This window comes from Homo sapiens, chromosome 16, assembly GCF_000001405.40.
Source record: "Homo sapiens chromosome 16, GRCh38.p14 Primary Assembly".
In the NCBI taxonomy this organism is placed as follows: Eukaryota; Metazoa; Chordata; class Mammalia; order Primates; family Hominidae; genus Homo; species Homo sapiens.
Genome location: NC_000016.10, coordinates 66,200,287 through 66,268,649, shown reverse-complemented (window position 1 = coordinate 66,268,649; position 68,363 = coordinate 66,200,287). Strand labels below are relative to the sequence as shown.

The window sequence follows — 68,363 nt, the reverse complement described above, 5'->3', positions numbered from 1 at the left end:
AACAGGAAATACTGTGCCCTGTAGTGACAGTTGCAAATGTAAGCTTTGGAGACCATCCTGTATGCTGGCTTCACCACTTGCCAGCTGTGTGTCTTTGAACAAGTCGTTTTTCAACCTCTCTGGGCCTCTGCCTAACCCATCTATAAAATAGGGATCATGAGTCTAATCACTTGTAAGGTTGTTGGCAGGTCAGATGAGGTAATAGATACAAAGACACTTGGAGCAGTGCCTGGCATGTGAGGAAGATGACGGCAGTATTAGAAATAACAGCAGTTAAATCCTCCAAGCACTCACCACGGGCCGGATACGGGAAGCATATGACTTTGCTCGGGCCTCCAGTACCTGTTCCATCTTTCTTGCAACCTTATCAAGCTCTCCCATGTACCTGGGACTGTTCAATATGTTCTATGCCTCTCTATGAAAGGGGCTACTGTATTATCTCCATTTTAGAGAAAAAGAAACTGAGGCTGAGAGATGTTGAGTAACTTGCATAAGGTCACACGTGCTCATAGAAGTCCAATGTATTATGTGTCTGATTCCAGACCTGGAGATTATGTTTTTTGCCCTCGCTGGGGCTTACGAGAGGGCCTACTCCTGCACTCTCTCCTTCCCCTGTCCCATTCCCTGTCCTCCTTTCCCCGCTTCCCTCTTCCTCATGCACCCTTCCTTCTCTGCTCTTCCTCATCTCTTCCCCCTCCTCCTTCCCTCCTTTTCCTTTTGTTCTCTTCTCCCTCTCCTCTTCTGCTGCGTTGCTCTCTTCTAACTCTCATTCCTTCTGTCCCCTCTCCCCTTGGCCAGAGTCCAGACTCAAGGGCTGATATCTTGTTGCCTTCGGGGGGACCCAGGCAGAAATACAAGAGCAGCTGCCCTTCCCCTCAAAGGACTGACCTACCCCAGGCCCTGCCAGACCAGCCCAGCAGGCAGTGTGTGTGTGTGTGTGTGTGTTTGTGGGTCAACCCGCATATATGTCAGCTTGTGTGAGACTTGTGTGTCTACGATTGTGCCCAGTTTCTCCATGGGTATGAATGGTTGTGTGTGTGGTTGTGTGTGTGTGGGGGGGGGGTAACAGGTCACGAGGTCCTGACCTGCCTCAGCCAGGGCCCCACCTGTGCACAGTGGGAGCGACTTTCAGCATCTGTGCCCCACCCTGACCACCCCAGATGGGGCTGACCGGCCGGGTCCTGGCCACCCAGTTGTCTGGAGCCTGAGGAAACTGGGCTCAGTCTCAGGCCTCAGGCTGGAATCACCCAGACCTGCATTTCCCACTGGTCCAGTTGCTTCTTGAAGATTTCTGAGCTCGTTGGGCTTATCCAGAAGTGGGCTGGTAACATCTGCTCAACAGGACCCTTGCAGGGGTCCTAGGAGAGAAGGTGTGTAGGAAGGTATGTGGCTTGTGGTTTCTGCCTGGCCACCTTACGAGGATCCAGATGCAGGGAAGAAACCACAGCCCTGTGGTCTCAGAGGTCTCTGCCTGTTCAGACCCACGGTCCATGCCTGGCTGCAACGTGGACACATACGCTCCCCCACAGTCCAGGAAAACCCGGTCCCTAAGCTGGGCGAGTTCTTCCTGTGGGGATCAGAGCCAGTGAGCATGCCTGGACAGCATGTGGGATGGGGTGTGAGTGCTCAGGGTCAGCCCCGCAGAGCCCCGAACGAATAGCCCGATCTTTCTGGAGCGTTTCCTGATGGGGTTTGCGAGGAACGTCTGCTGGGAGGTGAGTGGGGGTCCTGGGAGCCTGCTGGCCCCGAGGCTGAGCTGTCACTGCTGGGCTCTCCAGTGGTGGCCGCCAGGGCAGTTCCTGGCCGGCCCACTGCATGCACATCTGGATGCAATTGTCTGCAGCTGCTGGGGCGAGGCGTAGGCTGCGGTCGGGGCTGGATGCTACACTTGGAGGGACCTCACGGGGTGGGGGTGGGGTCTGATTGCTCAGAGACTGAGCCGCCTACTCAGAACAGGGAAGGAAGACCAAGGAGAAACAAAAGAAAGGAAGATGGATGGGGCGGTGGTGATGGGGGCCAGGAATGTCTTTTTGTTCTGAAGAACATTCTGGCTTTTCCCAACAAATCACAAAATCCAAACGGGGAAGCTGTTTTAACTCCAGTCACACCCATGTCTAAATCAAGCAAACATACCACACACACATGTTTTTGTTTCTAAACTCATCAAAGGAACTTCAGGCCTGTACAGGGTCCTAAAAATACATACTGAAAACTGCTCGTATTCCAGCCTCTCCTGTGCTTTTTTTTTTTTTCACGACTGAAAAATTTCCGGCAATTTTTGACATCCCTTGCTCTGACCTCAAGCAGCAACAGGCTTTATCTGATAGTGTCAGTGTTCAAATTCATTGAAGGCTGGTGGGGGGTCCAGCAGGGGAGAGGACAGGGGGTCTGTGGGGTGAAATGGATTGTTCTCTGGTCACAGAGGATGGCAGAACCATCCAATTCCACCCCTTCTTTTTTTTTTTTTTTTTTTTTGAGATGGTGTCTCCCTCTGTCATTCAGGCTGGCGTGCAGTGGTGGGATCTTGGCTCACTGCAAACTCCGCCTCCTGGGTTCAAGTGATTTTCCTGCCTAGCCTCCCGAGTAGCTGGGATTACAGACACCTGCAACCACACCCGGCTATTTTTTGTATTTTTAGTAGAGACGGGGTTTGACCATGTTGTCCAGGCTAGTCTCAAATTGTGACCTCAAGTGATCCACCGGCCTCGGCCGCCCTAAGTGCTGGGATTATAGGTGTGAGACACTGCACCCGGCCCCACCTCATCTTATAGCTGGAGAAAATTAGCCCAGATAGGACTGGTGACCTGCCTCAAGATACTCAGCCAAGATTCACCCCGAAGTGACCCAGTGCAGTGGGCTCTGGGCTCAGCTGTGTCCAGTAGTTTGTGTTACAACCTCTACAACTTACTTCCACATCAGAAACATGTCTGATTTGTGATGGAGGAACTCGGAGGCATTACAGTGGGACGTACCCTGTGCGGCTGGCAGAGAGCAGGCCTGGCTCAGCACTCCAGGACAGGGCCTCGCAACTTCCTTTCCTGCTATGTGTTGTTGGGGATAACTCACCTGGCCCCTCAGCTCCCCATTTGGAAGTAATAATAGTAGTAATGATATTAACATTTGTCATTGAATGAGCACTTACTATGTGCACTTCTCCCATTTCATCCCAGCTGACCTCACAACCCTTTCAGGTGGGTACAGCTATATTAGCTTGACTCTGCAGACGAAGCAACTGAGGCTCAGGCAGTTTAAGTGGCTTGTCTAAGACAGGGAGGCTGTGGTTGAACCCAGGCTTCTACCCTTCTCACTGAGTGCTATGCCCCCTGCCCCACAGGCTTGAGGTGAAGGCTCATGGAGACCTTTGATGGACAAGATGAAAAGGCCTGTGCTCCCCGTTCGAACAGTGGGGCCTGGTAGTGATTGGGGCGCAGATGACCTGGGGTAGACCCCACAGGCTTGAGGGGAAGGCTCATGGAGTCCTTGGATGGACAAGATGAAAAGGCCTGTGCTCCCTCTTCCAACAACCAGTGGGGCCTGGTAGTGACAGGGGCACAGATGACCCTGGGTAGAAATTCCCTCTCTTTGTGCTTCCTCCATAAGCCCTCCCTTCTCCCCTGGAGTCCCATGGCCTCTGCAGCTGGCCTGGCCCCTCGTGCTTTCCGGAGCCCATCAGCATTCCAGAGCCTTGCAGTGTGGATACTTTAGCGCCCAGTCAGGAAGCAGTGAGGCCCACGGGCAGTCTTATCCCGTGTTCTGCCATCCCCTACCATGGCCTGGACCGCCAACCGCTCATGTCTCTGCCAAGGCAGAATTAGGATGCGTAGCTCCTGCAGAGAGGGCGGATTTAACCAAGGCTCCCGCTGGCTGTCCTGCCCGGGCCCTTCCAAGTGGCTGACAGGAGGTCGAGGAGAGGGAACCCATGGCCGGTGTCCACGACATTCCGGACAACAAGGACATCGTCTCTGGGCTGGCTGCTTGCTCCCCCATACTGGGAGTAGCTGGAGGCTGGCAGGCACCATGCTGTCCTCCAGGCTGGCTCAGAGTGAGCACTTCATAAATGTCACTGACTGAGTGAGCGGGGAAGGTGGGGGGACTTCAGGAACACTCTTCCCTGGACAGGGAGCTTGGTGGGAGCTGTGAGGATTGCTCTGTGCCCACTAATGGGGACTGCTTCCTGCTGGTGACAGCTGGCATTTTTGTGGTTTATTATACTAGGTTTTTGGAAAATTTTCCCCTCCCTGGACTGGACATTTATCTATTATAGATAAGATAAGGGGAATCAAGTTAGAGAAGGTTACATGACAGTAATTGGAGGGGGCTCAGCCCCTCTATGGAGCAGCTGGGTGATTTCTGCAGTATATTTTGTTCTGTGGCACTTGATGAACAGCAATTGGAGTGATTTGCAGGTTTGCTTTCTGTGTGGCAGGGTAGAGTGGCCCATGGGGTGGGATTCTGGGCTTTGGTTGTGGTGAGGTGACACTTGTGGGTGGAATGCTGGGGCTGGTGAGGGTGGGACCCCTCTGCCCAGAGAATCCCAGGCCACTGGCTTCTCCCCTAGCACCTGTTGATGCCCAGCTCCAGAGTGCTGGGCAGGGCTGGGCTGGGCATGTGGCATTGGCAGTGAAATTGGGCTGGGCTGCGTTTTGGCTCCAGGTTCCTTACTCTGTTTATAATGGGAAGCATAGAGGTGGGGCCATCCCACCTCTGTTCTAGGACTGCAGACTCTCCCGTCCCACTCCCTTATAATACTGCCCCTGGTCTCTTCCTCTCTGGTATGGCAGGGAAGCCGGGCAGTCTGGCCTGGTTCCACAAGGTGTCATGTCAGGAATCTGGGGACATCATGGACTTAGGACAGGCATGAGAAAGAGGCCTGGGGCTTAAGAGTTTAGTACCAGAGGCTAAAGAAGTCTGGAGCCCCTTGAAGGAAATCCCAGCTCAATAGACACGGGGTTTTTATCTGTTTCTCCTTTAATGAGATGCTCATTCACAAGGCAAATGTTTGCGCCAGAGGCATTGAAGCAAGAAACTAGGGGCATACAGGATATTCAGGTTTGCCCTTCCAGATCATTCTCCATGCCACTGTGTGCCGGGAGCTGCAGGCCATTGTCTGCGACACCTGGGTTCTCATCCTCTGGTCTCTGTGTCAGTTTCATGGGTGGGGGGTGGCAGCAGGAGGTTTCTTCCCTGCCCCTTCATGCTGAACTGTGGGTTAACAGTGCCTCCTGAGATAGCTCCAGCTCCCTCCAAGGTCCTATTCCCCCCCATCTCTGGAGGCTGAGGGGTGGAAACTGCTTTTGGCCTTTGGAGATCTACCTCCCCTTGTGGGTTTGCTTTAAGCCTTCTGTAAACACTCTTCAGTGGGTTGAATAGTGACCTCCAGAAAGTATGCCAACATTCTAAGCCCCAGAACCTGTGAATGTGACCTTATTTAGCCAGAGAATCTTTGCATTTGTAATTAAGTTTAGAGATCTGAAGATGAGATCATCCTGGATTATCTAGGCGGGCCCTAAGTTATAAGACAAATGTCCGTGTAAGAGACAGATGAGAAGACACAGAGACACAGGGGAGGCCACCATGTGGAGACAGAGGCAGAGATTGGAGGGAGGCAGCCACGAGCCACAGAACGCCTGGAGCCGCCTGAAGCTGGAAGAGGCGAGGAGGGATTCTCCCCTGGAGGCTTCCTGGCTGGCGATCAGGGTCCTGCCCCACACATGGATTTCAGACATTTGGCCTCTAGAACTGTGAGCTCATACATTTCTGTTGTTTTAAGCCACTAAGTGTGTGGTGATTTTTTATGACATCTCCAGAAACAGATACAGACAGGTCCCTCCATTGAACTCTCCCCAGTCACCCTATCCAGGTGTGCCAGGAGCCAGGCTGATGGGGAAGGGTGCCATCCAGAGTACATTTAAGGGCTGGGGAGTGCCCAGCACCATGTGTTCAAGTCCCCAGGAGAGGGCCTTGAGCACAGGCCCAGGGATTTTGTGGTGAAAACAGCAACCATAACAGCTGAGGCAGGTGCTAGGAGGCTGTGCCCTCATCCCCTAGGCCCACCTGATGCTACCTGCAGTTGCTGTGGAAAGTTCCAGAACACTGATGACTTCCCATCCGGGGCACCCGCTCTCTCAGGTAGGGTGTCCTCTACCTGTTAGAGCAGCTTAGCCCATACAGGGGAGAAGGCTGAGGGTACTGGGGGTCACTGTCCCAGGAGCAAGCGACCCTTCACAGGTGGGAGTGTCCCTTCATGGGGCAGTCCAGAGCTTTGTGTGACACTGTGTCTTGAACATCCCCAGCAGGAGTGAGCCCAGTTGCCCACTGTGATGACTCCTACAGGAACACCCCCCACCTCATTAGCTTTCTTCACTTCCCTGATCACTTCCTCGCTCCCTCACCATATTCTGGCATCACCTCTCAATTAACTACTTGCACCAAATCTTTGTCTCAGGGGCTGCTTTTCGTGAAACTGAAACTAAATCAAGAGCTTGCAATGCCCATGCATTCACAAGGCACCCCCTTCCCATGCAATTGTGTGCCACTTTCTTTAACAGCCCATGGGGTTGGTACTTCTGTTATTTCCATTTTGCAGAGGGGGTTACCCAGATACTCCAAGACCAAGTGACTTGCCCAAGGTCACAAACCAGGCTCCCAGCCCAGATGGAGTCTGATTTCAGAGCTGGCTTTCACTATGACTTTGTCCCAGGATGGGCTGGTAAGTGTTCAGAGGGGAGGAGTGGGTCTCACATTTATGAGCATTTATGGTGTGCGAGCGCTGTGCTAGGCACTTTGTGAATAGCAAGTCACTAAATCCTCTCAAAACCTTGTGAAGTGGAACTGGCATTGTTCCCATTCAAAAGATGAGAAAACAGACACTTCTAGAGCTTAAGAAACTTGTTCCTGGCCACCCAACTAGTAGGTAGGTGCCAGAGCTGGGATCTGGGCTCAGACCCTTCTGCTTCCACCTGCTGGCCCCTTTCAGAGGTCAAGGCTGTCTTCTTAGTGCCCCAGGGACTGGTCATTGAACATTTATTTTAAGCTTAATTAGGCAACTGCATCTCATGAGAACACATAGCCACAGAGTTCTGCCTAGTTGGTAGAGAGGTCTTGCATGGTTTGACTTGAATCTTAGCCCCTGTGCATATGCAGAATTCCCATGGGTGAGTCCTGAGAGCAAGTGGCTCAAAGAGACTGACAGTTAACCCCAGGGTTGCTGAAACCCGGATATTGAACGGGGTCTTTCATAAGCAATCTCAGAAGTGGATGACAAATGCTCAGCCATATAAAAGCTGGCCAGAAGCAGCATTAAATCCAGTCCCCATGTATTCTCCTTTCACTCCTCCCCAGCGTCCACACCTTTTCTAGAATCTTCTATCCTGCTTTTTACCTTCACCTGTCCTTCTCTTTGGACTCAAGTACATCTCCACATCATCCCTCCACTCTGTGCGGAGGGCAGGGCAAGGACCTTTATCCTCCTACTGCAGAAGGAAACCAAGGACTGCAGGGTCATCCTGGGGCATCCTTGCCCGTGGTGGCAGGTGAGGGTGATGCAGCTCTTCCTGGCCTCTGTGCTCATGGCTCGTGCATGCCTTCCTCCTCCTGCAGGAGGTGAGACTCTGCCATGCTAGAGAAATGCTCAGAGAGATGGTGTCAGGCTGCGGCTGGGGAGCCTGGGGACCCATTTGAGGTGATCAGGAGATGTGTAAGGTCAAGTGACTAATCCTGTGATTTCTCCAAGATCAGATGCACATTCCGTGGAAATAGATGTGCTCGATGGCAGCATCAGAAGGGAATCGATGTGCGGGGAGCTAGGATTAGATGATGTTAAGCTGAGGATTTTATAGTCTGTTTTTCTTCTAGGAGAGTCAACAATAGGCCGGGGTTGTTTCATCTTCCTGAATAAGCAAGCAGGTGGGTTTCAGAAACAGCAGCCACGGCCCAACTGTGAGTGTGTGTATGTGTGCTTGTTTTGGGGAAGGTGTGTGTGCACATGTAGGTGGATGTGCATGTATGTATGTCTGTAAGTCTGTGTAAAGGTGTGTGCAAATGTGTGAACACTTATGCGTGTGCTGTGTGCATGTGTGTGGCCGTGCGTGTGTATATGCGTGCTTGTGAGTGGTTTTGGGTGTGTGCATGAACATTTGTATGTTTACAGGTGTACATGTACATGTGTGTGCACATGTGTATCTCAGTGAGTATGTGTATGAGCATACCTGTGTGAGTGGGTGTGTTTCTGTGTGTGTGGGTGTAAATATGCATGGGAAAGGGTGTATATATGTGTGTATATAAGTGTGTGTGTACAGAAAAGAGAGAGAGAATGAAGCTGGGATCCAGGTTCTTTTCAAGACTCTTAGAATAAATGCTTGAGGTGATGGATACCCCATTTACCCTGATGTGATTATTACGCATTGTATGCCTGTATCAAAATATCTCATGTAACTTATAAATATATACACCTACTATGTACCCACAGGAATTAAAAATAAAAAAAAATTAACAAAAAGACTGTTAGAGGCTGGGCACTGCAGCTCATGCCTGGAATCCTAGACAGCACTTTGGGAGGCTGAGGTGGGCGGATTGCTTGAGGTCAGGAATTTGAGACCAGCATGGCCAACATGGTGAAACCCCATCTCTACTAAAAATACAAAAATTAGCCAGGCATGGTGGTGCCTGCCTGTAATCCCAGCTACTTGGGAGACTGAGCAGGAGAATCACTTGAACCTGGGAGGTGGAGGTTGCAGTGAGCTGAAATGACGCCACTGCACTCTAGCCTGGGTGACAGAGCAAGACTTTGTCTCAAAAAAAAAAAAAAAAAAGAAGACTGTTAAAAAACATGCTATAGCCCTTAGAGACACATGGGGTCTCCAGAAGAGCCATAGAATGGTGTTGAGGAACCCCCAGGCCCATGGCCCTGACCATGAGTGGGTGACTGGGTAGCTCATCTTGTGAACACTCCACCCTCTCGCCTCTGCTGGCACAGTCATGGTGTGGGGTTCTTGGGGCCAGTGTGGATGGACAGTCTTTGAGTTCCTCAGGGCCTGGATGCAAATTCTAGCTCTTCCTTCTCCCTGTGGGGCCCTGGGGTAAATTAGCATCCTCCCCAAGCTTCTGTTTCCTGCCCTGTGAAATGATGTAATGAGAAGCCCCCATAGGTTGTTGGGAGACCCAGAGGAGACCTGGGTAGGAGAATGCTCTGGCACTCGAGCACTGGGGGCTTCCATCCCTCCTTCCCTGCTCTAGCTGGGGCGGGGCAGCTGCTCCTGGGCTCTGGGGCTGCCCATGGAGGTTGGGCCCTGTAGAATGTCAGTGTGAAGACATCTGGGGAGCACATCAACTCTTCTACCCAAACAGTCAGGCTATGGCTTGGACCCCATGGGGCCCAGATGTGTCCACGAATATCACTCAAAGTGCACTTCTACCAGGACAAGCCGTTAGAAACAGAACCTTCCTCAAACAGCCATCTTGGTGTGGGTCCCGGGGACAGGTGGCTGTTGAGAGCTCTGGCAGGGCTGAGACTGTCTCACAGGCCATGCAAAGCTGCTTAATGACCCTCTATCTGGTGTTGTGGCCAAAGCAAGGACTCCAGAGCCAGAGAAACCAGATTGAACTCTTGGCTTGGCCACTTCCCAGCTGTGTGACCTGGGGCAAGCTGCTTGACCTTTCTGGGCCCTGGTTCCTCACCTGCAAATACTCACTGCCTTGCTGACCTGCCTGGCTCAGGGGAAGCTGCTTCAGAGAGAGCTTTAAGGACTCTGTATTCATTTCCTATGGCTGCTGTGGCTTAAAACAGCACCGACTTCTTATCTTACAGATCTGGAGGTCAGAAGTCTGACATGGGCCTCCCCGGCCTAAAATTGCATCGGTCGGCTGCGTTCCTTTCTGGAAGCTCTGGGGGAACACTGTTTTCCTAGTTTTTCCATCTGCTCTAGGCTGCCCATGCTCCTTGACTTCGGATCCCTTCTCTTTTCAAAGTGCATCACCACTACCTCTGGTTCTTCCATCATATCTCCTTTTCTGACGCTGGCCTTCCTGCCTTCTTCTTCTAAGGGTGCTTGTGATCACATGGGACCCACATGGACAATCCCAGATAATCTCTCATCTGGAGATCCTTAACTTTTTTTTTTTTTTTTTTTTTTTTGAGATGGAGTCTCACTCTGTCTCCCAGGCTGGAGTGCAGTGGCGCCATCTCGGCTCACTGCAACCTCCGCCTCCCGAGTTCAATAATTCTCCTGCCTCAGCCCCCTGAGTAGCTGGGATTACAGGCACCCACCACCATGCCCAGCTAATTTTTGTATTTTTAGTAGAGACGGGGGTTTGCCATGTTGGCCAGGGTGGTCTTGAACTCCTGAACTAAGGTGACCCACCCGCCTTGGCCTCCCAAAGTGCTGGGATTATAGGCGTGAGCCACTGTGCTAGGCTGAGATCCTTAACTTAATCACATTGCAGAGTTCCTTTTTACCATGTAAGGTCACCAGTTCGGCCGTTCTTGCATTGCTATAAAGAAATACCTGAGACTGGGTAATTTATAAGAAAATAAGTTTAATTGGCTCATTGTTCTACAGGCTGAACAGGAAGCATGGTGCTGACCTCTGCTTCGGGGGAGGCCTCAGAAAGCTTACAATCATGGAAAAGGTGAAGGGCAGGGGCAGGAGCAAGTAGGGGCTGGTGGTGGTGCCAGGGAGGTGCCACATACTTTTTTTTTGAGACGGAGTCTTGCTCTGTCACCCAGGCTGGAGTGCAGTGGTACATTCTCGGCTCACTGCAACCTCCATCTCGCAGGTTCAAGCAATTCACCTGCCTTAGCCTCTCGAGTAGCTGGGACTACAGGCATGTGCCACCATGCCTGGCTAATTTTTGTATTTTTAGTAGAGGTGGGGTTTCGCCATGTTGGCCAGGCTGGTCTCAAACTCCTGACCTCAGGTGATTTGCCCATCTTGACCTCCCAAAGTGCTGGGATTACAGGCGTGAGGCACTGGGCCCAGCTGGTGCCACATACTTTTAAATGACCAGATCTGATGAGAACTCACTCACTATGGCAAGGACAGCATCAAGCCATGAGGGGTCCACTCCCATGATCCAGTCACCTCCCACCACCTCCCACCTCCAACACTAAGGATTACGATTAACATAAGATTTGGGAAGAGACAAATATGCAAACTCTATCAGTCACATTAACAGGTTCCCGGGATGAAGATGTCTTTAGGAGGCCACTACTCCCCACTACCACAGTGTCCCCAAAATGAGAAGAAGCTTTGCAACTGGCGGGGAGGAGAAAGGTAGTGCAGGTGTCCCCAGCGTCCCAGCAGAGCAACTATCCAGTCATCACCCACTGTCTCAGTCATTCCACAAACATCTATTGAGTGCCAGCTGTATCCCAGACTAATCCCTGCCCTCAGGAAGTTTATGCACTGGTTAGGGAGGCAGATAACAAACATGAAATACATAATATTGCAGGTGCTGACAAGTTCTTTGGAGAAAAGTCAAGTAAAGCAAAAGGAGGGCAAGAGGTGTGGTGAGGGCTGCCTGGGATAGGGTGGGTCTGGAAGCCTCTTGGGAAGGTGATGTTTGGGCAGGGCCTGACATTGAGCAAAGGGAGGAGCCAGCCAGCTGGAAGGGCGTGGCCAGTGTGGATTGAATTGTGTCCCCCATAAAGATATGCTTAAGTCCTAATTCCTGGGCCTGTGAACATGATCCTATTAGAAATAGGGTCTTTAGCCAGGTGCAGTGACTCATGCCTGTAGTCCCTGGTAATCAGGAGGCTGAGGCTTGAAAATCACTTGAGCCCAGGAGTTTGAGGCTGCAGTGAGCTGAGATCGTGCCACTGCACTTTAGCCTGGGTGAGAGAGCCAGATTCTGACTCTAAAGAAAAATAAAATAAAAAAAGATACAAGTTCTTTGCAGCTATAATTAAGATATAAGGTGATAGGATGACGCCTAAATCCAATTATTAATAAAGCCTGGAGTTGGTCTTCCTGCTATAGAGCAGACAAACCGTTCACCTGGGGCTGCCAAAGTGATCAGCACAGCCTCTTCCCATCCTTGTTGATACAAATAAAATAAACAGGAGCAGCTGCCATTTTTTGTTCATTCATTGCCTGGCATGTTGCAAGCATTGTCTCATTTATTCTCACACAGCTCTGGGAGGTGATTATTGTTAGTGTTCCATTTCACAGATGAGAAAATTGAGGGTTGAAGACTAAGCGATGACAACTGCCTACACACACTCAGCTATTGAATTGGGTTTTTGAGACTTAACCCCAAATCTCTTTGCATCCAAGGGCTCACTCTTAACCGGAGCAGCTTGAGGTCAGGGACCATCCTTTCTTTTTTTTTCCTCTAATGTCTCCATGCATCTAGCAAAACGTCTTGCACATCACAGTCAGCTAAAACATATTGATTTTTTTCTTCTGTTAATGATCTCTTAAGTCTTGACAAGAGAGTTCAGTTCAATCAGAACTTTTGACAAATCCCAAACCAATTTTCCCTACTACGTTGATTTATTTATTCTGTAAACATTTGTGGAGAGTCCCTGAGCACCTGGAACATGCTGCAGGGTTAGTGTCTTGGTTCTATCCTGAATAGATGAATTATAGCTACAGTTTTGAAAAGCGATTATTTTCATTGGTATTTGGATAAAATACCCTAAGTAGTCTGTGGCTGCCCTCAAGGGAGCCAAGTAGCGGCAGCTGGAAACCTGGCCTCCTGACTGGAAGTCACAGGTTGATCCCTGTTCACTTGTGGCCTTGGAGCCTTTGGCTCTGCAGGGCTTTTGGGCAACTGGGATCTCCCAAGTGTTGCCTGCCCCTCCCGCTGGGTGAAAACCTGCAATGCACCTCCTGGCCTCCAGAATGTGCCACTGGTCCTGGTGTCTCTCGAGGTTTGGTCCCAGAAGCCTTTCTTCCAGATACTTTGCAGAGCTGTTTCTGTCTCTTTCTCTCTCTCTTTTTTTTTTTTCTGCCTTTTGCCATTGTCATTGCTGCTGACAAGTCCCAAGAGCAATTTGGGATGGCCATGTTTTGGTGTCTTCAGCGACCTCAGTCCCCTGGGAGAAGTTATTCCCCTGCATCTCAGCTGATGGTTGGGAAATGGATGGTTTGTCTGTGTCAGGAGGTGTGGGCAGAAAAGACATGGTTGTTGGTGCGGAGTGCAGAGAGACGGGGTGGAAGAGTTTCACTGGAGTAGCTAAAGAGAAGACAAGTTGACTAAAATGACAGCTATCATTACTGCCCATCTGCTTGGCATGTATGCAAAAATAATAATAACATTGAAACAACTACTTGATAATGCCCAGGCTGCAGGGTCTCTCCCCATCCAGTGATATAGAAACGGTGCAGATTGTTCCAAAGAGCAATTTAGCACCATTCATTGAGCTTTAAACAAGCTCCTATCGTTAGATCTAGCAATTGCTTTTCTAGGATGAAAGTCAGTTAAATCACAGATGTGAAAAGATTTATGCTGAGGTTATTTATCATTGGATATAGTAGCAAAACTTTGGAAAGACTCCTAGTGTCCAACCATTGGGAAGTGGTTAAATAACTTCTGTCCATCCATTCGTTCAATGGAATGGTATGCAGCCATTTAAAATGGTGCTCGTGTGCATTTTTGCTGCCATGGAAACATAATAATCATGGTAATAGTGTTTATAATGTGCCAGACACTGCTCTAAGACTTCACAAGGAATAACTCAGTTATTCCTCCCAGCAACCTTGTGGTGCAGATGCAATATCAGAATAATCCCCAAGTTACAGATGGAGAAGCAGCAGCCAGTAAGGCAATGAGCCAGGACTTATAGCCCACATGGCATTGAGTGTTTCCTAACTGTTTACCACTCTGCCTCTCACTGTGACCACAGAGATGGAAAAATCAAAGACATGAAACTGCATGTCCAGGTTATCCCAGTTTTGCTGGGAAAGATGTTTATTATGCTTAGAAGAAAGACTGGAGAGGAAAACATCTGCGATGTTGGTAGCTCTGAGTGGTAGGATTAGGAGTAGTTCTCCTCTATTTTTGGATTTTCTAGGTTCTTTACAACAATTGCTGTATTAGCTTTATAATAAAAATAGAGAAAGTGAAGGGGGGAGGTCTTACAGTTGCTGAGATGTTGAACTTCACTGTCTACTACCTGTGTGACCTTAGGAGAGTTACTTTACCTCTCCGAACTACACTTACTTAGCTGGTAATTGGGAACCACCTAGTTTTTAGGATTGTTGTGAGGATAAGAAACTCTATAGGGATGGTCCTGAGCATGTTTGTGGTTAGGTCTATTTCTTGCCTTTCCCTGACTCTGGTCTGTAGGACAGGGGAATGGGATGATCCCCAGAGGCTCCTGTGTCAGCTGGCTTCCAGCTGGGCTCAGCCAGTGGGAAGCACTCTTAGGAGATTGCCGGGTAGGAGGAAGAGAGAAGCCAGCATTTTCCTCCCCCTGTCTCTGCCTCCAGTGTGTTCTCAGGCAGTGGTTGTATCTCCTCTGTGGTTTTGTGTTTTCAGCTCCTGCCATGGAAGTCCTCTCAGGTTCCAGCCTCCATTGGGTGATCCCAGCTCTGGGCTCCAGTAACCCCACTTCTTCCCTCTGTGCCTCCATCCTAGAGGTGGGAGTTTCCTGCTATTTCCAACTTTTGGATTGCATCGCTGTCCCCTGGTACTCTTCTATTACTTGTTCAATTAGTCTGGGTTCTCCAAAGAAACAGAACCAATAGGAGATACACACACACATAGGTACACACACACATGCAAACATAGAGTTGGCTCACACAATTATGGATGCTGAGAAGACCCAGGATCTGTGGTTGCCAAACTGGAAACCCAAGAGAGCTTGTGGTGTATTCCCTGGTTGAGTCCCAAGGCTTGAGAACCAGGATTACTAATGGTGTCAGTTACAGCCTGAGTCCAAGTCCAGAGGCAGGAGGCTGGTGTTCCAGCTAGAAAACGTTAGGCAGAGACAGCAAATTCTCCCTCATGCCACCTTTTTGTTCTAGTCAGGCCTTCAATGGGTTGGATGGGAACTACTCACATGGGGGAGGGCAATTTGCTTTACCCAGTCTATGGATTCAAGTGCTAAACTCATCCAGAAACACCCTCACAGACACACCCAGAATAGCTTTTAACCAAATATCTGGGCACCCTGTGGCTCAGTCAAGTTGGCACAAAATTAGCCATTTTACTTGTATAACCAGTTCTCTACATTAATTCAATTTAAGTGATTTCTGTTTCCCTGGTTGGGCCTTAACTGATACAGAGATGAAAAAAGGTTTGGTTTTGACCTTGGTATTCAGCTTTGAATGGCTGAACAGCCAAACGCCTAGTTCGGTGTCATTTCCGGGATCTGTAAGGTTGTGAGTCATCAATGATTGAGTGATCATTTATATAACAATAAGTAATGATATGAGATGGTATATTTTTGGATTCATTGTTACTATCTAAATATCCACTTTCAAATATAGGTAAGCTTTCTGAAAGTATTCTAGAGTGATTTTTTTGGGGGAGAGGGGGTAGAAACAGGGTCTTGCCATGTTGCCCAAGCTGGTCCTCAACTCCTGGCGTCAGTGATCCTCCCACTTCAGCCTCCAGAAATGCTGGGATTTCAGGTGTGAGCCACTGTGCCCAGTCGATTTTTTTTTTGTTTTAAAATTTTATCAATTGTTGGAAGTATAAATTGTTGTGAGAGTCAAGTGTTGCAATAATTAATTTTGATTATGAGAGTTAATTCGATTTACTAAATCATCTTAAATTTTTTCAATTGACAAATAAATAGGGGGACAGAGTTACAATTAATATAAATATTGAGAGTATTAGCTAGATAGCTTTAGGAAGAATATTATTTCCTTTCTGAGCCAAGCAATGCTTATAAAATTTAAATAATAATACAGAACAGAATAATAGAAATTAGATTATATCACAATTACAATATTTGTAGAACCTGCATTCATAATATTCAACAAAATAAACTTTAATAACTGCTTTTAATTTTTAGTTGTATAATTCTATCTAGGAATTCTATCTAGGTCATGAGGATTTCAAGAAAATATTAGAGTTTTTTTTTATATACTGAGAGAATGAATTAGAAATGGAATGTCACCTTTGCTACCTCAAAATAGGAGGAAAAATTCTGAAGTTATGTATGATGTTCATGATAAAACTGATTCAGATGTAATATAAGAATATAGGTATAAGGAAAAAAAGAAAATCCTAGAGAAAGATGAAGCAAGCCTCAAATATCTTGCTTTTCTCTTGACTTCAGTAGAGAGAGAGAGCATTTATTTAACATCACAAATTTGGCCAGGTACAGTGGCTCATGCCTGTAATCCCAGCGCTTTGGGAGGCCGAGAGGGGCTGATCACTTGAGGTCAGGAGTTCGAGACCAGCTTGGCCAGCATGGTGAAACCCTATCTCTGCTAAAAATACAAAAATTAGCCAGATGTGGTGATGGGTGCTAATAGTCCAGCTACTCGAGAGGCTGAGGCAAGAGAACCACTTGAACCCGGGAGGTGGAGTTTGCAGTGAGCCAAGATTGTGCCACTGCTCTCCAGCCTGGGCAACAGAGTGAAACTCTGTTAAAAAACAAACACACACAAAAAAACCACCACCACCACCAAAAAACAAACACAAATTTAGCTAAGAGGCCATAGGGCCACCCAGTCACTGACAGTTCTGAGAAATTTTTGTTTCTGCCCGAAGACATTGAATGTTCAAAATGTGACTACTGAAATGTAAATAAAAAATAGTAAGATTAAGGAATTTCTAAAACGAAATGACAGCATTGTTCCTGTCTAGATTTGTGACCCCCTCCCAACCCGCCAGTCGCAGCTTTGCTTCCTTCTAGTTTGAAAGCATCCCCAGAGAGAGCCCTCTCCCTCGCCCCTCCCTGTCCCTGCCTTTGCTGGGTGCAGATCCTCTGGATCTGGAAGCAGCATCAGAATCTGAGCATCCCGAGTTGCTTAGCAGCAGCTGGAAGAGATATGAGACCCCAGCATGGACCAAGGCCTTCTGAGGCTTGGACAAATGCTTCCAAAACAAACTGTGAAGTCTTTATTTATTGGATGACTTTATTTGGTGCTTCCTAGGTGCCAAATATCTCACTACATATCTTTCCCCCATTATCTAATCCTACCACCCAGCAATCCATGAGATCATCCCTCTCTGCATTCCCATTTTACAAATGAAAAAACAGGCTCACACAGGCAAAGTAATTTGCCCCAGGCCGCCTGGCCTGTTGGTGGCAGAACCGGGACTTGAACCCTGGCCCTTCTGACTGCAGAACACATCCACTTAACTGCCCTGGTAGCATGCCTTCTCCCAGAATATTCCAGACCGTGCAACCCAGCATTGCCATTTTGCTGACAGAGAAAAGGAGAGGCATAGTTTCAAGGTCCCCACCCAGAAGGTCAGCGGCATTGTTGGTTTGAATTTCAAGTCTGAGCCTGGGGCATGCAGACCAAAGCCAAGTGCAGGGGAACAATATCTGCTTTGTGCATTCTCCATCCCTGGAAGCATCAGGCATGCAGTCCGTTGGGATAGATCCTGCAGGCTTTAGGGAGCTCTCCACCAGGGAAATAGTTACAGAAAAACAATCCATTTGGTGCCAGTTGGAGAGGAAAATGCTGGTTGCTTTTTAATTTACCTTGTGAAATAGCTGCTGCTGGGACGGAGCTGTGGCCACGAGATCACGGGGCTAAGAGCCAGGCACTTTGGCGCTGGATCCCTCCTCTGGATAACATGGGGTGTTTGAGAACACTGTCTGGATGTTTCCTGTTGACACAACTTTGTAAAACTCTCTGAGCATTGTCAAGCACATTCAGGAGCCGGGGCTTTTTGCTTCAAGGCATGTTAATTACTCAGTGAACTAGCAGTGCAGTGGGAGAGGCAGGGTGGGGCTAAGGGGACATCAGCAGTCTGGCTGGAATGAAATGGCCCAGATGTTGTTGCTGCCCCCAGCCGTGCTCTGATACATCCGGCAAACATTCCAGGGCCAGTGCTGTCCAATGGAAACATAATGTGAGCCATGTATATAATTTTGAATTTTTTAGCAGCCACATTAAAAAAGAGAAGGAAACTGGTAGAATTCATTTAAAAATATATTTCATTTCATGTAATATATTCAAAATAGTATCATTTCAACATGTAATCAGTATAAAAACTATTTTTTTTTTTTTTGAGATGGGATCTTGCTCTGTCACCCAGGCTGGAGGGCAGTGGCGTGATCTCAGCTCACTGCAGCCTCCAACTCCCGGGCTCAAGCGATCCTCCCACCTCAGCCTCCTGAATAGCTGGGACTACAGGCTCAAGCCACCATACCTGGCTAATTTTTAATTTTTTTTATTTTTTGTGGAGACAGAGTCTCACTGTGTTGCCCAGGCTGGTCTCAAACTCCTGGCCTCAAGTAATCCTCCTGCCTTGGCCTTCCAAAGTGCTGGGATTACAGGCATGAACCACTGTGCCTGGCCTGTAAAGCTATTAATGAGTATTTTATATTCTTTTTATGGCACTCAATCTTGGACATCCAGTGTGCATTTTATACCTACAGCATGTTTCAGTGTGGACTAGCCACATTTCAAGTGCTCAGTGCTACAGGTGGTATTGCTTCTCTGCCTGTGGTGCAGCTCTTGCCATCCCTCTCTGCTGCTCAAAGACCTTCTGTGGCTCCCGACTTGCCTAACCTGTTGGAGTCAGTCATATACTGCAGTGATTTGTGTTTCGGACTTCCTCTCTCTCCACCACCAAGAAAGGTGGGTACCTTTAAGGAAGAAAAAGAGTTTTTATTATGGTGTCTATTAGGGGCATTTATTATGTATCTACTGTGGGTGCAAAGGGAAGGCTTTCCGGCTTTGCCCTCAGAAGATTTGCTGAAAAATCAACTCACAAAAAGGCAGATTACTAAGAGAAAAGGCAAACAAATTTATGACTACTGTGCACACAGTGAGAATCCCAGTGATTGATCAGTGGGATACAGATGCTTATATACCCTGCTTTCTTAGGGGAAAGGGAGATGGGGAAGTGTGGGTGATTTTAGGGGGATAGTAAGTGATTTTTCTGAGAATTCAGTGGGCTTGAAGAACATACAATAGCCTGCGACAAAATCGGTTGGGTCCGCAGAGCAAACAATGGTTTGTGACCAAAGTCTGTCTAGTAGGTGTGTAGACAGTCTTTGGTTTTCCTTCCTGTGATATGGGTTCAGTTAGTGAAATTTCAGGGAAGGGATCAGAGGTAATTGTTTTCTTCTTTGGGCAAATAAGGGAGCTTCAGCCTGTGCTGTGGGAGAGGTAGAGAATTTAGAGACAGGAAGGTTGGGGAGGAAAAACAATTGCTGTCCTTCGTGGGTCCATCCTGTCTTTATGCAGATCAGGAAAAGTCTCTTCTAGCATCTGTCTCTTTTAGCAAAAGTCTGTTCTAGCATCTGAAGGCCTTCTAAGGACCTTCAGTACAAAACACGCATTATCCCAGGGAGCAGTATTTTGGGGTGAAACTCTTCACACTCCTTTACTACTATGTCCTAGTTTTAAGTCCCTTGACTAATTGTGTTTTCCACAATAAATCTTACTGCGACACATGCCTGCATAAGACATTGCGTTAGGTGCTTTAAGTAATTTTCCTTTTTTTGAGATGGAGTCTCTCTCTGTTGCTCAGGCTGGAGTGTAGTGGCGTGATCTTGGCTCACTGCAATCCTGGGTTCAAGAGATTCTCCTATGTCAGCCTCCCTAGTAGCTGGGATTACAGGTGTGTGCCACCATGTCGGGCAAATTTTTCTTTTTTCTTTTCTTTTTTTTTTTTTTTTTCGCAGAAATGAGTTTTCAACTATGTTGCCAGGCTGGTCTTGAATACCTGACCTCAAGTGATCTGCCCACCTTGGCCTCCCAAAATGCTGGGATTACAGGTGTTAGCCACCACGCCCGGCAGCTTTGTGTAATTTTCTAATTAAATTATCAGTACAACTCCATGAGGTAGGTATTTAATTTCCATTTTACAAATGGAAAATGGAGGCTAAGAGAGCTGAAGTTGAATCCAGATCTGTGGGACTCTAAGTTGCTCTTTTAGCGACGTTGTGCTGAGCCCGGACAGGTTTGGATTCTCAGAAAACATGTATTAAATGTCCTGACTGAGACAACAGTTTCTTGCCTCTTTCTTGGGATGAACAGCAGACGCGTGGAGGCGGCAGAAGGGGCTGGGATGTCTACTGACATGTGTGTTTTTCTTGGTCATCAGGATGCAATATCAGCTTAGGCCCAGGAGTGCTGAGAGCAGCCTCTTTGGGAACTGGGTTGAGCACAGCCAGTGCTCTCAGCAGCCAGGCAACAAATTGGAAAGCCTCAGTCTGTGCCTGATAAATGCCCGTGGGTGGGTTTCCCCTCCCCTCCCGGCATCAGGCTGATAACTGGCGCTCTGCCCCTCCGGCTTCCCGAGACACTGCTATTTACGTGATGCATGATTCACACTCATTTATTGCCAGAGAGTACGATGCTTTGCCTTGGTACTTTATTGAGAGCACAATAAAAATAAAGATGAGCTACTAATAAAATGTCAAAAGAAAATGTCAATTAGTATTACCAAAAAGAAAAAAAAAAGAGAGGCTGATGTTATTGTACATCCTCTCAGTGAATTCCCTCTAATTAGTCAAATAAATATGCAGTCCTCCCACTTGGGTGTGTGTTTGTTTGCTTTAAAACATTGTAATTACATCCTCCGCTTTGGAAACTTCTGGGAACCGGAACCTCCACACATGGGCTTTAGCTAGGACGACGTGAGCCAGCACTTTGGCTGGGATGAAACTCCATGCCTGTGTAAGTTACTGGGCTAAACATTCAGAAGCAGGTTGTGTCTCACCCTGCCGTCACTCAAACTCCCACTGTGGCTCCCTAAGGCTGTGACATCAACACCAATTCCACTTCATACAGTGCAAGGGAACTGGGCAGGGAGAGGTGAGTTCTGCATGATCTTGAGACAACCTCTAACCCCTCCACGCCTCTGTTTCCTCTTTGGTGAAAGAAAGCAGTTCTAGCTGCTCCCAGCCATGAGGCAATCATGATTTCCATGGCCAACAACTGGCTCTCCCCATCCTTCCAACTTATCCATATTTCCCTCTTCCTGCAAGAAAACATTAGAACTTCAGTTGATATTTAGTTTATATTGACTTCTTCTATTTTTGTATATATTTAATGTATGTAAATCTATGCTAGGAATAGAGAACACGTATTTGACAAAGAAATACATACGTTAGTGATGTCTCCTGAAAAAACTTTTTATTAAAAAATCTGTGTTATTTAAGGCCGGATATGGTGGTTCACGCCTGTAATCTCAGCACTTTGGGAGGCAGAGGTGGGTAGATCATTTGATGTCAGGAGTTTGAGACCAGCCTGGTCTCTACTAAAAATACAAAAATTAGTTGAGTGTGGTGGCACACACCTGTAATCCCAGCTATTCAGGAGGCTGAGGCAGGAGAACCACTTGAACCTGGAAGGTGAAGGTTGCAGTGAGCCGAGATCAGGCCACTGCACTCCAGCCTGGGTGACAGGGTGAGACCCAGTCTCAGAAAAAAAAAAAAAAATCTGTGTGATTAAAAAAGAGACAACTAGTTTACAGAACAAGGGCTCTCTATATATTTATTTATTATTATTATTTTTTAAGATGGAGTTTTGCTCTTCTTGCCCGGGCTGGAGTGGAGTGGTGCGATCTTGGCTCACTGCAACCTCTGTCTCCCAAGTTCAAACAATTCTCCTGCCTCAGCCTCCTGAGTAGCTGGGATTACAGGCACCCACCACCACACCTGGGTAATTTTTTATTTTTAGCAGAGATGGGGTTTCACCAAATTGGCCAGGCTGGTCTGGAACTCCTGACCTCAGGTGATCCAGCCACCTCGGCCTCTCAAAGTGCTGGGATTATAGGCATGAGACACTGTGCCCGGCCACAAGGACAATATAGATGAAATAAACTGGAGTGAGAAGACTGGCCTTAGGGTCCTAGTCGTTCCTCCTGCCAAGTGCCAGGCCTAGGCAATGTTTGACCTTCCTTGTCCTAAAATGGGGTTAATCTTGTCTGGATGTTCTGTTTTAAGGTTATTCTGAGAGCTGATTGACATATGCATGGGCAGATGTTTTATAAACTGCATTCTCTACAAACTGAAGGGGCAAATGTGATGGATTCCAAGGCTCCACAAGGTAGGAATTATTATCCTGTGAACAGCTCAGGAGGCAGCTTTGAAGAGGTGAGGTCTTGCTCAAGGTCTCACAGTGAGGGTGGGTTGGTGTCCAGGTGTGAGTCCAAAGCTCATGAACTTTGCACTGTGTCAGACCCTTTGCCATCTGCATTCTGATCTTCAGCACTCATGCCTTATCCTGTGATTCGGCTTGCCAATTTTCCCCGTATCTTGTTGCTGGCCTAGGAGAGATTTGCTCATTTAAGATGCCATTGACCTTACCTAATAAAAAGAATCAGGAACCAAGGAGTCTGTTTAATTCATTATTAAAGATCATTTCCTGTTATTATCTTCCCTATAGCAAAATGAGCTGTTAACTCTCCTGTTAGCATAACCCAGCCAGTATTACTAGGAAATTAGGAAAAAATCAGTTTAATGATATGTGCGCTGAGCCCAGGGAATTCCCCATCTTTGGCGCATATTAACATTATGCCTTAGAAGTCGAGGAAATGTTCTGTTAAGTGGAAAAAGAGTTGCAGAAATTTTACTTTTAAAAGTCAAGTAAAAAGTTACTTTTTTTTTTTCCCAAGTCAAATTAATTTTTGTCTCAGGGCAAGAAAAAGTAAATTAAAAATCACATGCTGCCGCTTCCTCACAGGCCCCATTTCCTCCTGGGTTTCTGTCCCTCTTGGCTGGAGTTTTGGGTTTCTCTGGCCCAGTTTGGGCCTCGGGGGACACCAGGCTTCAAGGGTTTCTGCTCCCGGGAACCTCTGGCCATGGCAGGGTGGGGCAGCCTGCTCGTCTTCTACCTGTCTTCCCTTTGAGGTACTTCCCTTACTCCCGGGCAGTTGTGGGGGTGAGGAGGGAGCAAGGACTGAGACCCCGATGATTCAGGAAGGTCCTGTGTTGCATGATGTGGAGTGTGGTTGACCCCTGGATGAGGGGTTGCTGGGACACCGATCACCCCTCCCTCCACTGGGCATTAACATATCAGCTGGCCAGGGGCTGGTGGCAGACTTTAGTAGCCTCCACCAGACTCCCACAAAGGGCAGAAATTGTGCTGGTGTGACGTAAATGAGGTGCCTAGTTATGAGTGGGTACCCAGGAAGTGAGGAGCTCTGGACAAAAGGAGCAGGCAGTGAGCAGGTGTTTCATGGTCAGGGGAATACAGCACTTTAGAGCCCCGTGCTCACGTGTCTGAACCCATAGGGGTGCCTGGGTATATGTGGGGGGAGACACAGCAGCCTGGCGTGGTCAATGAGTCATTGGGCTTGGAGTCCACAGACATGTGGTGGAATCCTAGCTCCTTGTGGCCTCGAGAAAAATCACAAAACTGCTTTGGGCCTCCGCCTCCATATTTTCAGCTGGAAGAGAGACGTTTGCCAACCTTTTCAGGTTGTTGTTTTACAAACTGCATTCTCTACATAATGAAGGGCGCAAATATGTGGTGAAGGTGGCAGGTGATAACGTTTCTGGAGGCTTCACCACCATGGAACTCCGAGATCTCAGAACAGGCTGAGGGGACAGTGCTTGGCCAGGATCACAGGAAAGGGGAGGCACTTGCGGAGTCCCTTCTGTGTGCCTGAAACCCTGTTAGGCTTACAACACATTCGTTACAGGCTTATGGGTTCTTGCAACTCAGGGAATCTTGGGAAACCCAGTCAGGTGATCAACTCATCCCAGTTTGTCCAGAATTTTCCTGATTTTATTAATAATAATAATTAATAGCACTGTAAGTACCATGACCTGGGAAACTTCCCATTTCTTGGCAAAGTGGTCACTTTGCTGGTCATCCTATAAATCTTTCTTGTTTTAAAGACTAGAGTTGGGGCAGAGACTATCTGGCCCAAAGTTACATGGTTAGGGACCACCTGACCTGTTTTTGATGTGAACCATGCTTTCTGGGCAAAGACAGAATCCAGCTCACCTCCCACCAGCTCAAGCAGGACCCACACGCCACATACATGCATCCAAAGAGATGAAGTTTCCTTGGGCTCATTTCACCTGTTGGTATCTGACTTACAATTGTTTTCTGTTAACTCCATTATCTTTAATTTGCAAGAACGCAGCCAACAGGAAACCTCTGGATGCTTTCTCTTTAATGAAACACAATTTGATTACAAATCATCGGAGTCCCCTGGCAGACAGCCTTTTTTGGAGGATTTTAGCCTGCCGTGGTCACACCAGCATGATTTCTGCCATTTGTGGGAGTCCAGTGGGGGCTGCTGAAATCCCCCACCAGGGGAGGTGGCCACCAGTCCCCCGTCAGCCCATGTGTTAATGCCAGCTGTTGAAAACACCCTCCCGCATGGCCCTGTGGATGAGGGGTGTTCTTTGTGGTTCCTTGGACACAGTGTGCCAGAAATGCCTTCCAGGTTCACCATACCATTTTGATTCAATGTGCAAGGTTTATTTTTTCTCATATCTACCAACAGACATTATCATGGTCAATGTCCAGCAGACCAGATATGGGGTGATCAATTGTTTGAAGGTAAAAGGTAAGAGCCATGAAGCCAAGTTACAAGAACATCTGTGTTTACTGGGACATTGGAGAGCCTTAGCTCATGGATATATAAGGCGACTTGGGCAGCATCAGCCTTATAGGGCTGAAAGGCAACCCCCTGGGGCAGTATCCTTAATGCGGCAATTTATTAGACATGGTGAGAGCAGGTCACACTGTTCCTGGGAGTGGAGTGGCGTGATCATGGCTCACTGCAGCCTCAACCTCCTCCCCAGGTTCAGGTGATTCTCCCACCTTAGCCTCCCGAGTAGCTGTGACTACCGGCTGGGGCCACCACGCCCAGCTAATTTTTGTATTTTTAGTAGAGACGGGGTTCCACCATATTGCCCAGGCTGGTCTCAAACTCCTGGCCTCAAGCGATACACCTGCCTCGGCCTACCAACATGTTGGGATTACAGGTGTGATCTGGTTCTTTCTGATTGAGGAGTCTGTCTGGGCTCAGGAGGAGGGTCTTGTCTGCATAAGAAGATGGATGAAACTTTCTCAGTTCCTTCCTGACACCAACAAGAAGAAACAGAGTGTAGCATAAGCACACGGAACACTGGTCAAAAGGACAGGTTCTAGTCCTCACCACACCATGAACTGGCTGTGTGATCTTGGGCAAGTCATTTCTCTTCTCTGGTCCACTCAGTGTCTCCATTTGACATACTGGAGAATTGAATTTATCTGTCTCTAGGATCTTTCCCTTTCACCTCCTTCCATGGTTTTCTAAGTACCATCTCTTTATTTCTTACTCGCACACAATCTCACCTCTGCCTTCTAGCTAGAATGCATGTTTCTGAGGCCAAGCATCTTCCCCGAGTGCTCCCTAGTAAGTGCCTCACACATGTGGGATCAGAGCCTGTGGTTGCATAGCAGTAAAATTAGCATTACCTGCAGGTGGGGGTGAGGGGTTTCACCCCATCCTCCAGCTTCTTAGAGGAGAAAATATTTTAATGGTTGGAAACAACCTGGATCTACACAAAAGGGCATGAAAACAGCCACTTAAATTCTACGTGCACTTGGCACTGCAAAGATCAGAAAACTCCCATCAAGATAGATGATACGAAGAAAAAAAGCATGAGCACTTTGCTTTAATTTAACTCAAGATGACACCTCCATCATCCCGTGGTCTGTAGTCTCGCGAGGGTCCCCGCTCCCTTTTGCACATGCGTGGTGTGTGTTCACACGGACTCTTCTACAGCTTTGCATCGCTGGGTTCACAGCATTCCTCCTCTCCCTCATTGGTTCCACACATTCAGCCATAGCTGTTTGTGACTTCTCTCCTTCTGCAATTGTTTGAAAACAGTGTCAGAGCATGGCTCCTTTATCTTGCTGTGATTGCTTTATTTATTTATTTATTTTTTTGAGATGGAGTCTTGCTGTGTTGCCCAGGCTAGAGTGCAGTGGCACGATCTCAGCTCACTGCAACCTTTGCCTCCTGGGTTCAAGTGATTCTCCTGTCTCAGCCTCCCGAGTAACTGGGATTATAGGCATGCACTACCACGCCTGGCTAATTTTTTGTATTTTTAGTAGAGACAGGGTTTCACCATGTTGGCCAGGCTGCTCTTGAACTCCTGACCTCAAGTGATCCGCCCACCTTGGCCTCCCAAAGTGCCGGGATTACAGACATGAGCCACAGTGCCTGGCCATTGCTGCGATTGGTTCTAAGAGTCTTTCTGCCCTTTTTTCTCTCTTCCTGCTATGCTAACCCTCACGGGACTCAGATTTCTTGGGAAAGTTGCACAGGAATCATCTACTTTGCAGGGTTAGATATCAGCCTTGCCTTGAAAGGCTGAGCATCATAAACAGTAACACACAGTCTGTTTTCTCTCCCATACTCCCACCCTCCCACACCTCATACTGAATATTTAAGAGGTATTGAGCTTTGGGGAAAAGAAGGGAGGAGATGTTGGGGAGGAGGTGTTCCTTGATATGAGAAAGCCCATTTCCAGAGAATCAGAAGACTTGAATTCAATTCTGCTGTCAGGGGTCATGGGGAAGTCACTTTATCATCTGGGACTCAGTTTCCCCATATGAAAAATTGTCATGAAAATAAGTAAACCATAAAGTCCATTTTAAACTCCAAAATAGAGAGACCCTCCCTCTCCTTTTCTAAGACCTTACTTAGGGTGAGGTCCCATCAAGGTTCTTTATAACGTACCCCTTTTATTTATTTGAGATAGAATCTTGCCCTTGTTGCCCAAACTGGAGTGCAGTGGCACCATCTTAGCTCACTGCAGCCTTGAACTCCGGGGCTCAAGCAACCCTCCCACCTTAGCCTCCAGAATAGCTGGGACTATGGGCATGTACCATGCCCAGCTATTTTTTTTTCCATAGAGATGGGGTCTCCCTGTGTTGCCCAGGCTGGTCTCGAACTCCTGGCCTCAACTGATCCTCCTGCCTCGGCCTCCCAAAGTGCTGGGATTATAGGCACGAGCCAACAGTCCCAGTCATGCACTCCATTTAATCCTCAAAACAGCCCTTTGAGGGTGGTGTTATTAGCCTCATTTTACAAATGGGGCAACCAAGGTTCAGAGAGGTTAATGGACCTGCCCAGTGAAAAAGTTTATGAAGCCAGAGACCAAATCCAGAATTTTCTAACTCCAGCACCCATGTTTCTAACTCTAGAGATTTTTCTAACTCTACCCTCTCAAATATGATGAGACTTTGGTGGTACTCTCAGGAAAACTGCTGAGAAAATGTTGCTTGATTTCCCTGCCCCCATTTGCACAATGGGTTCTATGTCATGGAGAACTTTCCTTTCAAAAAATTTCCAAAGGACAAGTGATGCATTATGTCTTCCATTTTTGGCAACTTCACACAATAACCTTAACAGCCTCTTGGCTTCCATCTCCCAGGGATGGCATTTCAAGTATGCCTGGTCATGGAGTGCCTGTGGTTTAAAATTTTAATGGAAGACCCTTACCCCCATCTGTCTTGATTCGCTGTTGCCCTGTCCCTGGCTTCCTGGTGGTCACTGAGCTCTGCGGGCCCCCCTTCCCCCAGCCCGTCTCCTCCTGCCATTGAGAGGGGCTGTTCTCTTTCCCAAGCGGCAAGCCCCTGATTCTTTTAGCACAGCCAATGGGCTCCACTGGGGCTTTCAAGCTTGCTGGCAATTTTGGATGTCAGCAGCTGGGAAAATCAAGCTTAATATTTCATGACATTACAAAGTCAGTTTGTTCTATTTTCATCCCAGATAGAGTGAAAAAGCAGTGTTCTCATCAGGAGACTCTCCCAAAAAAGTGGGAGGCAGTTGGTCTGGGAGCCACAGCAGGTTGGCGGGGAGTACTGGGCAGGCGGTCAGCATTTGGATGCTCTGGTTTTGGCTTGACAGCCAACTAGCAGTTGACCTTCGGCGAGTGATTCTCTCTCTGAGCTTTGACTTCCTCCTGCACAAATAAACGATCTCTCAGACCGTAAGTACCCTGATTTAGGAATGATGTGGTCTTAAACACAAGATCGACTTGGGGAGGTGTTTGTATCCTCCATGCAAACTTTAGGAATGGCTAGAGTGTTTTGAGGGGCAGGGACAGAAAAGCAAGGAAGTGCCCTGGAGACCAAGTGAAGAAGACTGGAAAATGGGACTAGCTCTGTCTGCAGGATGTACGAAAGGTTCGGGAGGCCCAGCCACTGTGCCATGGTTCCAGGGTGGAGCCCAAGGCTTTGGGGACCTAGAGGGGGAAGACAGGTGCTGGTGATGTGGGAAAAGTCGTCTTCAGTTCCTGTGAGTCTCTGGTCTGATGCCCAAGGGAGGTGCTGGGTTCAATTGTCACCGCCAGACTCATGCCTGTCCTGTTTCTTCTGCTTCTGCAGCATCTGCACATGTGCCCACACAGGGGTGTGCGATAAGACCATACAGCCCCATGCTCTGATCCCACACGTGTGGAGTCTGGAGTTTACTGTGTGTCAAGCACAGTACCCAGTGCTTGCACTTGCATGCCTTTCCATCTTTATCACAATACTAAGAAGTCAGTGCTACTCTCAACCCTATTTTGCAGTTACAGAAACTGAGGCCAGAGAGGCCAAATGGCTTTCCCAAGACCATACAACTGGTCAAGGGTAGACTTGTACTTAACCCCATCTCACCCTAATCCATACCCATTTGCTTTCAACAAATTCTGAATCCTCTGCCTTATAGACCAAGTCAATTGGGCCAAGACCTGTTCCTGAATATGGCTTTCTTTTAATGCATCTCCAGGATCACTTTTCTCTGATCTAGAGTCTGGACCACCTCAGGGGACAAAGCAGAGCTGTCAGGGAGGTGTGGACAGGAGCAGGAATGATGTCAGATTACCAGCTGCTTGCAGGACGGTTGCTGGGTGGCTGTGGACTGACGCGGCTCTTCTGCCATTCTCACTTGTAGTTGTCAAGAATAACTTTAGACTTTGCTGGGAATGCAATATCTTCTGACAAGGAGGAGTTGGCTGGAACAGCCTGGGCTCTGTACCTGTCCCTCAGATGTCCTTTGGTGCTTTAGCCCAGTGACTCATCGATCTCCCAGGTATAAAACCCAGGGTGGGCTTCTTTCTGGGGTCCTTCGGCTGCAGTACAAGTGGGGCATGCACAGATGAGACTCCATCTACCCTGGGAAGCTCTCCTGAGCCTTGGGGGACTGGCTTGTCATGAATCCTTGGCTTTAGTTGTCCCTTGTTGTGTATTTCTAATGAATAAACCTGTTGCATATAACTTGTGTGTATGAGTGTTCTGTCTCATCTGACTCAGGACAGTAGTAAAAATGCAATGTAAGATGCAGTGAGCTCAAGTGGTACCAGTGTACTGTGAATGCACTTTGTGCTGCCATGCTGGGGTTCAGAGCAGGCATCCATGTCTAGAGCTACATATGGAGACCAAACAGAAAATAGAGGTAAAAGCCCTGTTGTAGGGACAGGGCCAACATGGCGGGAATTAGTGAAGTAGGATTTGGTGAACATAGGAGAGTAATGAAATCCCTGGAACAGAAAAAATCTAAAGTCCACAGAAGAAATCCCATTGAATTCCCTAAAGAAACCTGACATGTTATGTTTTGACCCAGCCAGTCTCATTTGTTTCATGCAATTATCACCAGATTGAAGTTTGCTGGGAGATTCCAACTGACCTGGAAGTTGCTGGATTGATGGGAAGAGATCCTTCTAATCTTAGAAGAATTCTTGGAATGGCTCAGAAATAGAAACTCAAGAAGCAGAGGGATTTAATTACACAGGAGCTGGGACTTCTAGATTATGACATTTATATGGTTTGGGTCTGTGTCCCCACCCAAATCACATGTCAAATTATAATCCCCAATGTTGGCGGTGGAGCCTGGTGGGAGGTGATTGGATCATGTGGGTGGATTTTCTTTTTGGTGCTGTTCTCATGATAGTGAGTGAATTATCATAAGGTCAGGTTGTTTAAAAGTGTTTGGCACCTTCCCACTTTCTCTCTTCCTTCTATTCTAGCCATGGTTGAAGACATGCCTGTTTCCCCTTCGCCATCTGCCATGACTGTAAGCTTCCTGAGGCCTTCCCAGTCATGCTTCCTGTATAGCCTGTGGAAACATGCGCCAATTAAAACCTCTTTTCTTTATAAATTACCTAGTCTCAGGTATTTCTTTATAGCAATGCAAGAATGGACAAATACAGACATCTTACGGAAAAAAGTTTATCAAGTGGAAAGCTCTATTGTGTACCCTCCTTGAAAATAGATGACCTGTTTTCTCATCTTTCTCTTAGCGTGCTGTGGTCTTCACATGCAGAAAGAGGAACAAGTTAAGTAGTGGTTGTCTTTGAATATTTTCTTATTGAATGGTTTCTGGCCTGGCTCAGTCCCCTTAACATGTCATCCTAAAGAAATAACGAAATATCTTTTCCTTACAAGGCTTTCTAAAGTATGACTTATAAGTCAGAAACCACAAGAGAAAATATTAATAAGTCCAATAATGTTAAAATTGACTTAGCTAAATGCATCATAAACAAGATAAAAAAAACATCAAACTGGAAAGATGTTTGCAGGCTATGTCACAGAGGAACGGATGGTTTCTCTAATATATAAAAAGTTCCAACAAACTGATAAGAAAAGTGGACAAAGAATACAAAAAGTCCATAGAAAAGGAAGTAAAACTGCTTCTTAAGCATATGAAAATTTACTTAGTCTCACGAGTAAGAAACATAAATTTTAAAAAACATGGAGATAGGCTGGGTGCAATGGCCCACGCCTGTAATCCCAGCACTTTGGGAGGCTGCTGCAGGTGGATCATTTGAGGTCAGTTTGAAATCAGACTGGCTAACATGATGAAACCCTATCTCTACTAAAAATACAAAAATTAACCAGGCATGGTGGCAGGTGCCTGTAATCCCAGCTACTAGGGAGGCAGAGGCAGGAGAATTGCTTGAATCTGGGAGGCAGAGGTTGAAGTGAGCCAAGATTGTGCCACTGTACTCCAGCCTGGGCAACAGAGCAAGACTCCCTCTCAAAAAAAAACCACAAAAAAACAAAAACAAAAAAAGCCAGAAAACCCCCGCAAAACATGGAGATAATCTTTTTCGTTTTTTCTGGGTGGCAAAGATTAAAAAGTTAGAAAATGCCAAGATAGCGAGAGGTGTGTATGAGTGTGATATTGGTGGTAGCGTAAATTGCTATAACTCTCTTGGGGGGGAATTTGGCAATATCTTACCAATATCCTGCCAATATCTTTCTTACTCATAAGTCAAAACTGTGCTTGTTAAATCCACAAATGATAATGTTTTTCCATGTATATTGAAGTTTCTTAAGTAGTGTTTTATAGAATAAGTTTTCCTAATACATCATTGAAGAGGTTTTCAGGAGCATAGTTTGAAAAATACTGACAGGTATAATGTAGGAAGTAGTTAGAATATATCTGGGAGCTACCAACACCATTCAGGTCTAGCTATAGTGATGTTTGCTGCCCCTCTTAGGAAGGGAAACCTTTCACAAACCTCCACCTTCATTTTCTCCTCTTGCAAATGCTTTTTGGTCAGAAGCATAAATGCCAGAGCTGCAAAAGTGATTCAAAACCCAAGAGAACTCCCTGGGGATAGTCTGTTCTCTCTGTAGCTGGGACAAGGAGATGGCAGGCCCTTCTCTTCCCAAGAACCTCCCTGATGTGCAACGAGAGGCCACAGACTTATCTTGCAGCATTAATTAGGAGAGATGCAACATTTGGGGACAATCTGTTCAAGAAACCCTGCACAGGACACGTTTTCATCCTGGGCTCTGGGGCTGATATGTGCCAGTGGCCTAACTCCACACACCTCGATGGAATTCTCTGGCAGAACCGCTCCAAAATGTGTGGAAAAATCTGTTTTTCTGGATTCTCCTTCTTTGCTTCAAGGTGAAACAGGCGACTTCCTTCACTGCCTTTCTCTGGGAGCACGATGAGCACTAATTACCCGCTCACTGCCAAGCTGGCACCCGGCATGAGCTGTCAGGAGCCTGCAGTCCCTTCCTGAAGTGTGCAGGTAAGTGAACACAAGCAGGAGAAGAACCAGTGAGCATGGCGGGGCCACGGATGGCGTCTGCTGGACTAGCCTCCTGCTTCTTCCTCTGCTGCTCCAAGTCCCCTGCAGGACTAGCTGGGTCCCCCCATCTCCCCGCCCAACTGCTGTCCAGGGACCCCATGCCCCTTTGCTCACCAAGGAGGCTCGTGTCTTCTACCGAGGACAGCTGCCTTCAACCTTGGCTGCTCATTAAAACCATGCTTAAAAAAAAATCGCCGCTACCAATGCCTGGATCTCACCCCCATGAATTCAGATTTACTCAAGCTGCTTACAAAGCTCCTGTGTGATTTTAATGTGTACCCATATTTTGATTATGGGATGACCACATACATCGGGATACTTTTGAGAGTGTGTTGGGGCACTATTAATCGTTATTTTGGGACAGTTTGCATAACTGGTGCTGTCCTAGGCAGCCTGGGATGCATGGCTACCCAGCTCTAACCCTAAGAGATCCCTGAGAATTGTCTCCCAAGGACATGATCATAGCTGAGTTTTTTTCCCCTTTGTGGATGAAAACATTGACAGTTTTACATCGTTGCAGATAACTATAGGGGGTGTGTCATGAATTTGATTTTGAGTGCTATTATATTTCCGACAGCCACAATTCCCACTTCAGGTACCTCCTCTTTTCCCTCTTGAGAAGTGAAAAGGACGCCCGCTCTGGTAATTCTCAGCCCCTGCTATTCTTTTTGTAGCCCTGGAGAAACTTGCACCTGGAAGACACCTTAGCAGTCACCTGGCTCCATCTTCCCTGCAATGCAACCATCCCTCGTGCAGCATCTTGGGTAAGGATGAGCAGAGAGCACTGGATTTGGACTCAGAAAGCCTTTCTGAGCCTTGGTTTCCTCATCAGTAAAATGTGGGTCATACTACCAGCCTCAAAATGTTGCAGTAGGGATTATATGAGACCCTCTTCCAGCACGTCTCGGGAGGAACACACAAAGCTAGGAGGACCACTGATCCACAGAGAGCAGAGTACAGACTCGTCCCCCCTCGATGGGGAGACATGCCTCTTCCACGGGCAACCATTCACTCCGCTAATAGCATGTCTCTAATCGATGACAATCTCTTAATCCTCTTAGAAATGACAGATGGTAATTCCTACATTGTTTAGGAAGAACAGGATGACTATATCACACTTACACGACAGTTGTAATAAATGGAGTTTGTTATAAATATTAATAATCTTTTTACATAAGCTTGTTCCTTGAGAAGTGAAATAAGAAGTTGAGAGCATGCCTGCCTATTCCACAGGTGGAAAGATCGAAGTACCATGTGGTCTAAAATCTCCCAGCAGGAACTTCTACAAAAAGGGTGTCTTAGTCTGTTCTGACTGTTATAACAACGTACCAAAAACTAGGTAGCTAGAAATTTATTTCTCACAGTTCTGGAGGCTGGGAAGTCTAAGATCAAGGTGCGGGCAGATTTAGTGTCTGGTGAGGGCCCCCTTCCTGGTTCATAGATGGTGTCTGCTTGCTGTGTCCTCACATGGTGAAGGGAGAAGGCAGCTCTTTGGGGCTTTTTTTTTTTTTTTTTTTTGAGACAGAGTCTTACTCTCTCGCCCAGAGTCTTACTCTCTCGCCCAGGCTGGAGTGCAGTGGCAAGATATCAGCTCACTGCAACCTCCACCTCCCAGGTTCAAGTGATTCTCCTGCCTCAGCCTCCTGAGTAGCTGGGATTACAGGCACATGCCATCACACCGGGCTAATTTTTGTATTTTTAATAGAGATGGGGTTTTGCCATGTTGGCCAGGGTGGTCTTGAACACCTGACCTCAGGTGATCCGCCTGCCTCAGCCTCCCAAAGTGTTGGGATTACAGGCAACCATGCCTGGCCTGGGGCTTCTTTTATATGGGCACTAATCTCATTCATGAGGGCTCGGCCCTTGACCTGATCAACTCCAAACAACCCCACCTCCCACTACCGTCACACTGATGACTAGTTTTCAACATATGAATTTTGGGGGGCACAAAAACATTCAGACCATAGTGGGGGAAGAGCATGACGTTTATTGAGAATCGTGGTGTCTGGCATTTCCACTTAACTATTTCATTACAACCTTTCAACAACCCTACAGGGCAGTTATCTCTGCATGTTGGTTGAGGAAATAGGCTCAGAGAGGTTGTGTAACTTGCCTAAGACCATCCAGCAAGGTGGCTAGCTGGGTCGTGAGTCTGATCCTGCCTGACTTCAAAGCTTAACCCCAGATCCCATCGGAGGGGATCATGCCGTTCGGGTCATGAGCATAATATCCAAATCTCTGGAATTTTCACACAATCACCAGTTTGGTCATATCCTTTTACATCTCCACCCTAGTAAAGACTTTTCAAGGAGACTTTGTGGCCTAAACATTTGGGTCAATGGCTTTTTAAGGTGATGCTTTCTACCTTGGCTCTTACCTTGCTTCCATAAGAATTTATTGACACCTAGAGGCTGCTGAATTCTGTGGTCTACACCAGGGTGACAAGGATGTCTGCAACATGGCCCCTGTCCTCAGAGAGCTTCCAATCTAGTAGGAGAGTCTGTCTAGGAGGCAGGTAATACACTGTAGAGTGAGAAATGTGCTAATAAGGTGGGTAATCGTGGGCAGAGTGCAGAGTTTGAAGGCTCACAGGCCCACAGCAAAGAGTATTCGACATTACACAGCAGATCAGGGAAGACAGCTTGGAGGAGGTAGTTTTTGAATCTGGGTTTGGAATAAGGTTCAGGTGGGTAAGGAGAGAAGGAGCAGAGAGAAGAAAATGTGCAAAAGCATGGACGTGCAGAAAGAGGCTTTGGGCTTGAGAAAGGCAAGTCACGTAGTACAGGGCAATGCTGAGGCTCAAGGGCAGGTGGGAGTCAGCTCCTAGGCTGTCAGGGCTCCGTTTGTTCTCACTACGATGGGCTCAGCTCACTCGTTGGTTCTCCTGCTGCAATTCACACTCAGCATGCAAAGCTGGTGCAAGGTCCCATTGCCTCGTCTCTTCAAATTAGGATAGAAAGGTGAAATGACTTCATTACTGTTGTCTTGCTGGTTGCCTTTTCTCTGAGGATCCCTCCTGCTGCATTCGTCTTGCTAGATTACCCGAAAAAGACAGCTTTTGCCCCCGCTGATGGGCCTCCCGGATCATTTTTTCTGCCATTCAACAGCGACTCTGCCACGTTTTATTCTCCAGCAGACTTTTGCTATCTTCTAATAATTTTCTTCTAAAAAAGTTCACACTCATTAAAAAGGCCATGTCTGGAAATATATAATATATGTGTTTCTTCGGAAAAATAGGCCATCTTTAAATTATTATGCTGTTGATGTAAGCTGGATTTTATTAGCATTTCACCTGTGGTTTGGTGACAGACACAAGCTGGCTTGAAAACTGTTGAAATGGGATTCTTTGTTGATTAATTTGTTTTTCTTTCTCATGGTTCTGACACTTAGGAGATATTTAAATTGCATTTTACAACTTTGTGCAAAACCAGTCCGAGTGTTAGAGAGCTGTGTGGGCAGAATTTAGATGTTTTTAATGACGCAGTGGCGGAAGTCATATTTGAAATTCACAGAATCGGGCTGGGCGAGGTGGCCCACGCCTGTAATCCCAGCACTTTGGGAGGCTGAAGTGGGTGGATCACCTGAGGTCAGGAGTTCAGGACCAGCCTGGCCAATATGACGAAACCCCGTCTCTACAAAAAACACAAAAATTAGCCGGGTGTGGCGGTCAACACCTGTAATCCCAGCTACTCGGGAGGCTGAGATGGGAGGATCACTTGAACCTGGGAGGTGGAGGTTGCAGTGAACTGAGATCGCACCACTGCACTCCAGCCTGGGCAAACAGAGGGAGACTCTGTCTAAGAAGAAGAAGAAAAAAAGAAATTCACAGAATCAAACACACCTGGAGGTGGAAGGACATCAGTGGTCCAGAGGACCAATGCCTTTGTTGATGGCTGTTAGTGACAGACTGCTGCCATTGCTGATATATGGTAGATCAACTTCTGCTTGGATCTCTCCAGTGACAGGAAACTCACTACCTTAACATCAGCCCTGAATTATTCCTAGTGGGGCATGTTGAACAGTGTCACACGGGAGGTATCGAAGCCTCCATGTGCTTCAGTTTGAGCTCCAGAGTTAAGATGGCACAGCCCTTGGCCATGGTACCCAGGAGGCTGTTGGTTGTACCAGAGAGAACACATATTCACATGCAGAGGAAAGTGGCCTGGCCTGAAGCTACCTGACAGTGACTGGGAGGTCCCTGAAGCCTGCCTTAAGCAACAGATATGCAAATGCTCAGGATCCAGGGGTCCAGGAACAAGACACAGACATCCCAGTGCGGGGTTTGTCCCAAGAAATATGCAGTGCACGCAGGGATGTGCAGACAGGGTATCTTGGAGGGCGTCTCCCCAGGTATCCTGGTTAAGGTCATTGCCAGTTCTCAGAATGGAAAAGCTGGAGACTGGAAATCACTGAGTTCCCTGGATCACTCCTTCAACAAATATTTGCCTATAAGTTCTAGAGAGTAAATTATAGCAAAGTGTTCTCATAGAATGTGGCCTCGGTCAAATGTTTTTGCTGTTATCTTAAAGTCGGGAGTTTAAACTGCTCTTGGGAGCTATTACAGATGCATTCCTGGATGAAGGGGACTAGGAATTTGGTTGGGGTCCAGAGTCCTGGCTCCTGGGAAGACCATAAAAGATAAAGAGCTGTGTTCTCATCAGGGTCCCCCAGAACTGCCTGGGATGCTTGTTAACCAAGTGGAGATTCAGGGGGGTTGGGTGAGTTTGGCCTCTGCAGTTTTAACAGGTTCCCCGGGAGATCCAGGTTTGACAAAGGCTGCCTTTCAGAGCACTGTCTTAACAAGGCACGTTTGTCCTGGGTGTGCTCCCTGTCACAAAAGCACTGTGAAAGATGAAAAGAATTGCACCCATGTGACACGTGTGTGGAGGAACCGGGGAGCTGTGCGGGCCATTGTGGGATCACTCCATCCTGTAAATTGGTTGTGTTGCATCCGCTGGTCCTCTGTCCCTTCTCTCGCTTACAGAGAACTGTACTGTCTGAGAATCATCTTCTAAAGGGCTTAACTCCCTGCCAGGAGTCACTGGAAATAAATGCATCACCTCTTCCCACCCTGGCCTGCTCTCCGCTGGGACAAATCTCTTGTCTTGCCCACTGCTCTACACTCTGTGAACAAATGCTGGGAACAGCTGAGAACATTCATTCATTCCTTGCACCTAACAACCCAATCTGCCCATTTTCTATGTAGTGCAGCCTCTGTCTGCTCCCGGCTATGGGTCAGACAGCTGTGACCTCCATTGTGCAGAACGTGGGCATCAGACAGAGTTTTGATTAGCAAGAAACGTGTCGCGCTTCCACGGAGCCCAGAGATGGTATGAATGAAGCTGGCTCTGAAGATATTGCCGGTGAGATGTACCTTTTTCACTTTACCTTTCACATGTCTTTGGGAGAGCAGTACAGAAGCCCTCAGCTGTGGTGGGAGCTGCAGGTACTGACCTGTGGGCTGGTGCTTCCTGCAGCGGCTGTGGCCGAGGGTGATGTCGCCAGGAATCCCATGGCAGCTTTGCACCCCTTTGCCTCCCTGGGAACCTGAGTGCAACATTCCCAGTAAACATTTAAGAACCTCTTCTAGCCTCTCCTGACTTGCATCTTGACCCCTGCATTAGCTAGTGAACTTGAGCACGTGGCTTCACCTTTCTGAGCCTCAGTGTCCCCCTCTGCCAGGCCAGGCTGGCCCACCTCCCAGAGCCTTTGTGGAGGAAGCGTCTTTCTGCTCCCTCTTCCTTATCTCAAAGCAGTTTGTGCATCTTATTTCCTGCCAGTGAGGACAGGGCAAGATTTTGTTTATATCTGGGATTCTTCACTGCACCTCGCTCAGATTCTGGCATTGTAGAAGAAACTGGTGATCCACAGGAGAGTTCAAACCCACAAAGACCCAATGAATTAACTTCCAGGTGGGGTTAGGAGTCGGGTGGGGATAGGTTGGTGAGGTCAAGCCTGTGTTCACACCTGTCTGAACAGACTTTTATGCTGGACCCATCCTGTCTTGTGTCAAAATTGGCTGGACGTGGTGCTCATGCCTGTAATCCCAGCACTTTGGGAGGCCAAGGTAGGAGGATCACTTGAGCCTAGGAGCTCGAGATCACTCTGGGCAACGTAGCAAAACCCCGTCTCTACCAAAAATGTTAATACAAAAATTAGCCGGGTGTGGTGATGTGCGCCTGTAGTCCCAGCTACTTGGGAGGCTGAGGTGGGAGGATAGCTTGAACCTGGGAGGTAGAGGTTGCAGTGAGCCAAAATCGTGCCACTGCACTCCACCCTGGGCAACAGAGCCAGACCCTGTCTCAAAAAAAGAAACACCCACCAAAACCAAAATAATGAAGTTTCCTTCCCAGCTCTTGGTCCCCCTCCCTGGTGCTATCTTGGAATCGTGGGGCCCACTGGCTACCTGTACCTTCCAGGCTACCTGGAGCCTAATGAATGTTTTTATCCTGAGGACTTAGCTTTTTCCAGTTTTGAGCAAATACAGTTAAAACCAACTGGGTAATAATACAACAATGACCAGGGCCTTCAAAGACATTCAGGGAACCGACTTGATGTTTTAACCAATATTCTAATTTTGTTTTAATGAGCCCAACTTGCTGGTTAGATTAAAATGCTATTTCCTGATGCTGCATAAATGCAGTATTTACGCAATTGAGCCCAAATAAAATTACCGTTTACGTTTTCATCAAATGGGGAACTAGCTGCTGAGGACAGTTGAAATGCAATTTATGATTATGTAAATTAAGCTAGCTCCAGGACACTAATATGTAAATGAAACTTTCATTATTGTGAATCAAGATGCCATTAACCTTGAAAACTATATATAATTGTCACAAATATTCCTTAAAAAATAAAAAAAAGGGAACATCTCCAGTTTTGTGGTTCCCTCTTTATGGGTCATGGGCCAGGTTGTCTGAAAGTTCAGTCCTGAGCACGGAGGTTTAAGTTTTTTTTTTTTTTTTTTTTTTTTAAATTCTGTTGGTGTCTTTGTACTGCTTCGTTGAGGTGGTTGGGACTCTGTGTTGAACCCAAACAAATGGTATTTGTGCTTTTAGTCTGGGTCCCTTCTTGCATTTATTTCTCTGTGGAGAAATGATTTCTCCAGCACTTTCTTGCCAATGTCTGTTGTTGAGACAAGTCTGATGCACAGGTGTGGGTTAGGAGATCTCATTAAAGCTCTGACTCTCTCACTAAGTGGATATAGAGCCTTGCATCTATCCTGGCCTCTTTTGGGCCTCGATTCTTTCATCTGTGAAGTGAGGATGCTAAGACATGTTATGCTAGTTAGGATTTTTTAGCTGTAAGTGGCAGATTCTGACTGTAGCTAACTTAAGCTGAAAAGGAATTTGTTGGGAGGAGACAGGTGGGAGAACTCACAAAAACAACAACAAAAAAGTGAAGCAATTTCCCGGAAAGGGCAAAACCACAGCCCCTCTGGGAACTTAGCCAGCAGAACTCAGGCTGTCCCTGTTGGGATGAAGGGGCTAAATGGTTTGTTTGTTTTAAATTATTGGGTTGCACCGTTCAAGATAGAAATTCCTGGGATGGTCTGATCAGCCTCATTTGGGCCAGGTGTCCACCTCCTACCCGGGAGAGGGGAGTCCTTGACCTGTAGCCCCGTGAAAGCCACATGCGGGGGGCGAGGAATGAATGACACAGGCAAAAGCAGCAGCTGCTTCACAGCATCTTCTTACCCATCATCGGTGTCTACATGCATGGCTGGGAAGTGACTGACAAAAGCCAGCTGGGAAGTGACAGAGCCAGGACTTGAATTCAGAGCTTCTGCTCCACCCTCTAGGGTCTTCCGTCCACAATCCATGGTTATGTAGAGATCTGAAATCCTCAAAGACCTAGTGAACTAACTTCCAGGTGGAGATAACAGTTGGGATGAGGTTGGGGTGGTGGGATCAGGCCTTTGTGCATTCCTGTTTGAGTTGATTTTTATACGAGATCATCCTGACTTGTGTCAAAATAATGAACACTTCCTTCTGCTCACTGTAGCTACTCCAGAAGGAAGTGGATGGGGCAGGGGATCCAGAGACCAGAGCTGGGGGCAGGGTAGGTTAAGACTCAGGATCCCAAAAGAGCCAGAGAGAAGAACAGAGGAGCTGGCTGGAGAACATCTAGGGCCCTGGCTGTGCCCTGGGCTGCTGACCTTGGGGTCAGGTGGGCTTCACCTCTACTGCAGGGTGGGCGGGGCCTGGTCTCACTGTGTGGCTAAGTGGGTCCAGTTGTGCTGGTGGAGAGCAGGGCACCAGGATGCTCATTCTGCCTCCAACACAGCACCTGGATCAGTGCCGCTCAACTTTGGCTGCACGTAAGAGTCATTTGGGGAGCTTTTATGTGCCTTGACCTCCTCATAGACCAATAGAATCAGGAAAACTGAAAGCTCCCAGGTGATTCTCTATAGCCAGGGCTGAGAACTCTGTCTCTGGCTACCATAGGGCAGCTGTAAACAAGGCTGAGAACCTCAGGTTGCTCAAGACTTCCTTTCTTGGTGGTGACAGAGTCCCTGCATCTTAACCCGATTACCCAGGTGATATGGCTAGGTTTTGTGTCCTCACCCAAATCGCATCTTGAATTGTAATCCCCATAATCCCCATGTGTCAAGGGAGAGGCCAGGTGGAGGTAATTGAATCCTGGTGGCGGTTTCCCTTATGCTGTTCTTGTGATAGTGAGTGAGTTCTCACGAGATCTGACGGTTTTATAAGGGGCTCTTCCCCCTTCACCCAACACTTCTCCCTTCTGCCACTTTGTGAAGAAGGTGCCTTGCTTTCCCGTTCCCATTCTACCATGATTGTGAATTTCCTGAGGCCTCCCCAGCCGTGCTCAACTGTGAGTCAATTAAACCTTTTTTCTTTATAAATTACCCAGTCTCAGGCAGTTCTTTATAGCAGTATGAAAACAAATTAATACACCAGGCATAGGTGTAGAGTACATAAATCCCAGGCACAGGGCCCCGGCCAGACAAGGGGTAGAACACAGGACTCCCTGCCTCTAAGGACTTTTTTGCTTTGTTTTGTTTTCAGACGGAGTCTCTGACACCCAGGCTGGAGTGAGGGGTGCAATCTCAGCTCACCGCAAGCTCCGCCTCCCAGGTTCAAGCAATACTCCCACCTCAGCCTCTTGAGTAGCTGGGATTAACAGGCGCCCGCCACCATGCCCAAATGATTTTTGCATTTTTAGTAGAGACGGGATTTCACGATGTTGACCAGGGTGGCCTCAAATTCCTGACCTCAGGTGATCCACCCGCCTTGGCCTCCCAACGTGCTGGGATTAAAGGTGTGAGCCACTGTGCTTGTTCCCAACCTAGGCCATTCTTGAACCATGACAACCTCGCTTTCCTAGCTAAGGGGTCACCATCTATTGGGCTCTTAGGGCAGGGCAATGAAGGGGGCGGGGAGTGGTGGGAGAGGTAGAGGAAAGAAGGCAGGTTGGAAGGGCCTGCAGGGAGGGAACTCATGTTTAAAAATAATCACCATAAGGTGGTGATAGCAGAACATTAAACCAAGTGCAGGCCCTGGGTGACAGCCCAGGTCAGTTCCATGCCAATGAAGCTGGCCTTGCCAGTTACTTTGGAGTTTCACGGCTTCTGAGAGCTGTAAGGCGGAGGGAGTCATGTCCAGATGACGCCAAGGCAGGAGAAATCACTTGAGCAGTTAGGCTGGTTCCCTCCGGGGTGGAACCCCAGCCAGGGTCATGCAAAAGAAAGAGTGTATCACTGTGCAGTGGAGTTGGGGGCCAGGCAGCAGGATATTTTAGACCATGTCCGGGGGATGAGTTCTGTGGGAGGAACAAGATCCAGGCTAGAGTGGGTGGGGAAAGGATCTCAGGTCCAGGGCCAGGGCCAGGGCCAGCAGGCCGAGCCTCAAGCAGGTCTCCAGTCTCTGGGGGAAATGGCATGAAAGGTGGGGACACTGAGGTGGGAATGAGAGGCGAGAGGTCTGGGCATGCTAGGAGAGAGGGAGGAGCAGGGGGTGATGTGACCCATGGTTGTGGGGCTGGCATGAGCGCCCCTGCTGTGTGGCACTGAAGGGACACCTGTGCTCCATGCCCCTCACACTGGGCTTCAGTCATGTCTGGGACCAGGCTGGGTGACATCAGCAGAGGCGGCTGGGGAGGGTGCTAGGGACCCAAACTAAACGCATGATACTGTAACGGGGATCCACCTACAACCTCCCTCCCGCCAAACCCCAGCACCTTTCTTCCTGGGAGCCTCTATGCTGAGCTTCCCTCCCTAGGCTGGCAGAACAGGTGGCCCATGGACACCGAGGGAGAAGGGACAAGTCAAAGATGTGAGACTCAGATGTGGAAATAAGGTTTTAGAGAAGGGTCTTCTTGGCAAGACCGTGAGAGGTGACCCCGTCATCCGCAGCAGGAGGAGTAAGAGGTGCTCAGCTGGGCTCTGACTGACTTTGAAGGAATGAAGGGAGGGAAGAAAGGGCAGGAAACCAGTGGGAACTGAAATCCAAAGGGAGGCCAGGGCTTTGACCAGCTCCCTTCAGTGCCACACCTTAGCATTAGTTGTCAGTTCCCTGGCCCGGCCCCTCACCAGGGTCACCATTTCCCGAGCACCTGCTTCTGTGCATTTGTGCTTTTGCTTCCAACAGCCCACACCTGCGTCTCCCCCAGCAGAGGGCTGCCCTCAGGCAGCCAGAGTGGGGACCTGGAGCTGCCTGGGAATTCACGCTGCCCCCCCCACCAGCCTGGGTGTTCCTTAACCAAGGACTGATCCTCCTGGATGGGGCATCTCTGAGGCTTGTCCTACACCAGTGTTTTCCAACCCCCTGGGGATCTTGTTAGATTCTGATTCTCGGTAGATTCTGATTTAGTAGGTCAGGGTGGACACCAACATTCTGGGTTTCTAACAAACTCCAGGTGTTGTGATGGTCACTGTAGGTCCACAGGCCACAAAGAAACCTTGATACAGCGTCTTTGCCTGATCTTTCTTTCTGATTCCCTTTTCCCTCTACCCTACTGGTTTTCTTGGGAAGCTTCCTACAAAATCACTTTGATCTAAATCCTCATCTCAGGGTCTGCTTCTGGGGAACCCGACCTAAGACACACACTGATCCTGTGAGATGGGTATTGTCATCCCCAGTTTGCAGATGAAGAAACGAAAGCTCAGAGAAGGAAAGGCCAATATGCAAGGTTGTACAGCCATTAAGTGGCAGAGAGGGGCTTCCACCGGGTCTGCGGGAATCCCAAACCCAGTCTCCACCTATTATACCATTTGTTCAAGGGGCTTGCAATCAGGCATCCTCCACTGACACTCATTCCCCTTGGCTGTGTCCAGAACTTTGTGGCATTGCGCGCTTTCTTTCCCAGCCTTGCAGCTTTGGAAACCAGCTGAGGGCAGGTGTAGACCACCCCACCTACCCCTTCTTAATCAAAGCTTCCAGGCCCAGAGCCCTGTCTTTGCTCAATACAAAGCATAATGATCTCATTGCAATGCCAGCTCCATTATTCCAGACGCGGGGGACACGTCTAGGTGCCCCTTAAGCCTTGTCTCTTTTATTTTGGTCATAAGACAGTTAAGCAATGGGTTCTATGGAAACCATGAAACAAGGCTGAATGTCAGCATCAATGGAAAGCATTTCCATCCTTTTATCCAAGCGATACAGAGCAGAGGCCACATGCTGTGCAGAAAGAACGTTCTGTGTTCTCAAAGGGCTCCTGCAACCCTGCCCCACAACGGCTGAGGAATGGCATGGGGCCCGTGACATCCTGTCACCTCCAAACAGCTCCTTTTTGTTCCTCAGTGCGGCACCTTGGCAGGCGATGCTGCATCAACCTGCTCATAATTGTAAATGCCACCCAGTAGCCTTCCCGGCTGTGACTGTCTTAAAGATATAGATAAAAAAAGGGAACCAAATGCTGTTTTGCGTTCAGAGTAAACACACCTGTTTCCTAAAAACTTTTTTTAACTTTACACACTGAAAAGTAGGACATTTGTGGGATATTTTGGCTACACTTTTCAGCCAAACTTCAGAGCCGGATTTCTTAAAGCTGGTTTCTCAAGCAGGGCTCCTTGGGCAGGGGTGGGGTGTGCTTTGGGTCAAGGGAGGCACAGACCTGTTCTCTCTTGCTTCCACCTCCACCCCCAACAATGTTAACTCAATTGTTCAGACAAACTGAACATGTGCTTTGGTGGAAACAGCAAGTACAATGGGTGCAGTGAGGAGGGAGGGGACCCCAGCAAAGGGGTGGGAAGGGAGAAGGCACATGACTGTGCACTCCAGCCTGGGTGCCTCACCTCTCTTTGTATAAAGAACCACACTGGACTGGGCATGGTAGTTCGCACTTGTAATCCTAACATTTTGGGAGGCTGCGGCAGGAGGATTGCTTGAGCCCAGGATTTTGAGATAAGCCTGGGCAACATAGTGGGACCCCATCTCTTAAAACAAAAAATTAAAACTTAGCTGGGCACAGTGGCATGTGCCTGTAGTCTCAGCTACTTGAGAGGCTGAGGTGGGAGGATTATTTGACCCCAGGAGGTCAAGGCTGCAGTGACCATGGTTGTACCACTGCACTCCAGCCTGGGCGACAGAGCAAGACCCTGTCTCTTAAAAACAAACAAAAGTGTGGCTTGGTTCCCCTTTCCCTCAACCCTCTGTCTGAGGCTCACCTCTTGGTCACTTCTCTTCTCAAGTGCGGAGCAGGGGCTCTGGAAGGAAGCAGTGTTTGTTCCCACCTCAGGGCTTTCACCCTTGGCTAAGTTATCTTGGGCAAGTTCCCTAACCTCCCGAGTCAGTTTCCTCACCTCAGGTGGGCTCGCACAGACTGAAGGAGATCACGTGCACATATCACTTTGAACAGAACAGTCAGTCCTGCATAATCATTTTTCATCCTTGCAGTAGCTGTGTGTGGCTGTCCCTCTCCAGTGTTTCATGTCAGGGGAGGCTGCAGGGGGGAGCTGGATGGCAGGGGCAGGTCTTGATGGATGAGTCAGAGCTTCCCAGGGGATGGAGGGTGGGGGCTGTTCTCCGTGTAAAGCATATTAGCCCGTCATCAGGCACCTACCACCCCCACATTTATGTTTTTAGCACATACTTTGTGTGCCAAACACTGTTCTGGTTCAGATGACAGCTCAGGCTGTTGACTCGCTCCTTGAACCCCATCCATGAGCTGCTAGGAGTAAAAGGGGAGGTTGATGGAGCTTAGGACTGCCCTCAGTCACTGGCGCAAAACCTGTGAGACCCACTTAGTAGAAGGTGGTTGGATCCAACTATGGGGTGATATGGCACCTGGAGTGAGAACAAGAACCGGATGTGGAAGTGGGTCCTGTCACCATCACTCCCAGGGACTCATGTGGGGGATTTGCATTTCCTATCCTTGCTACTTTAGGCTCTGCTGAACTGAAGTCCTGGTTCCCAGGGAATACAGCAAGGGTTCCCCTAAAATCACAGCCTTTGCCTGGTCACATTGGGCTCCTCTGTGCTCGTGGACCAGCTGCCAGAGAAAGGAGTTAAAATACTGGCAGGGGTAATGATGAGTTATCACAATGACTATCCCATGGAGGTAGAGTTGCTACACAGCTGGGGCAGGAAAGAGCAAGTCTAGAATTCAGGGGATACCCTGGGGCCTCTCTTGGTGCTTGCAATCCTGGAGATAGCCATGAACAAGCAGTGACAGGTATGGTACCAGGACATGGTACCTGGAACTCAGACCCTTTAGGAATGGAATGGCAAGAGCCTGAATGAATAGAAGAACTGCCCAGGGGGATTCTAGAAGGGGTGGCAGAGGATTGTATTAGCTTTCTAGGGCTGCCGTAACAAATTACCGTAGACCACGTGGCTTAAACAACAGATACAGTGTCTACAGTTCTGGAAGCTAGAAGTCCAAGATCAAGGTATTGGCAGGGTTGGTTTCTTCTAAAGGCTTGTCAATGGCCATCTTGTGTCTGTGTTTTCACATGGTCTTTCCTCTGTGCCCATATGTGTCCAAAAGGACTATTCTTATAAAGATATTAGTCATATTGGATTAGGGACCAACCACCGTAATTGAGCTCATTTTATTTTGATCATTTCTTTCATGGCCCTGTCTCCAAATAGTCACATTCCGAGCTACTGGGGGTTAGGACTTCAACATATGAATTTTTTGGGGGATACACTATAGCCTATAACAAGGAGGTTGAATATATATATATGTATATATGTATGTGTATATATATGTATATATGTATGTATCTATATATGTATATATGTATGTGTGTATATACACATATATGTGTGTGTATATATGTATATATGTACATATGTGTATATATGTATATATGTGTATATATGTATATATATGTGTGTATATATGTATATGTGTGTATATATGTATATGTGTGTATATGTGTATATGTGTGTATGTGTACATGTATGTGTGTATATGTGTGTGTATGTGTGTATGTGTATGTGTGTGTGTATGTGTGTGTATGTGTGTATGTGTGTGTGTATGTGTGTGTATGTGTGTATATGTGTGTATATGTATATATGTGTGTATATGTATATATGTGTATATATGTGTGTATATATGTGTGTATATATGTATATATGTGTATATGTGTATATATGTATATATATGTGTGTATATTATATATGTGTATATATGTGTATATGTATATATATGTGTATATATATGTATATGTGTGTATATATGTGTGTATGTATGTGTGTATGTATATGTGTATATATATGTGTGTATGTATATGTGTATATATATGTGTGTATGTATATATGTATTTGAGACGGAGTCTTACTCTGTCTCCCAGGCTGGAGTCCAGTGGCACAATCTGGGCTCACTGCAACCTCTGCCTCCTGGGTTCAAGCAATCCTCCTGCCTCAGCCTCCCGAGTAGCTGGGATTACAGGCGTCTGCCACCACGCCTGGCTAATTTTTGTATTTTAGTAGAGATGGGGTTTCACTATGTTGGCCAGGGTGGTTTCGAACTCTTGACCTCAGGTGATCCACCCACCTCGGCCTCCCACAGTGCTGGGATTACAGGTGTGAGCCACTGCGCTGGGCCAATGATGAATATTAATGATAACCTCAGTACCAACTGTCCCAGCAAGAACTGTTCTAAATTTGTTTGAATTATCATGGACTCCAGCCTGGGTGCCTCGCCTTTCTTTGCATAAAGAACCACACTGGACCAGGTGTAGCAGCTCACACATGTAATCCTAACACTTGGGGAGGCTGAGGTAGCAGGATAACTTGAGCCTGGGAGTTCAAGACCAGCCTGGGCAACATAGTGAGACCCCGATAACAAAAAATAGTAAAAAATAAATAGCTAGGCTCAGTGGCAGGTGCAGGCTGAGGTGGGAGGATTCCCACTGTTCTAAATTTCTTTGCTTATTTATGTATACAAGAAACTGTAACCTGTTATCACATTGAAAATCCAGTGACAGAAGAGAGTGAGCTGAATTTGGAGCATGGTTGGAGCTGAGTGGCACAAGGGCTGGGCTGTGGCAGCTGCTCCCAGTGCAGTGCCGGTCTTCCACTGGTGCTCATTGTTCGTACGCACGTAGATGGCTTCCAGCGGCAAGCACCTGTGACTTCCCTTCCCAGGGTCTTCTGGGGCTTGCTCAGCTGGTGCTCAGGGCAGGCAGGAAGTGCTGCAGAGTTGAGTGAGGCCCCTAGGAGCAGCCCTCAGCCAGCAAAGGATGAGAGTTAGCGTACAGATAATTAGCTTCCTCATCCTCAGCAAGGATGAAAGGGGGGCTCCACAGTGTCTTCCAGAGGTCACCAGAGGGATTGGGCCTGGGAGCCCAGAGTGTGTCCTACTTATTAATATTCTCTATGTGGGCTTTCTCTCCTTCCTGTCGACTTTCCCACTCCCCATCTGGGGCTTCTTGGGATCATTTCTTAAGTAAACAACTTGCATTTAAATCCTTGTGCCAAGATCTGCTTCTAGACAAGAAGAGGAATGGGCTGGGTACAGTGGCTCATGCCTGTAATCCCAGCACTTTGGGAGGCTGAGGTGGGAGGATTGCCTGAAGCCCGGAGTTCAAGACCAGCCTGGGAAACAAAGTGAGACCCCATCTCTACAAAAAATAAAAAAAAATTAGCTAGATGCTGTGGCATGTGCCTGTAACCCTAGCTTCTCAGGAGGCTGAGGCAGGAGGATTGCTGAGGCCAGGAGTTTGAGTCCTGCCTGGGCAACATAGCGAGACCCTGTCTCTCCAGAAAAAGAAAAAAAAAAAAACCAACGAAATGAAACTGTATTTGAGTGCCTACTATTGGCAAAGATTTGTACCAGTGTGTTCACATCCTCACTTCTTTAAATCCTGTGAGGATGACTTTGTCATTCCCATTTTACCACATCAGGAAACTAAGGCTAAACAGACTTGCTGTGGACCCAGCGTCCTGCCAACAATTGATGGAGCCTGGATTTGTTTTGGATGACGGGCAATCCCTAGTTCCCTAAGGACAGGCTACTGATGTCCTGGACTATCAGTGCAAGTTTCAGGCTTAGCAGTTATGTGGACAAGTGGCTTCTCCTCTCTGGGCCTCAGTTTCCCTGTCTGTGAAATGCAAAGATAGAGCCATAACATGTCAGAAAGCCCTTCTGACTCTTGCAGTCAGGAGGAGAATCCATAGGTGATAGCACTCCTGGGCCCTGTCCTCCCCTGCCACACAGCCAGGTCTCCCTGAATTCTTCCAGATAAAGTCTTGGAGGCCATCAGAGGGTTGGCCTCTCAGCTGGTCTCCTGCTCAGGTTTATTGACAGATGTTTAAGGGTTAGATGGATTATCTCCCTGCAATAAGACAGAAAACATAATTTTCCAAATGTCAGTTGACTCTCTAGGAAAAGCACATATTTTGGCTGCTCTGAAATGTCATGGAGGGAAGTCAAAATTATTGGAATTCATTGATGAAACTGTAATCTTTCCCCATGTACTTTCCACAAATGCTGTATAACTCTTTCTAGGAGGCAGTTTCTATAGATTTAATGAAAAGAATGAGGCAGGTAAGATGGAGGATGGCAGCAGATTAATGGTTGCTTGAAAGATCATGTGCAGATGGCAGTGGATGATGGATGGCAGGAAGTTGGCACAGATAGACCAAAGCTTTCTAGGCACCAGGCACTGCACTAGATACAAAACACATATGACTTGAAGGAATCATCTCTGTTTCTGAGATGAAGGGTTTTAAATTCAGAGAGGCTAAGCCATCAGGACAAGGTCACACAGCAAGGTGGTGACAGAGTCAGGAGTTAGACCCTGGTCCAGTCATGAGGAGCAAAGGCTTTGGAGCAACAGGACGTGGATTTGAATTTGCTGCCCACTGATGTGTCATTGTGGGATCCTTGGCATGTCCCTTGGCCTCTTTGAGTTTCTTCATCTTAAATGTGGGATAACACCATTCTTGGTAGCCTGGGGTGTACAGCTGTTGATGCACCTTCAGGCATCAGTGCTGAGGATCTCACTGTGACATTATGCTGGCTACTAGAGAGCCTCTCCCCACTAGGGTCTGTCTACTCCTAACCTTCTCACCCCACTCCCCTGCCCTGTAGGAAGGTAATTTCTGGCTGGTGTTTCCCTGTGGGTTATTGACACCCGGAAGCTAACGCTCCACCTTATCCTTGCCTGTTAGTCTCCTGTGTCTTTGGCATTTGCCACTACAGAAGTATATGCAGGTAGCTCCCACCAGATTCTGGTTTTTCTTTGTCATTTTCCCAATTTTTTCCATCTTTTGGGCATCTTGCTTTTTTTCTGGAGTGGTCAGTGATGTCTGCTTGTCTCAGCACTTGAGGCTCCCGGGTCTTCACTCCCGCACAAGTTATCCAGCCCCATCACTCACATGGGACTTCCACTCTCTCTCTGTTGAGGTTACTGCCTAGACCACACCCCATCCTCGCTCTGGCTTGGGGACCTGAGCTCTAGTTGAAGAGTGTTTGAAGGTTGCTGACAACCATCGCTTCATCTATCTGCCATGGTGCCTGAGATCACACCATTAGAAAGTCACTTGTTTGGTTAAAGGTAAGGTGTATTCTCTTAAAATGCAGCACTAGGTGGAAACGAAGTTCTGTGAGCCCTCCATACCCTAGCAAGAGATGCTGCTAAGTAACAGGCTATAGGGTGGGTAAGATGCTGGGTCATTCCGATATTCTCCTTAGTGAGTGAGGAACTCTCACCTGTTCTCATAGCCTCAATCCTGAAATTTTCCCATTGTTGCGGGCTGGGCTGATGCTGCCTTTAATGTCAGCCATCAAGACACTCTGAAGTAGACAAACTTGATTTTCCCCCACCTATCTGAGGTGAGATGAGGAGGAATTTTAGAATTTTATCAGAAGCTTCAAGCTGTGGACTTAGGCTGAGGGGGAAATCCAGAAAAACCCAATGAGAGTCTATCAAAGGCCAGAAGGAACTAGTTTTTCTGAATGCTGATTCCTTAACCAACCTCTCAACTCTGATTGGTCTGGATGATATGACCAGATCGGGGGCTCTTTTGGGTGCAAATATGGGGGCTTAGTATCAGGAGCCATATGCACAGAGGATGCAGCTAAAGGGAAAAATAAAACCAAACACAGCCCCAATCTCAGAAGACTCTGAGCCTCTCCCCAGCCCACCCCCATTCTTTTGTAATAATGATAGCTAAAATTGTTGGGAACTTATCATATGCCAGGCAATGTTCTAAGTGATTTATGTATATTAACTTAATGGATCTGCAAAATAACAGCGAAATAACTCTTATTTTCTGTCCATTCTGCAGATGAGAAAACTGAGGCACAGAGCAGGTGTGTAATTTTCTCTCGAGGTCTGTTAGATTGCAGAGCCAGAGTTTGAACCTAGGTGTCCCTGCTCCACGGGCCGTGCACTTAACCATTGTATATTACTGCCTCTTACATGAGATAGATTTGCTTCCATGCTGACCCACAGGGACCTCCATGCTAAGCACTGATGTCCTGGTTTTCAGCTAGGGAAACATTTTCTCTGCAGCCTCTGGCTCCACCCTGCATACTGCCCTCACACCGGTGTCTGCCTACTGCAGTCTTTGGAGAATTACCTCCGGCTCTTGCGGGGCAATGCCACACACAGGAAGGCAGGGCCCTGGTGTTGGACAGATCTGGATGAATTTCCTAACTTCCAACAGCTTCATTTCTTTGGGAAAATTACCTCTGCTTCTCAAGCTCTCAGTTTCCTCAACTGTAAAATGATCACACACTTTTATAATGAGAAACTGAGAGTAGTGACGTGAAGGAAGGATACAAAGAGCTGTGACACATTACACCGAGGGTAATAATGTTGATATCTGGTATTAGGGTAGGGTAGATCAGGGATAGTGTTCCTGGAGAAGTGATGTATCAACCGAGATATAAATTTAAAAAAGTAGTGCTTCATCGTGAAAAACTCGAAGACTACAAAAATTCACACAGTAAAAAGTCAATGTTGACTGTGTGCAGTGGCTCATGCCTATGAGGCAAGAGGATGGCTTGAGGTCAGGAGTTTGAGACTAGCCTGGGCAACATAGCGAGACCCCGTCTCTACCAAAAAAAAAAAATCGCTGGGCATGGTACCTTGTACCTTTAGTTCTAGCTACTTGGAAGGCTGAGGTGGGAGGATTGCTTGAGCCCACAAGGCATTTGAGGTTGCAGTGAGCTGTGATTGTACCACTGCACTCCAACCTGGGTGACAGAGTGAGACCCTGTCTCTAAAAATAAATAAAGTTTTTAATTTTTTTTTTTTTTTTTAAGACAGAGTCTCACTCTTGCCCAGACTGGAGTGCAGATGTACGATCTTGGCTCACTGCAACCTCCGCCTCCTAGGTTCAAGTGATTCTCATGCCTTAGCCTCCCGAGTAGCTGGAATCGCAGGCATGCGCCACTATATCTGGCTAATTTTTGTATTTTTAGTAGAGACGAGGTTTCACCATGTTGGCCAGGCTGGTCTCAAACTCCTGACCTCAAGTAATCTGCCTGTCTTGGCCTCCCAAAGTGCTGGTATTACAGGCGTAAGCCACTGTGCCCAGCCACTTTTTAAAAAAATATGAGTGTAGAAAGTCTACAGAAAAAAAAAAAACCCAAATGAAGAAAACCATCAATGTCAGCAGCATAGTTTTGGAATGTCCTTAGATCCCTCAGAAACCAGATGAAGCAATTAGAGAACAAAACCAAAGGTACATAAAGAACATTTATAACAAAGTTAGCTACTAAGGTATCTTCACAAATCCCAAAACACGGTGGGGGGAAAAAATCACTGACAGCCACGTGATCTGCACGGTATTAGCATCTGCGTGAGCAGAAGCAGCAGAAGAAATGGAGTCTTCGATAAACCTGAGTGCAGGGAAATCAAAAATTAGCCAATATTTATTGCAGATGGCAGGCAAATTAGAGAATCCAGCCAATCCTGGGAGAGATTTTGCTCAAACCTATAGAGGGACCATGCAAGGGAAGCCCTAGTGGGCTCTTAGAACTGACGGCCCAAGATCCCCTTCTAGGCGAGGCTCCCACATGCATGAGAAACTGCTGACTGTGGAATCAAAACTGAGCCAGACAAGGATGGTAGAGACAAAGATAAAGTCCAGATAAGAGTGGGAAGACAGGCTGGGTGTGGTGGCTCACGCCTGTAGTCCCAGCACTTTGGGAGGCCGAGTGGGGTGGATCACGAAGTCAGGAGTTTGAGACCGGCCTGGCCAACATGGTGAAACCCCATCTCTACTAAAAACACAAAAATTAGCCAGGCGTGGTGGCGGGCGCCTGTAATCCCTGCTACCCGGGAGGCTGAGTCAGGAGAATCATTTGAACCTGGGAGGTGGAGGTTGCAGTGAGCCGAGATCGTGGCACTACACTCCAACCTGGGCGACAGAGCGAGACTGTCTCAAAAGAGGGAGGAGAAAACAGGGCCAGGAAATCTCTGAGAGCAAGCCACGTATTTTTGACTAGACAAAAACAACAGAAGAAGGAGTCCTGTGAAGTCTGTTTCTAACTTCTGAACAATGCCTCCTAGAAGTTCAGGAAAATTAGTTTTACATGAAAATAAGCCACAGGAAAGAATCAAGACCAAAGTCAATCCAAAGTTTTTGTAAGAGAGCAAAAGAATAAGGAGCAGAATAGCATTTCTGCAGACAAAGAAGCCACAAAACAACAAAAGTATAACCTTCTGTTTCTAATGTATGAAATACATTATAATACAATGTTTGAAAGAAAGCCATAAATCAGAATGAGAAAAACTCAGAATCCAAGTGACAGAACTCAAGAAAGAATCACATATTAAAAAAAATAAAGACTAAACTGGAAGGAACTGAAGAGAACGTCAATTGTAAATGTCTTAATTGAAATAGAAGTGAAAAGAAAAAAATTAAAAATGAAAGACAAATGAAAATAGAAAAAATTCAAGAGAGAGAGGCAAATATTAAAGATAAGCAAAATCCAACATGTAGACAGTAGGAGTCCCTGAAGAAGAAAACCAAAGCAAAAGAACAGAATAAATACCAAAACTATAAAATAAAGCTTTCCTGAAATAAAATATGATTTAAAAACTCCATATTGAAAGACCATACTTTAGTCCCGAGATACGGAAATAAAACAACTCCAAGATGTATCCCAGTAAAATTACTGATCCATAAAGAAAAAAAGTCCTGTAGGCATCTAGGCCCAAAGAACCAGTGATTTTAAAGGGTAACAAAATGAGATTGTCATGACAGTTTTACAAAGTGATGCTTCATTACATAAGACAAAGGAGTAACATTAAATATACTGAAGAAAAAATGTGTAAGCCAAGGATTTTATGCCCATCAGCACTGACATTCAACTGTAAAAGGGAACAGACTACTACCTGTATGCAAGAACTCAAGAAATACAGTTCTTTTGAGTCTTTAAAGAGAAATCCATTGGCAAATGAAGTTCAGATGACCCAAACAACTAGAAAGATAACATAAGGACTAGTGGTAAGCATTAAACATATATTGAGATGGAATTTCGCTCTTGTTGCCCAGGCTGGAGTGCAATGGCGTGATCTTGGTTCACTGCAACCTCCGCCTACTGGGTTCAAGCGATTCTCCTGCCTCAGCCTCCTAAGTAGCCGGGATTTCAGGCATGTGCCACCATGCCTGGCTAATTTTTTATTTTTAGTAGAGACGGGGTTTCTCCATGTTGGTCAGGCTGGTCTTGAACTCCCGACCTCAGGTGGTCTGCCCGCCTTGGCCTCCCAGAGTGCTGGGACTACAGGCGTGAGCCACTGCACCCTGCCAATTTTTTTTTTTCTTAAAGGGACGGAGAATAGTCTGTAGTTGCTAAATGCTCTGACCATGTAAATATATAAAAATGGGAGGAGAATAAGAAGATCAAATGCAAAAACAATTTCTTTTTGACTTTCAGAAATCATATTGGTGGAGGTTGTATTAATGTTGTTATTCCGAAATTGTTATGTATGTAATGTGGGATGAAGCAAATGAATAATTATGAGATATGAAAATTAATCTCTTGTGTCTTGAGAACTGTTATTTTTCGTGTGGAAGAAAGAAGATATGGATGCAATATAGAAGTGATTATACAGCAAGTCCGTAGTCTTGAATTTAAATGGGAAGTGTCAGGCAGTATTCATATTATGGACATCTGTTCATATCATTTTACTTAGATTTAACTCATTCTTTCTACTCACTGAAGAATATTATGTAATTTTACACAATTGACTCAAGAAAAAAATATATCCCCCCATTTTTACTATTTACAAATCATGTGGCATTGTATTTCTGAGTATAGGAGGGAATATTTTTGACTGAGAAAGTCTCAGAAATAAAATGCAGGGTCAAGGACTAAGTTTTTCAATAGATATTAGATAATTGCATTCCAAAAGGGTTGCATCAATTTCAACTTCCACTGTGAATGGACAAGAGGACGATGTTTCCACACCCTCACCAACCTGTTTTCAGTCCTGTAGGGAAAATATGGCTTTGGTATATATATTTTTAATTGCTAAAGAGATTGAGAATCTTTAAACAAACTGATAGGCTATTTCTTCTTTTGTGAATTGCCTACTTGAAATTTGATCGGTTAAAGTTGAGTGCTTTTCCTTTCATTGTTTATTAGGCATTTTCAACATATTATAGCTATTTATCCTTTTCCAGTTGTAAATATATTGCCTTTATCTGGCATGTCTTTCAACAAGGAGTAGGTTTAAGGATTTTTTTTTTTTTTGACAGGGTTGCTGGAGTGCAGTGGTACAATCTTGGCTCGCTGCATACTCTGACTTTGGGATCAAGCAATCCTCCTACCTCAGCCTCCCGAGTAGCTGGGACTACAGGCGCGTGCAACCATGCCTGGTGAATTTTTGTATTTTTGGTGGAGATGGGGTTTTGCCATGTTGCCCAGGCTGGTAGAGGGTTTAAGTTTTTATGTAGCCAGATGTGTCAATTACTGTCCCCCTCTTAATAGCTTCTGGGTTTTCTGTGACATTTAAAAAAAATATTTAAAGAAAGAAAAAGGCAAAAAAGGCCTTCTTTATCTCGTGTCTTAATAATTCTACATTTCTTTGTAGTGATTTTACAGCTATATTTTTAAGCCACTGAAATTTTATTTTTATGTGCGGAGTGAGATAGTAATCTATAAATACGTATGTTTATATCAATCATCTCTTTCCAAAAGATCGCTGATTTTTTCAACACACTTTATTAAATAGTCTGTTTATTCCTGATTGATGTGAAAAGCCATTTTCTACTCACTGAGTTTTCATATGTAACAGGTGTTTTTTGTACTTCCTTCTCTTACGCTGATTTATGTTTGTTTATTTGCTGGTACCATACTCTTTTGTTTTCCTTAAAGATGAGGGGCAAGAAATATTTGGGAATCCTTATATATATATTTCTTTCCCGTCACATATGTTAGTGGGCTGAGAGACATCTGATAGCACTCAGCAAAGCAGACCTAGCAAGCAGCTGCCCTGTCAATTCCAGGTCCCCATCCGGCTGCTCCTTCTGACTTCCTGCTTGGCCTCCGGGGTTCCCCTGGTCTCCGTGTCTTAGTTATTTCTCTATCGGCTGTGAAATAGCCTGAAGGGTGTTGCTGTATCCTAACCCCATCCTTACTAAATCTTTTTAATTATTTTAGATTAATATACATTTCAGTATCTGAAACTTGCTCTCAAGTTCCTTTCTGTATTTTTTTTACATAGCATCTTTACTATTCTTGCACATTTGTTTTCCAAGTGACCTTAATGATCAATTTGTTCAGTTAAAATAACAACCATTGGAATTCCGACTGACATAGCATCATACTCATGAATTAATTTGGGGAAGAGTAAAGAAATACACAGTGTGTGTCTTCACATCCAATAATATAATCTCTCATTTTAGGTCTTTTGAAAATGCCTTTTAGAACATTTTCATAGAAAGCACTTGTATTTGTCTTGTGAAACATATTTTTAGATGCGTTATAATTGCTGTGGATATTCTGAATGTGCTTCTGCTTCTGCTTTCCACTATATTTTTCCCCACATATTTTACAACTAGTTTTTGCATATATAAAATTAAGCAATCCTATTTAAAAATATTTACCCCCAGAAGACAGGAGGGAGAGTCCATTCCTGTGGAGAGCTTGGGAGATGGGGCAGTTGAGGTGAGGGAGCAACTGCGTTGAAAAGGTCACAAGTGATTTTCTGCTGCTCTCTCGCATCTGAAGGCTGGCTCTGTGACAAGGCGAGCCTCGTTGCAAGATTCGTTGTTACCTTGCTTGAGCCTTGGGTACCAGGAAGTCAGCATGTCGGCTCATGCGGTGACCTTCCAGAATCTCCGGGCACCTGTGAGATTTGCTTTAAAATGCCATAGCTCCCTTTCCAAAGCCCCTTCCCATTGGCTCAGAGATGGGTTATCTGGGGGATTGCTGGAGGCTCAGAACGATCAGTGTCTATACGCATCACACACATGCAACATTTAATGTGTACTATATAGTCTCTTTTGATAAAACTTCTAAATAGACTTTGTGGCAGGAGAGCTTAGATAGCTCCCATACCATTAGATATTTTCAGGGGTTCTTAGAGAATTTACTGATTATCTATACCATGTTGTTAATTCCCTGTGGAAGTTGGTGCAAAATTGCACTGACATGGGTGGGATAAGACTGTGGGTAAAAGAAGCCATGGGGTCAGGGTTTTTCAAGTGTATATGTGTCCTGCCTCTGGCTTTGGGGTAGACTCAGCACCCAGGGGGATTGAAGCCACATACAGAGCCTTCAAAATTAATATGAGAGACTGTCTAACAAATTGTACAATTTGGTTTACTGATGAGTGACACATGGTTGTTTGTCAACTAAAAATATCTTGAAGACCTTTGAGCAAACCAAGGGAGACCTCTTTCATGTCGCGTCTCGCAAGCAGCTGTGCCCTGCCTTGGGTACACATAATTGCTGAAACTGATTCAGCAGGGCTGGAAGTGTTGATGCTGTCGTATTAATTTGTTCCATAAATCAACACATGCACTTGACAACCTTTAAAAATCTTTATCATCATGCATTTATTCTTTGTATTGTGAGGGAGGCTTATTGGCCTTTGATCCAAAGCAACTTGTATTCATTAAACAAATATTTGGGGGTCAACAGGTACCGAAGAGGTAGGGCCCAGGACCCATCCTCAAGGAGCTCACAGTCTAATGGGGAAATAGACATATCAGCAAAATAAGAAAAAGCAATTTCATGTGATCAGGGCATAGAGTTAGGCATTGATGTAGTGTTGCCACAAGGATAGATTCATTTATTCAAAAAAGACTAAAGCTGGGTACAGTGGCTCATGCCTGTAATCCCAGCATTTTGGGAGTTGAGATGGGAGGACTGCTTGAGCCTAGGAGTTCGAGACCATCCTCGTTAACATGGTGAGACCCTGTCTCTACGAAAAATAATCACACGCCAGGGCCTGTTGGGGGGTGGGGGACAAAGGGAGGGAGAGCATTAGGACAAATACCTAATGCATGCGGGGCTTAAAACCTAGATGATGGGTTGATAGGTGCAGCAAACCACCATGGCACATATATAGCTATGCAACAAATCTGCACGTTCTGCACATGTATCCCAGAACTTTTTTTTTTTTTTTTTTTTTTAAAAAAGCCATATGTGATGGCACATGCCCGTGATCTCAGCTACTTGGGAGGCTGAGGTGGGAGGATCACTTGAGCCCAGAAGGTCAAGGGTGCAGTGAGCCATGATCATGCCACTGCACTCCAGCCTGAAAGACAGAGTGAGACTCTGTCTCAGAAAGAAAAAATAAAAGACTAAGACCTCCTAAGATAGAGGTGTGACCTCTGCACATACAGATAAACAGGGCATGGTGACTGCTTCAGTGAACACAGTATAGGAGCCAGAAACAGACACAGAAACAGATTATAAATAGGTACAAGTGGTGGCAATCTGAGGGGGTATGGTGGGGCAGGCCAGAGCAGGGAGGGGTCATTTCAGGGGAGGGGTCAGGAAGGACTTTACCTATGAGGTCTTGAAAGATGGGCCAGTGTTTATATCCCAGATAAGTGGAGAAGAGGATTCAAAGTGGTAGGAATAGTGTGTGCAAATGCCCTGGGGTAGGACAGGGAGACAGATTGTTCAGGACCAGGAAGCAGCATGGCATGGACTGAGCATGGTGGGACAAGGCTGTGGTGAGAGGGAAGGCCAGAGAATCAGGTGGAGGTCATATAATGGATGGTTGTGAATGACCAGCCAAGAAGTCTGTTGTTATCCCAAAACCTCATTCACGGTCAAGTCGTGGTTTTTCTTTTCCTCTGCTTTCTCCCTTTAGAAATGCCAGCCGTGATTGTCTGCACACTATAAAACACAATGCAAAGACCCAAGCTTGAGAATGCTACACATATGAAATAATAAGACTTGAATTAAGCTTGATTGCCTGTTTTTGCATTTTTTGGCTTATGTGTCTGTTCACTTGTTTGTCATATTTTAGTGTAGGCAACATCTATTGAGCATGTAATGGTTAACAGAGCAGCAGTGACCAGTGGGAATGGAACAGAATTATGTCACTTACCCAAAAGAGACTCCTTGCTGCTCCTGGAACTTGGAGGTTTCCAAGAGGAAGACTAGTTACCTGCACCAGAAGACCTTTCTGTTAAATCTACCATTCTGGAAAAGAGGTGAGGATATAAACTACCTCAAAGGTTCTTTCCAGAATTTGTTAACCTGAACTCTTACCCCACCAAAGGAGAGGGAGAGGCAATCAGGCCGAGGTTCACATTTGATCACAATTCAGTGTCCCTACAGCCTCTCAGTATAGCCTCTCAAAGAGATGGGTTGCCAGCCCCATCTTATGTTTGGGTAAATTAAGCTATGTGCTCTAAAGTGTGGCCCATGGTCCATGGCCAGCAGTGTTAGCATCACATGGGAGCTTGTTGAAAATGCAGAATACCAGGCCCCACTTTAGTCCTAGGCAGTCAGAATCTGCACACTAACAAGACGCCCCACCCTTCCAGCCCCCCTGTGATTCTGTGCTTAATAAAGTCAGAGAAGCATTGGCTCCTGGAAGATCCAGGTCAATCTGACTTCAAAGTTTCTTTTCTTTCCATGACCCAACGTTAGCTCTACTTTTGGCTACTGTGTCTATTCCTAAATATGTGGAGCAATTTTGGCCAGGAATAATGTTTAAGTCCTCAGAGAGTGCATATTTCTACTTAACAGTGTGAGTTCTGGGTTTCGTATGCTCATTATGCTTTGAGATTGATCAGCATGGAAATATAGCACATGAGAGTCCCAAATTTGTAAGGCTATGAGAAAGCCTTCAGGGAAAATGGAGTAGAAAATTCTTCATTCTAACAGGTTTTCAGGTGCTCTCTTATTAAAGAAAATTCTGATATTAAAACAGAAGCACCTCTATTTTACCAAGGCAATTTATTGGGCAATGTTTGCTAGCATTGCAAAGTATTTTCTACTTCAACTACTGGATGTGTTTATTCATTCATTAGTTCATTCATTTCACAAACATTTGTGCTATGTCCTGAAGGAGTAAGACAGGGTCACCATCCTCGAGGATCTGGAAGAGGAGACAAATAAAAAATAATTACAACCCAAATTAACATGCGACCAATTACAACACTTCTGTGTCATGAACTTTATGCTGATCCCACTTCCAAGCATTTATTTCAGTACATGGATTATGTATCATGTGACTGTCACAACTTTTTGTTTGAAGGTGTTGTCACCTTAGTTATATTCTGGTTATCAACAAAGTGCTAGGGGATAGGGGCATAGTGCAGAGGAAGAGGTAGTTCTGTTGGGGGAAGGGGGTGACGGAGGAGATGATGTTCATTCATTCATTCATTCATTCATCTGACAGATATTCATTGAGTCACGTGTGAAGCTTAGTTGTAGGAAGATGAGGACATTGGGAAATAGGAATGAATAAGACATCTTGGTTCCTGCTCTTGGTCTCCCAGGAAAGATGTTGTTAAACATATAATCACACAACAAATCAACTAATTTCAATTGTGCTACATGTTTGGAGAAGTGCAAGGTTCTGTGAGAGTATGTGATGGGAGAGGTGACCCAGCCGGAAGCATTAAGAAATGCTCCCTGGGGGCTCTGACTCATGAGCCGAAACTTGAAGGAAGAATACCGAAGGGAGGTAACTTCCAGGTAGCAGGAACAGCCAGTACAAAGGCACGGGGGCACAAAGAAACTTAGTGCTTTCCTCCAAATCAAAACTCAATGTAGTTGGAAGAACAGGGGCCGTTCTGGATGTTAGATGTTATCCTTGCTCAGCATTTGTTTAAATAATAAGGTTTTTCTTGACCTTATGAATGGGAGAGTCAAGACAAAATAGAATGATGCCTGGCCCAAGAGACCACTTGCCAATTATTTAATCGCAGGGGTTGGCCTCAGTTTCCCCATCAGCCCAGTGGGGATTCCTGTCCGTGCTGTTTATTTCCAAGACTTTATGGATGGAAAAGTGCTTAGAAACATAATACAAATGCTACCATATCATATGGTTCCCCCAGCCCCCTTACCTCAGGGGAACATCTGTGGGTGAAGTGAGGTAAAGTGAATATGCTTGCTTTTGGCTTCCATGTTGAGAGACGGTGGTTAATTAAAAAGACTCAAGTTTTTCTTCTTAGGCACACAATAGCTTTTGGGGAAATGGCTGACTGTCCACAGCTGCATGTAAATTGCCCAACCGGAAGCAGCAGACAAAAAACTGATTATGACAGAGGCACCAGGATTTTAGTGCTGAGCTGCCAGATGCTGTTAGCAAGTGGGAACAAAAGTGACATTGGCGAGTTGCCTGTAGAGAGGTCTCTTCCCACCTCATTGAAACCCATGGGCAGCACAATAGGGATGAGCTTGGATCGGGTGAGGTTCAGGGCTGGGAACGGGCTGTTCCAACCGCAGATCCAGACGATCTCCAGCATTGCGGAGGCATTGGGACAGCATTATTCTCAGAGCAGGGTTAGGTGGGAGCCAAAGGCAGGCAGTGTGTGAATCAAGGTTGAACTTGGAACATTAGCAGTTGAGGTGTGTGATGGGTTGAATTATGTCCCCCTAAAAAGATATGCTGAAGTTCTAACCCTCATACTTCAGATAGTGACCTTATTTGGAGTTAGGATCTTTACAGAGTAATCAAGTTAAAATGAGGTCATTGGGGTGGGCCCTAATCCAATATGACTGGTGTTCTTATAAAAGGAGTAATTTGAACACAGAGACAGACGTGTGCAGAGGTCATGTGAGTGATGCATCTACAAGCCAGGGACTACCAAGTATTGCTGGCAAATGCTAGATTCTTCTTAGAGTTGTTAGGAAAAGCATGGCCCTGCCAACACCTTGATTTTGGACTTCCAGCCTCCAGAATGGTGAGACCGTACATTTCTGTTGTCTGAAGTCACTTTGTTACAGCAGCCCTGGGCAATGAGTACAACCTCTCCAATAATATAAAGCATCATGTTTTTGATACAGATGGGGTGAGGCGATTATCCTCCCAGTGCCCTTGCCAATCATTCACATATTTACTGTATGCTGATTACTCCAGTCTGCATGTGTGCCCACTCTGTCTGAGTCCTGCAAAAAGGAAATAGCCCAGAGGTGAGTAAAAGCAGATGCTTTGTAGTGTAACCTATACTACTTCCCTTAAGTTGGCTTCGGAATTTAAAAATTACCTTCTTTATACCAGACCTTGCTCTTGTTAATTGGACCTGCAAGTGGCAAGTGACTGAACCTGCACTTCAGTTACACGAGTAAAGCAGACCCAGACTAGATCTCAGCTCTGCTCCTCAAAGCTGTGCAGTCCAGGGCATGCAACTTCCCCAAGTCTCAGAGTTCATATCTGTAAAATGAGGACTATAACACCTCCCTCCTGGGTTGTTGTGGAGATTGAGAATATTCATGTGAAGTAATTAGCACTGTTCAACTACAAGAAGTGCTAAAAATCTATGATCAGTGTTGATGATGGTGATGATCCTATCCAGCAGCTGTTTCCTTCAGATCCAGGCATTTCATAGCTTGAAGATCCTAAGTTGTGACACAGACTTTAACTCCCAGAACTGAAACTCTAGGGGGTGGAGAGTGGGCAAAGCTTGCCCTTAGCACACTCCCATTTTCCTCTTGCCTTGACCAAGAGACTGGTTGGCATTTGCTGACTCTAAGCTTTTCCTAATCTCTGTGAAAAAAAAAAAAACAGAAAAAACAAAAACAAAAAAACCCACAAAAAACAACTTGGGACCCAAATTTACTATATTAAAGGGGAAGTTAAGCTTGGGGACTGAGTCACCAATATTGTCTTCCTTTTGTTCTTAAACCCATAGTTATAATTTCACAATCCCATATCAGACTCATTTCCTCTACTCCCTCTTTTTATGTGTTTATCTTATATAAAATGTAGATTTACTAAGCAAGAGACAATGAGAAATTGACTTTTTCTTTTCCTCTACTCCTTTTCACATGTAAAATGTAGATTTATGGGTGGGGTGGGACGGGACGGGGGTGGGCTTAGCAGAGCCTCACAAAAATGTAACCATCTGCCTCACTGCCTATCCTCCCTCCCTTTGTTCCCCCTCCTGCCTGTCTTCCCCCTTTAAAGACTGAAGTTCCCAAAACCCCCTTTAGAAAAGAGATCACAGATGCTCCTGCGATTTGTGTTTGTTTTTCCAGGGTGTGTCCTTGGATAAATAAACTGTGAATCGATTGAGACCTGCTGCGGTCGCTCTTTGGTTTACACCTCTACACTGGACCCTGCTAGGGATCTCTTTCTCATAATTCCTATCTCCCTTGTCCCATCCGAACTCACAGTCTTTCGTTATGGTTAATCTAAAAGGGGTGCCTGAGCTAGGAAAGCAATCTGATTTAAAAAACATATTCAAAGATAAGAATAAATGGTAGCTCATAATATTTGCTGGGGTTTTATCATTTTTAAAAAATAGAATTTCTTAACTTTGAGGAAGCTCTATATGATGGGGTGAATGTGGGAAATATTTCTGTGGTCTGGATTTGGGGGACAGTGCCCCTTCCTACTAAGTGGGACCCAGAAAATAAATGCTAATATGTCAGCAATGTAATACTTTATTTTTGGAAGGTTGCCACTATGGCCTCTCCCATGCCGAGCCACTGGCTTGGCATAGTTTTCCATCTTCTTTGCTTAGTAGGAGGACTGCTTGAATTAAGCACATCAGCTTGGCTCACTAACTCAATATTCCCAGAACTTGACTTACTTATTACCACTCCTGGGATGTTGTTCCATCTGCTTTTTCTTTCTTTTACCGTTACAGTTCTAACGTTAAGTCAACCCCAAACAGGACCTATGACTGGAAAATGTGGGAAACATTAGTTTAGTTATTGTCTCAAACCAGCAATAAAAGAGAATTCCTCCCAGGGTGAACTCTGGATTTGGCCCTGATCTTCCCAGACTCTCTGACTTTTCATCTGCGGTTCCCTCCACCTGGAATGTCCTTTCATGACCACCTCCTCCTCGTCAACTTCTACTTATCTTTTAGGGTCCTGCTCCCCCGAATCGTCCTCTCAGAAGCCCTCTGTGACACTCCGTGTCCCTACTGTGTCACCTTGTAGTGTTCACGTATCTGTCTCTCCCTGCAGATCATGAGATTCTTGGGAAAGGGGACCGAGCTAATCCAAAGGCTCTGGCACATAGTTGGAATTATTAATCACTGATGCACAAGTGGATAAATGGGTGGAAAGAGGCAGGAAGAGGTGGATGAATAATAGGTAAATTATTAAAGCATCTCTACCCTGCTTCAGTTGGGGCTGGAATTTACCTACAGGTTTGTGTTACCTTTTAATGTTCAACACCTGTGGGTACTGGGCTGTTCATAGTCAGCATGAATTACATAGATAGATAAATACATTAGATCAAGCTTGTCTTATCCGCAGGCCATATGTGGCCTAAGACAGCTTTGAGTGTGGCCCAACAAAATTCATAAACTTTCTTAAAACATCGTGAGGTTTGTGATTATTTCTTTTTTAGCTCATCAGCTATCATTAGTGTTAGTGTATTTGATGTATGGCCCAAGACAATTCTTCTTCCTCCAATGTGGCCCAGGAAAGCCAAACGATTGGACACCCCTGCATTAGATAGACAGATAGAGAGGGAGGCAATGCAATTAAACAACTTCTACTACGGTATGAACAACTAATAGTCCACAACCTTCCCTGACCTGATGTATTCCATTAATTGAATTGATAAATTCCAAAGGAGATGGAATTGGGGGACAGGCCTCTGTGGGAACTATTTTTGAGGGCTACTTTGGTGGACAGTGTCCCTTGGTCCTGCCTCTGTCTGGAGTTCAGAGCTCGCTGCCCTGCACGTGTCCCTGCTCTGGGTCTGGATGGCTCACACCTCTGTGGTCCCCTCTCTCCTCCCTACCCTGTCCTCTTAGTTGGATATGACTCTTTTTCTGATTCAACCAGGATGAGTCTCTACAGGACCTCCTGGCTGGCAGGGGCTTGGACATGGCTGCAGCAGAGGATCGGAGAGCCCAGTGGACCATCCCCAGCTCACACAGGGCTGGAGAAAGGACATGGGCTCCTCCTAGTCAGATGCCCGGTCCTGGCCACTGGCTGGATGTTTGGAATGTGTTGCTCTGTTGCCACTTAGGGTGCAGCAGCTTTCAAACTGAGTCTTCTGTGCAGTCTTCTTTATTTTATGTGTTTTCTTTTTTGGTCTCACTCTGTTGCCCAGGCTGGAGTGCTGTGGTGTGATCTCAGCTCACTGCAGCCTCAATCTCCCAGGTTCAAGCAATCCTCCTACCTCAGCATCTTGAGTTGCTGGGACTATAGGTGCGTGCTACCAGACCTGGTTAATTTTTTATTTTTTGTAGAAACAGGATCTCACTATGTTGCCCAGGCTGGTCTCACACTCCCGAGCTCAAGTAATCTTCCTGTCCTGGCCTCCCAAAGTGCTGGGATTACAGTTTTGAGCCACCGCACTCAGCCTTTGTGTTCTTACTTTGTTTATCCATTCAAGATGAGTTATGATTGAGGATGAAGAGTAAGGTGAATTTGCTCTATTGTCTGAGAAGAGAGCTGACCAGCAACAGGTTTTTGTAAAATCCACAGTTCTTAAAGGAGAGAGCTCTATGATTCAGAAGTCCTGAAGATCAATGCTATACAAAACATTCATCTGCCATTGTCTGAAGGACAGGTGGAGGTGGTGGTGGCCTTTCTTTAGGGCTCATTACATTTGGAGACAGCCCCCACCTTTTATGTATAAAGAACCTCCACGGAAAACTGCAGGCTAGATTACTCTGACTCCCAGACTTGGAGGGATTTTCATTCACATTAGAGAAACAGGGACAAACTTCTAGGCATAAAAATACTTGGAAACTTGACAACCTTTGGTCAGGCCATCACTTCCCTTCTCCAGGACTCAGTTTTCTTATCTGTAGAATTGTTATACCGTTATACTTATCATGGAGCTATAAGGAGCCAATGAGTTCATAAAAATTGTAAAATGTTAAATGCTAAGGTTTGATGGTCATTACTATGAACATAGCACAAACTATTTATGTCAGAACACAGGAAATCTGCAAAGTGACCTGGGGAATTAATGGGGCCATTGACATTTATCCCCCGACATCTATCTCTCCACAGTTGTCTGTCTCGGAGTCTTTGGGATGACATCATAAGGAGGGGGGCAGGTAGTAGAACTGAAATTAGCTCCTATTGACGGTTTTAGCACTTCTGGCAGGGAGCATTCATGCGGGTTGTTCAGGGATGTTGTTAGAATATGAAGCCCCTAAGTCTTGTGAGGAGGGCGTTCCTGGTGTTCAAGGCCTTACAGGATCTTCTCGGCAGTCCCCACCCTCCACTTCCCACCTTTATAGTGGCTTCTTTCTCTTCTCTAGACTCACCCATCTGCTGCATTGAGGTTAAGTCTTCATTCTTCCAGTAACCTGTCTACCTGGGTCCTGTCTCCACATCCTGGATCATACTTTGTTTTTTTTCAGAGAGTAACAAGTTTTCCAAGTGTGAGGTTTTATAACAGTCAGAGGACCCAGAAAGTCCTGAATCCTGATCCCTAACAATCTTCTCTTCTATGATGTCTAGGGGAGAATTCTTTGCCCAGGACAATAAAAATTAAAGAGCAAAGTAGTATGTTGTTAATGGGAGATTCACCTCTGAAAACTAAAGCAGGCCTGGCGTGGTGGCTCACGCTTACAGCTAGTGATCCCAGCACTTTGGGAGGCCAAGGCGGGCAGATCACCTGAGATTAGGAGTTCAAGACCAGCCTGGCCAGCATGGTGAAACTCCATCTCTACAAAAATACAAAAATTAGCTGGGCATGATGGTGGTTGCCTGTAATCCCAGTTACTCAGGAGGCTGAGGCAGGAGAATCGCTTGAACCTGGAAGGTGGAGATTGCAGTGAGCCGAGATGGCACCATTGCACTCCAGCCTGGGGCAACAGAGCGAGACTCCATCTCAAAAAAAAAAAAAAAAAAAAAAAAACCCAAAAAACAAACTAAAGCAGGTTTCCAGCGTATCAGACTAGACACTGTGAAGGATTCTGGATAATTTAAGTTGACCCCAGGGACCCCAGGTTAGTCTGCTCCATCCGTGTGACTTAAGAGGAGACCCAGGTCTCGGCAGGGCCACCTTGTTGAAAAAAAGACTGCACCCAGGATCCCTGGAAGAGAAGGTGTGAGAGCCTCAGGACAGGAGAGAGGGCCCCATTCCTGGAGGGGGCTGTCCCAGGCTGCCTACCCCAGCTCTCTGTCTGGGGTGCACCTGAGTCTGCTACCTTGATGTAGAAGGCAGAATGAGGAAAAGAGACAGAAAGCCATGCCCTGCTCCAAGTCTTCCACTCTGGCTTCATGGATGAAAAGACAGGAGAGACCATATTCACATGGGTGTGATGTCACTTCCAGCCCAGCGAAACACTCTCCCTGCCCTCTGACAATTGTTTAGTTACAAAAGTGAGTTTTAAATTAAGAGTAAGAAGAGATCTAAGAAATCACTCATTTAAAAAAATGGATAAATATAATAAATATGATACAAATTCAGGAAAACAAGATAATTTTATTATTTTCTTGACACATCTCTCATATTTTTCTCCTAGAGTCTTTGGTTTTATACTGTCATTGCCTCTTCATATGACAACAAATTTATAATGATTTTCCATAGAGAGAAGGATAATTCAGTTCTTCCTCTAGCATGATTGATTGAAATATATTTATGACGGATTTTTTAGAATGGTTTCTTTTAGCTTTGCTACTCTTTATTGGTTATATGCACATTTTTAGGAATGTTTTCAAATTTAGAAAAGCATCTGTCAAATTTCTTTCACATAGAATCTCTTGCAGTTTCAGGGCATTTGAAATTGCTTATGCAGTGCTAATCTTTTAAAAAAATTTTAAAAGATAAGATATAATTCACATACCATAAAATTCACCCTTTTAAAGTGTGTAATTTACAAACTTGTGCAGCCATTACCACTATCTAATTCCAGAATGTTTTCATCACCCCAAAAAGAAACGCTGTATGCATTAGCAGTCACTTCCTGTTCCCCTGGCCCCAGTCCCTAGTAACTACAATTCCCTTTTGCATCTCTGTGGATTTGCCTATTCTGGACATTTTGTATAAATGGAATCATACAATGTGTGGTCTTTTGTGTCTGGTTTCTTTCACTTAGTGCAATGATTTCAAGGTTCATCCTTGTACAATTTCACTCATTCATATAAATGAAGAAATCAGTACTTCATTCATTTACATGGCTAAGTGTGATTCCATTGCATTAATATACCATATTTTGTTGACCTATTCATAAGTTAATGGGCATTTGGGTTGTTACATATTTTGGCTATTATGAATAATGCT

At 46.2% G+C, this 68,363-nt stretch overlaps 1 long non-coding RNA gene across 3 annotated transcripts; it reads left to right on the top strand.

Moving 5' to 3' along the window:
* Nucleotides 1-7,724: 7,724 nt before the first annotated feature.
* LOC105371317 (uncharacterized) lies at nucleotides 7,725-30,189 on the top strand. 3 transcript variants are annotated; one of them, XR_007065087.1, is made up of 4 exons: nucleotides 7,725-7,905; nucleotides 22,037-28,036; nucleotides 28,984-29,121; nucleotides 30,056-30,189. It is a non-coding gene; the product is annotated as an uncharacterized LOC105371317 (long non-coding RNA). The 3 variants fall into 3 exon arrangements; XR_007065086.1 differs by lacking the exon at nucleotides 7,725-7,905 and having other exon boundaries at nucleotides 21,876-28,036; XR_001752241.2 differs by lacking the exons at nucleotides 7,725-7,905; nucleotides 30,056-30,189 and having other exon boundaries at nucleotides 21,876-22,139; nucleotides 24,553-24,615; nucleotides 28,984-29,306.
* The last annotated feature ends 38,174 nt before the right edge of the window (nucleotides 30,190-68,363 follow it).